At 45.9% G+C, this 72,089-nt stretch overlaps 1 protein-coding gene across 1 annotated transcript; it reads left to right on the forward strand.

The window, feature by feature from the left end:
- Window positions 1–1,336: 1,336 nt before the first annotated feature.
- Window positions 1,337–42,009, forward strand: LOC115114960 (forkhead box protein O6-like). Its single transcript, XM_029643417.2, is given in 3 exon segments — window positions 1,337–2,611; window positions 38,911–40,137; window positions 40,140–42,009. Coding segments are annotated over 3 exon segments (2,196 nt in total). The 5' UTR covers window positions 1,337–2,116; the 3' UTR covers window positions 40,614–42,009.
- Window positions 42,010–72,089: the final 30,080 nt, after the last annotated feature.

The following is a 72,089-nucleotide window of genomic DNA, read 5'->3' on the forward strand; positions in this document are numbered from 1 at the left end:
CGTTTGGGTATATGTTTTCCATTCCTGTGTGGTAAAAAAATACATTATGGGTTAGGCAGCCCCCTATGTCTATTTTTACTTTTCTGGTTCTATGTAGTTTATAGGGCTAGTGTCTGTTTTTCAAGAACCACTGACCCATATGTTTTGAGTTAGACAACGAGAATGAACACCAGGGTGTCTGATTTCTCTATTACCCTGACTGTTACATTTTGCAAGTCTGGATTACTCATGATGTAAATACCCCAAGTCTGGATTACTCTTTGGTTTTGTTCACCCTCGACTATTACTGTCAATGGCAAATGTGTGACGCAGACGCACCACCAATACAATTATAAATGCTCAGTCAAAATAAAGGATACTACGTTGATTACACCATTCATCTGAATTAACCCCTTATGCCATACATTGGGCCAATGGACAACGTGGTCTGAAACACGATAGCCAATCGGCATCTAAGCAACTGAGCAATGCGCCCGCCCAGCTGTCAATTTGATACATGAGGAGGCGGCAGCATACAGTGAGGCGTGGTCGGAATCCCCTCGGTCAATGTAGCAATCTGGTAGTTATGCACACATGGGTCAAACGCGCTGCCACTGGAAGTCTGACATCCTCAACAATCATGCCTGCCGTGTAGAAAGAAACAGGCTGCTGTAACGCATCGAAGCTTGGCAAATGCGATTTTAGAAAATGATGTGCTAAATTGTGTTATACCCACATTTTTTTCCAGTGATGGGGGGTATAAAGCAGAGATAATTGAACAGCATGTAGCTATTGCATTTTTTCCTCACTCCTCGGATTATAATCTGGGGTTACCTAATCTCTGGTAATCTGAACTAAATATATCTAATTGTGGTAGAAAACTACACTCCCGCTGTTCTGGTGCACCATCAGAGACGCTTTGCGCGTCAGTTGGTCTTGTTGGACACCGTGCCGCCAAAAGGAAATTATCAATTGATTCTCCAAGATTTAAGGACATTAAGAGAGTACATCTGCACCAAATTCTCTTAAGAGTGAAATTAAGGCTAATTGGAATCTGGAGACCAAAATTCGCATTAAAACGCGCAGCAGCTGCTTTTTCCAGAGATTAAGAACATTTAGCATATATTGTTGAAACATTTATGCCATGGATATTTGTCTACGGTTTCATGATGGGGTTGATATTATATGTGAGAGTTCGGGCCGGGGTGTTGTAAGCGTGTTCTGGGAGTAATGGGCGCGCCATCCAATGGCAGCATCTATTCCACACAACAGCGTCAGCACGTCATCAGTTCACATCTACGAAACGAGTTTTATTAAATGAGGACATGTGAGGGGATCTGAGTGTAAGAAAAACAGATTGGAGATCAGATAGCCTACATGTTAGAAATACTAGAGGCGAGCAAGACGTGTGATAAATCATTTGATCAAGTGGACAAGAACAGACTGATACTGGACTGTGCACTGTCTGGAAGCGTGTCGCTTTTTAAAAGACACATGCGACTCGATTTTTAAAAAAAAAGTAACATTGCAATTGAATTCGGAGTCTTTTGTGTGTGACTGTGAATGGGTTTGCATTGGCCAGCCTATTCCGTGAAGACTGGTATATTTAATGTACGATGATCACACATCGTCGCTTGTCTGTGCTGTCTGGACAATCCTGTTGATTTAAACATTATTCCCGTCTATGTTTTGGCGGATTCTTTCGAAGGCTCTCTGCATCTCCATTCTCGTTCTATGAGGTATCATCTGTTGCTGCAGCCGGATTAACTGACATTGTCATGCATTTGGATTGACTCTAGCTGCTGGAGATGTAGGCAATCAGCAATTCATAATTTCCCCAATTTAACATGTTTTATTTCAGGTAAAATGGGAGAACGATTATTGTTACTATTACTGCTACTCTTATCGTTACATGCGGGTTGTGATAGCCTACTGCAGACGAGCCATTCAAAATCGTCCATCTCCACAGCAGCCGGCTTCTCTGAGATTTGATCGTTACTTTATTGAATCAGACTGTAATATCCCCGCCACGAGACGGATTTCGGCTTGAAGTAGGTCTAGTATTGGAGACAATACGGGAATTGTGGAGGTATTGTATTTCTTTCTAACTCGGTTATTCCTTCACAACTGAAGATAAATGTTGATGATGGGGGACGACGAATTGGCTCATCAGGTTGATTCGGATTTCGAGCCGCAAAACCGGCCTCGCTCGTGCACTTGGCCACTGCCTTGTCCGGAGGATTTCCCCAAAGTACTGGAGGTCAATGGGGGTCTTCCACTGACCACCATCAAGGTGGAACCAGATGACAATCTAGCCGTTTCAGCGTGCAGAGCGGGGAGAATGGGTGGCACGCCGACGGAGCTGAAGCATCCAGCAGTCGCCCCTGCTCCCATCGGCGCGACGCACCCATGCTTGGCCGGCGCGGCACTTGATGTGACTGGACAATTGCGCAAAGCCAAATCGTCGCGGCGGAACGCATGGGGTAACCAGTCGTACGCGGACCTTATCACACGAGCCATTGAAAGCACCCCTGAAAAAAGACTCACGCTATCACAGGTCTACGATTGGATGGTCCGCTATGTTCCCTATTTCAAGGATAAGGGCGACAGTAATAGTTCAGCTGGATGGAAGGTAAGCGCATGTCTACAAATGTTATAATAGGACATACTTTATGTCGATATTAAACACACCAGAAGTCTCAATCAAGACAACATTTGGGTAGGCTATTACTGGGCCATAGGCTACATTTTTTGCACAGATACTGTGTATTACATTACCACATGTCACACTTTAGGGTTGTTACGCATGAATGGTGCCATGTAATTATCCCTCTCGTCAATGTCACCGATCAATACATTACTGTAGCCTACCATTGGCAGCTCAATGGAATGGAGCTGTGTAGAGGTTGGAAAAGCACTGTGCATATACCTTCATAATTCCATCTTCAGTTTGGCTACATGTATACAGTAAATGAGTAACCGCCCCCTTTTCAAAGCCTATGATCATGAAAGTGCACACATGGCAAGCATTTTTATATTGGTTCCTTTGGTTTCTCTCCTCTCAATCTCTCTCACACTATCTCTATGTGTGTGAGACTGAGAAATAGGCCCTAGACAGAGGCATAGAGCCAATAAAAATCTATTTTCACGACTAATATTCGTTGTACACCTACTCTATACTCTCTTTTTAAAGTTGTCACTTGAGAGACACTTGTAGTTGTAGCCGGTCAGCTGGCCATCGTGTAAATACCCACTGGGCACACACTTGTTGAATCAATGTTGTTTCCACGTCATTTCAATTCAATTACATAGAACCAACATGGAATAGACGTTGAATTGACGTCTGTGCCCAGGGGTTAGGCTATTCAAAAGGTGCTTTTCTACAGACACGCACACACGCACACACACAGGCTACCGCCTGTCTCGCTAGCAGCCTAGAGCTGCCTCTCCTGGATGTCTGCCCATTTCACTGTATCAGCCTCATTAATTATGCCGTCTCACTCATATCGCTGTTCTTCATTCATACAAGCTAATGTTAAGAACATACAAATGAAATCCTAAAGTAACAAGGACAGTTAGAGGCACAAGTTGGCTGTAGCTTGTGAGGTGTGGAAACACTTTGTTGCTTTTATGAGTTTTGTCTTGCTGCTTTTTGTTCTATGTTGCTCTGTCTGTATGCTACGTCTTGCTTGTCCTATGTTGCTCTGTCTGTATGCTATGTCTTGCCTGTCCTATGTTGCTCTGCGTGTGCTCACTGCTCAATGATTGTCTATATTGTAATTGTTTTTAATAACCTGCCCAGGGACTGCGGTTAAAAATGAGCCGGCTGGCTAAAACTGGCACTTTTACTGAAACGTTAATTTAATGTGCACTGTCGCTGTAAAAATAAAATAAACTCAAACAAGTGTGGCTCTTGATATTGTTCCTCTCAGAGAGGAGATCTTGAGGGCCAGTCATGATGAGGTCACAGGTGGGAGCGTTATAAACCCATACCATAACACTTGTCCCTGTAGAAGAACCTTTTATGGTTCCAGGTAGAACCTTTTCACCCAACGGAGAACACTTTTGGAAGCCTTTCTTTCGTAGAGGCACGGTTCCACAGGAACCATTTTGTCTGAAAAAAGGTTTCATGTAGAGAACCCTTGTCCCTGTAGATCAGAAGAACCCTTTTCGAACCTATATGACAACCACAGCACTTTGAACCGTGTGTCGTGCGTGCAGTGGGATCGACTGTAGTATCCCCTCAGGTTTGCTGTCAATCTGCTGTCAGTCGTTCCTGTTGGTTCCCCTCTCAAGAGGCTGTTTTGAAAGCTACTGTCGTGGCCTCTTTTTCTGTCTGTGTGATCGCACCAAATCAAATCCTATTTGTCGCGTACACATGTTTTGCGGATGCAGTGAAATGCTTGTGTTTCCAACTCCGACAGTGAACTTATACCGAACAGAACAATACAAACAGATCCTAAAAATGAAGCAATATCAGGATGAGCAATGTCAGAGTCCGGAATATACACGGAGTACACAAAACATTAAGAACATCCGCTATTTCCATAACATAGACAGACCAGGTGAATCCAGGTGAAAGCTATGATCCCTTATTGGTATCACCCGTTAAATCCACATCAATCAGTGTAGATGAAGGTGAGGAGACAGGTTAAAGAAGGATTTTTAAGCCTTGTGACAATTGAGACATGGATTGTGTATGTGTGCCATTCAGAGGGTGAATGTGCAAGACAAAAGATTTAAGTGCCTTACATTTACATTACATTTAAGTCATTTAGCAGACGCTCTTATCCAGAGCGACTTACAAATTGGTGCTTTCACCTTATGACATCCAGTGGAACAGCCACTTTACAATAGTGCATCTAGGTCTTTTAAGGGGGGGAGGGGAGAAGGATTACTTTATCCTATCCTAGGTATTCCTTAAAGAGGTGGGGTTTCAGGTGTCTCCGGAAGGTGGTGATTGACTCCGCTGTCCTGGCGTCGTGAGGGAGTTTGTTCCACCATTGGGGGGCCAGAGCAGCGAACAGTTTTGACTGGGCTGAGCGGGAACTGTACTTCCTCAGTGGTAGGGAGGCGAGCAGGCCAGAGGTGGATGAACGCAGTGCCCTTGTTTGGGTGTAGGGCCTGATCAGAGCCTGGAGGTACTGAGGTGCCGTTCCCCTCACAGCTCCGTAGGCAAGCACCATGGTCTTGTAGCGGATGCGAGCTTCAACTGGAAGCCAGTGGAGAGAGCGGAGGAGCGGGGTGACGTGAGAGAACTTGGGAAGGTTGAACACCAGACGGGCTGCGGCGTTCTGGATGAGTTGTAGGGGTTTAATGGCACAGGCAGGGAGCCCAGCCAACAGCGAGTTGCAGTAATCCAGACGGGAGATGACAAGTGCCTGGATTAGGACCTGCGCCGCTTCCTGTGTGAGGCAGGGTCGTACTCTGCGGATGTTGTAGAGCATGAACCTACAGGAACGGGCCACCGCCTTGATGTTAGTTGAGAACGACAGGGTGTTGTCCAGGATCACGCCAAGGTTCTTAGCGCTCTGGGACGAGGACACAATGGAGTTGTCAACTGTGATGGCGAGATCATGGAACGGGCAGTCCTTCCCCGGGAGGAAGAGCAGCTCCGTCTTGCCGAGGTTCAGCTTGAGGTGATGATCCGTCATCCACACTGATATGTCTGCCAGACATGCAGAGATGCGATTCGCCACCTGGTCGTCAGAAGGGGGAAAGGAGAAGATTAATTGTGTGTCGTCTGCATAGCAATGATAGGAGAGACCATGTGAGGTTATGACAGAGCCAAGTGACTTGGTGTATAGCGAGAATAGGAGAGGGCCTAGAACAGAGCCCTGGGGGACACCAGTGGTGAGAGCACGTGGTGAGGAGACGGATTCTCGCCACGCCACCTGGTAGGAGCGACCTGTCAGGTAGGACGCAATCCAAGCGTGGGCCGCGCCGGAGATGCCCAACTCGGAGAGGGTGGAGAGGAGGATCTGATGGTTCACAGTATCGAAGGCAGCCGATAGGTCTAGAAGGATGAGAGCAGAGGAGAGAGAGTTAGCTTTAGCAGTGCGGAGCGCCTCCGTGATACAGAGAAGAGCAGTCTCAGTTGAATGACTAGTCTTGAAACCTGACTGATTTGGATCAAGAAGGTCATTCTGAGAGAGATAGCGGGAGAGCTGGCCAAGGACGGCACGTTCAAGAGTTTTGGAGAGAAAAGAAAGAAGGGATACTGGTCTGTAGTTGTTGACATCGGAGGGATCGAGTGTAGGTTTTTTCAGAAGGGGTGCAACTCTCGCTCTCTTGAAGACGGGAGGGACGTAGCCAGCGGTCAGGGATGAGTTGATGAGCGAGGTGAGGTAAGGGAGAAGGTCACCGGAGATGGTCTGGAGAAGAGAGGAGGGGATAGGGTCAAGCGGGCAGGTTGTTGGGCGGCCGGCCGTCACAAGACGCGAGATGTCATCTGGAGAGAGAGGGGAGAAAGAGGTCAGAGCACAGGGTAGGGCAGTGTGAGCAGAACCAGCGGTGTCGTTTGACTTAGCAAACGAGGATCGGATGTCGTCGACCTTCTTTTCAAAATGGTTGACGAAGTCATCTGCAGAGAGGGAGGAGGGGGAGGGGGAGGAGGATTCAAGAGGGAGGAGAAGGTGGCAAAGAGCTTCCTAGGGTTAGAGGCAGATGCTTGGAATTTAGAGTGGTAGAAAGTGGCTTTAGCAGCAGAGACAGAGGAGGAAAATGTAGAGAGGAGGGAGTGAAAGGATGCCAGGTCCGCAGGGAGGCGAGTTTTCCTCCATTTCCGCTCGGCTGCCCGGAGCCCTGTTCTGTGAGCTCGCAATGAGTCGTCGAGCCACGGAGCGGGAGGGGAGGACCGAGCCGGCCTGGAGGATAGGGGACATAGAGAGTCAAAGGATGCAGAAAGGGAGGAGAGGAGGGTTGAGGAGGCAGAATCAGGAGATAGGTTGGAGAAGGTTTGAGCAGAGGGAAGAGATGATAGGATGGAAGAGGAGAGAGTAGCGGGGGAGAGAGAGCGAAGGTTGGGACGGCGCGATACCATCCGAGTAGGGGCAGTGTGGGAAGTGTTGGATGAGAGCGAGAGGGAAAAGGATACAAGGTAGTGGTCGGAGACTTGGAGGGAGTTGCAATGAGGTTAGTGGAGGAACAGCATCTAGTAAAGATGAGGTCGAGCGTATTGCCTGCCTTGTGAGTAGGGGGGAAGGTGAGAGGGTGAGGTCAAAAGAGGAGAGGAGTGGAAAGAAGGAGGCAGAGAGGAATGAGTCAAAGGTAGACGTGGGGAGGTTAAAGTCGCCCAGAACTGTGAGAGGTGAGCCGTCCTCAGGAAAGGAGCTTATCAAGGCATCAAGCTCATTGATGAACTCTCCGAGGGAACCTGGAGGGCGATAAATGATAAGGATGTTAAGCTTGAAAGGGCTGGTAACTGTGACAGCATGGAATTCAAAGGAGGCGATAGACAGATGGGTAAGGGGAGAAAGAGAGAATGACCACTTGGGAGAGATGAGGATCCCGGTGCCACCACCCCGCTGACCAGAAGCTCTCGGGGTGTGCGAGAGCACGTGGGCGGACGAAGAGAGAGCAGTAGGAGTAGCGGTGTTGTCTGTGGTGATCCATGTTTCCGTCAGAGCCAAGAAGTCGAGGGACTGGAGGGAGGCATAGGCTGAGATGAACTCTGCCTTGTTGGCCGCAGATCGGCAGTTCCAGAGGCTACCGGAGACCTGGAACTCCACGTGGGTCGTGCGCGCTGGGACCACCAGATTAGGTGGCTGCGGCCATGCGGTGTGGAGCGTTTGTATGGTCTGTGCAGAGAGGAGAGAACAGGGATAGACAGACACATAGTTGACAGGCTAGAGAAGAGGCTACGCTAATGCAGAGGAGATTGGAATGACAAGTGGACTACACGTCTCGAATGTTCAGAAAGTTAAGCTTACGTAGCAAGAATCTAATTGACTAAAATGATTAAAATGATAGAGTACTGCTGGGGTAGGCTAGCTGCGTTGTTGACACTACCCTAATCAAGTCGTACCGTTGAGTGTGAAGTTTCTACAATGCTGCTTTTCGGGAGCTAGCTGGCTAGCTAGCAGTGTTGGTTACGTTACGTTGCGTTAGGAGAACGACAATAGCTGGCTAGCTAACCTAGAAAATCGCTCTAGACTACACAATTATCTTTGAAACAAAGACGGCTATGTAGCTAGCTACGATCAAACAAATCACACCGTTGGGACTGTAATGAAATGAAATGAAAAAGTGATACTACCTGTGGAGCGACGCGGAATGCGACCGGAATGCGTAAGTTCTATTCAGTAGACGTTGGCTGGCTATTGGCTAGCTAGGAGTGTCTCCTACGTTAAGGACGACAAAATAGCTGGCTAGCTAACCTCGGTGAATTAAGATAATCACTCTAAGACTACACACTCTAAACTACACAATTATCTTGGATACGAAGACAGCAAAGACAACTATGTAGCTATCTAATACTACACTAATCAAGTCGTTCAGTTGAGTGTGATAGTTACTACAGTGCTACGGTAGCCGGTGAACGTATGCTAGCTGGCTAGCTGCTAGGCAGATAGGAGGGCGACGAAATACGATAATAACGCAATTATCACTCTAAGACTCCACACTCTAAGCTACACAATTATCTTGGATACGAAGACAGCAAAGACAACTATGTAGCTAGCTATGTAGCTAGCTAACACTACACTAATCAAGTCGTTCAGTTGAGTGTGATAGTTACTACAGTGCTACGGTAGACGGTGAACGTGTTGGACAGATAGGAGATTTACGAAATACGATAATTACGCAATTATCTTTGATACAACGACGACTATGTAGCTAGCTAAGAAGAAATTGCTAAGATTAGACAAATCAGACCGTTGTACTATAATGAAATGTAATGAAAAAGTTATACAACCTGCAGACCGAAGCGCGGATGCGACCAGATCGCGACCAGATCGCTCCAACCCGGAAGTGTACGGGGTATGGTAGTAGTTATGGTAGCACTGGTTTGAGTGTGTCAAGAACTGCAGTGCTACTGGGTTTTTCACACTGAACAGTTTCCTGTGTGTATCAAGAATGGTCCACCACCCAAATGACATCCAGCCAACTTCACACAACTGTGGGAAGCATTGAGGTCATCATGGTCCAGCAACCCTGTGGAACACTTTCAACACCTTGTAGAGTCCATGCCTGACAAATTGAGTGTTCTGAAGGCAAAGAAGGGTGCAATCAATATTAGGAAGATGTTCCTAATGGTTTGTCCTCTCAGTGTACATGTATATGATGGTGTGTATAGTATACAGTATATAAACTCAGCAAAAAAGAAATGTCCCTCTTTCATGACCCTGTCTTTCAAAGATCATTTGTAAAAATCCAAATAACTTCACAGATCTTCATTGTAAAGGGTTTAAACACTGTTTACCATGCTTGTTCAATGAACCATAAACAATTAATGAACATGCACCTGTGGAACGGTTGTTAAGACACTAACAGCTTACAGACGGTAGGCATTTAAGGTCACAGTTATGAAAACTTAGGACACTAAAGAGGCCTTTCTACTGACTCTGAAAAACACCAAAAGAAAGATGCCCATGGTCCCTCATCTGAGTGAACGTGCATTAGGCATGCTGCAAGGAGGCATGAGGACTGCATATGTGGCCAGGGTAATAAATTGCAATGTCTGTACTGTGAGACGCCTAAGACAGCGCTACAGGGAGACAGGACGGACAGCTGATCGTCCTCGTAGTGGCAGACCATGTGTAACAACACCTGCACAGGATTGGTACATCCGAACATTACACCTGTGGGCCTGGTACAGGATGGCAAGGAACACACAATCCCTCCATCAGGAACGCACAATCAAATCAAATTTATTTATATAGCCCTTCATACATCAGCTGATATCTCAAAGTGCTGTACAGAAACCCAGCCTAAAACTCCAAACAGCAAGCAAAGCACGGTGGCTAGGAAAAACTCCCTAGAAAGGCCAAAACCTAGGAAGAAACCTAGAGAGGAACCAGGCTATGTGGGGTGGCCAGTCCTCTTCTGGCTGTGCCGGGTAGAGATTATAACAGAACATGGCCAAGATGTTCAAATGTTCATAAATGACCAGCATGGTCGAATAATAGTAAGGCAGAACAGTTGAAACTGGAGCAGCAGCATGGCCAGGTGGACTGGGGATAGCAAGGAGTCATCATGTCAGGTAGTCCTGGGACATGGTCCTAGGGCCCAGGCCAGTTGAAACTGGAGCAGCAGCATGGCCAGGTGGACTGGGGACAGCAAGGAGTCATCATGTCAGGTAGTCCTGGGGCATGGTCCTAGGGCTCAGGTCCTCTGAGAGAGAGAAAGAAAGAGAGAAGGAGAGAATTAGAGAACGCACACTTAGATTCACACAGGACACCGAAAAGGACAGGAGAAGTACTCCAGATATAACAAACTGACCCTAGCCCCCCGACACAAACTACTGCAGCATAAATACTGGAGGCTGAGACAGGAGGGGTCAGGAGACACTGTGGCCCCATCCGAGGACACCCCCGGACAGGGCCAAACAGGAAGGATATAACCCTCCATCAGTGCTCAGACTGTCCGCAATAGGTGGAGAGAGGCTGGACTGAGGGCTTGTAGGCCTGTTGTAAGGCAGGTCCTCACCAGACATCACCAGCAACAACGTCGCCTATGGGCACAAAACCACCGTCGCTGGACCAGACAGGACTGGCAAAAAGTGCTCTTCACTGACAAGTTGCGGTTTTGTCTCATCAGGGGTGATGGTCAGATTTGCGTTTATCGTTGAAGGAATGAGCATTGCACCGAGGCCTGTACTCTGGAGCGGGATCGATTTGAAGGTGGAGTGTCCGACATGGCCTGGGGCGGTGTGTCACAGCATCATCGGACTGAGCTTGTTGTCATTGCAGGCAATCTCAACGCTGTGCGTTACTGGGAAGACATCCTCCTCCCTCATGTGGTACTCTTCCTGCAAGCTTATCCTGACATGACAATGCATGTCAGCATGACAATGCCACCAGCCATACTGCTCATACTGTGCGTGATTTCCTGCAAGACAGGAATGTCAGTGTTCTGCCATGGCCAGCGAAGAGCCCGGATCTCAATGCCATTGAGTACGTCTGGGACCTGTTGGATCGGAGGGTGAGGGCTAGGGCCAAATCCCCTAGAAATGTCTGGAAACTTGCAGGTGCCTTGGTGGAAGAGTGGGGTAACGTCTCAGAGCAAGAACTGGCAAATCTGGTGCAGTCCATGAGGAGGAGATGCACTGCAGTACTTAATGCAGCTGGTGGCCACACCAGATACTGACTGTTACTTTTAATTTTGACCCCCCCTCCCCTTGTTCAGGGACACATTATTCCATTTCTGTTAGTCACATATCTGTTGAACTTGTTCAGTTTATGTATCAGTTGTTGAATCTTGTTATGTTCATACAAATATATACACATGTTAAGTTTGCTGAAAATAAACGCAGTTGACAATAGAGGTCGACCGATTTAGATTTTTCAATGCCGATACTGATTATTGGAGGACTAAAAAAAGCTGATACTGATTAATCGGTTGGTTTTTATATACATATTTGTAATAACGACAATTACAACAATTCTAAATGAACACTTTTATTTTAACTTAATATAATACAAATAAAATAAATTTAGCCTCAAATAAATAATGAAACATGTTCAATTTGGTTTAAATAATGCAAAAAACGGTGTTGGGGAAGAAAGTAGAAGTGCAATATGTGCCATGTAAAAAAGCTAATGTTTAAGTTCCTTGCTCAGAACATGAGAACATATGAAAGCTGGTGGTTCATTTTAACATGAGTCTTCAATATTCCTAGTTAAGAAGTTTTAGGTTGTACTTATTATAGGAATTTATAGGACTATTTCTCTCTATACCATTTGTATTTCATATACCTTTGACTATTGGATGTTCTTTTAGGCACTATAGTATTGCCAGCCTAATATCGGGAGATGATAGACTTGAAGTCATAAACAGTGCTGTGCTTCAAGCATTGCGAAGAACTGCTGGAAAATCCAGGAAAGTGCTGTTTGAATGAATGCTTACAAGCCTGATGCTGCCTACCACCGCTCAGTCAGACTGTTCTATCAAATATCAAATCATAGACTTAATTATAATATAATAAACACACAGAAATACGAGCCCTTAATAGGTCCTTAATATGGTCAAATCCGGAAACTATCATTTCGAAAACAAAACGTTTATTCTTTCAGTGAAATATGGAGTCGTTCCGTATTTCATAGAACGGGTGGCAACCCTAAGTCTAAATATTTCTGTTACATTGCACAACCTTCAATGTTATGTCATAATTGTGTAAAATTCTGGCAAATTAATTACGGTCGTTGTTAGGAAGAAATGGTCTTCACACAGTTCGCAATGATCCAGGCGGCCCAAACTACTGCATATACCCTGACTCTGCTTACACTGAACGCAAGAGAAGTGACACAATTTCCCTAGTGAATATCAAATCAAATCAAATTTTATTTGTCACATACACATGGTTAGCAGATGTTAATGCGAGTGTAGCGAAATGCTTGCCTGCTAACATGAATTTCTTTTAACTAAATATTCAGGTTTAAAAAATATACTTGTGTTGTGATTTTAAGAAAGGCATTGATGTTTATGGTTAGGTACATTGGTGCTACGATTGTGCCTTTTTCGCGAATGGGCTTTTGTTAAATCATCACCCTTTTGGCGAAGTAGGCTGTGATTCGATGATAAATTAACAGGCACCACATTGATTATATGCAACACGGGACAAGCTAGTTAAACTAGTAATATCATCAACCATGTGTAGTTAACTTGTGATTATGTGAAGATTGATAGTTTTTTATAAGATAAGTTTAATGCTAGCTAGCAACTTACCTTGGCTCCTTGCTGCAGTCGCGTAGCAGTCTCCTTGTGGATTGTAATGCAACCGGCCATAATCGGCATCCAAAAATGCCAATTACCGATTGTTATGAAAACTTGAAATCAGCCCTAATTAATTGGCCATGCTGATTAATCGGTCGACCTCTCGTTCACAGTGAGAGGACGTTTCTTTTTTTTGTTGCTGAGTTTACATATGAACACATCCACTGTACATGTAGGCTATATTGTGATGGTTTTACCCTCACAATTTAACGGTGAGATCCTCCAAAACACGAGAAAATCGTCAGGGCTAGTTTGGTTGCTCACTACCTACTGTGAATAGACATGGTTAGTTTAGGGTATCACACGGGGCATGTTCACCAGAGCACAACGTTGTGGAGCGTTCAGGTGTTACGTAGAACAAACATGCCTCTCTGACATGTAGAATCAGTAATAATGTGGGCTTTATTCATGACATTGCAATGTTCAACAAAGCTAACCTTGGAACACGGTCCAAAAAGCAGCTTTGGAAGGACCACAGTTGGTAATCAACACCAGAACACGTAGACAGAGGATTCAGAACTACACTAATACCACCCCATAAAAGAGTGAAAATCACACGTCAGTTCATCACCTACCAGGCATTCCATGCTTGGCAAGTGTCAGTTTAGTCTTTCACAACCAGGCTCACAATAATGAAACAAACACTTTATTGGTGTTCATGTGAGAAATGCTTGGAGGCCTGGGGTTTTTAAGTGTTTCTTTTCCATTTAAACGCGACTTTGTCTTCATGATCTGTGTCTCCCTGTGTGGAGTTCGGTCGTCTTCACATAAACACCTGTTGTAGTCTATGTTTCTAAAAATAGCCCTGTGTGTCCCAAATGGCGCCCAATCCCATAAGGGCCCTGGTCAAAAGTAGTGCACTATACAGGGAGTAGGGTGCACTTAGGTAGTCACGAGTTGAGGAGTATGTCGAGTTCAGTCCTCTAGTCTGCTTAGCCTTAATCACCAAGCGCCTGACTGGCACTTAACTCTTAAGTCCATCCCATTTAAGTGAGCGCTGCTAAGGTGTGTCTGCAGGTGGCTTAGCCCTTGTTATCCCCGCCCTGTACCTCGACGGTAGTGGCACCACCAACAGAACGCTAACCATGCTAACAGACTCTAACCGCTAAGCGACAGCCCAGCTCTATATTTAGCACTAGTGTCACCCAGTCAGCGAGCCCGACAGTTACGAAACAGGCAAATTAGGGGGTTTGACTCCATGGAAGATTGAGGAAGTCTGAGGACCAGGGTTATTATGAACCCAGGGTTATTATGAACCCAGGGTTATTATGAACCCAGGTTTATTATGAACGGCGCGAGGCGAGAGGCGCGGTCCATCCCAGGTAATGAAGGTGTTTAGGAAAGTTGTTTTAAAGCAAGGCGTAATTGCAGTAATAGCCCTGGCCTGGTTTCATTGAGAGACGTGGTAGGTAATGTAAATATACACTTAGAGGAAGCACTCGCATACCCAGGCCTGAGGAGACAGTGTTTAATGCGACACAACCCCCATCGTCCGTACAGCAGCCATTTGTAGGTAATAAAAAACGTATGGTATAGTCGATGATCAATTTTAAATGATGGACAGTGCGGGTGTTTAACATCCAGTTGTTGACCAACTGCTTTGATGCAAATACTGTCGCAGACTCGCAGCACAGTCCAAATTATGAGTCAGTTGTTTGTAGATGCTATCTCCCTCCCCTCCCCATACACATTTCCATACTTACACAATCATATCAGGCTCCCTAATTATTCGCAATGTGTGTGTGAGAGTTGGATAAGATTGCCCGCGCCGTACGCTACATTCCCTTTTCAATCAATAGGCGAACGCGTTTGATGTGGGAACAGTTGTTGTTTTTTTGCGGGAGAAAAAAAAAGATAAAAGACGAAAATATTGGTAAGCCTCTGATGAAATGAACTGAAATGGTATGGTTTGCGGGGGAGGGGTCGGCTGAAAGGAGAGGCACAGGCAGACGGCTATTGAAAGAGGTTTGTATATAGTAATTCTAATCTGGTCCAAAAGCAGGTAGTCTTTTCAGCCTCCAGTTCTCTCTCTCTCTTGGTCTGGAATGAACACTGGATTGATTACCTCTTGGTTCTAGACAGTACTGACAACAACCAACAGCTGACTATAAATACCGGCTCTTCTGACTTCTAGGAAGGCTGGAATCTGAGGCCCTGGCCTGAACCTAATCATCTCCTTAGAGGAGGCTACTGTAGTGCGTAGGCTTTGTGGCCCACACGCACATGCACGTGCGCAAACGCACACAGGCGTAGAAAAACTAACACACACACACCTATGAGGGCAAGCACACACAGAACATACACACACATGATGCTGACAACACATAACAAAGGGTCAACAGTGAGTGGTGGTGGTGTGTCTTTGTGGGGGATACTGCAGGGGGGGGGGGTTGTCTTAGGTCCCTCTGATTGGTGTGACTGCGTGTCACTGCAGAGAATGGTGCACAGCCTTGGCGCTGACTTCCTAATGTCTATAACGGTGTGCTTGTGTGTGTAATGCCTGCAGGGGCTAATAACTTCATTTGGTTCAAGGGAATCTCCTGTGTTAGGGGCTAATGAAGATGTTGACTGTGTGTGTGTGTGTGTTGCCTGCATGTGGAATTAGTTTTTTTCCCTTTGTTTCGAGGAGAATATTTCTTAATGACCTCTGTGTGTGTGAGAGGGGGGGGGGGGGCTGGTCTCTGAATGTGTGTGGTTCTCTGTGCTACTTAGGGTATATGTGTGTGTGTCGCACAGTGTGTGTGTGAGCTGCAGGCAGTCAGATGCCAGGGGATTGGCGTCAGGTTGGAGCGGGTGCATCAGTCAGACGCTCTAATCTGAAGTGACGAGACTGTTATTTATAACGTGTCTTTAGGTAACCGGCGGTCCAGGCCAAGAGGGCATAGGGTCAGCAGCTAGCTAGCTGCTTGACAGAAATCAGCCAAAATAGAAAGCGGGGGGGGTAACATTTTGTAATGACAGGGTTATGTTCATTAGGCATCAAATGAAAGGAAATGGACTGAAACAGGGAGGGACTCATTTTTGTTTTCGGTTGCAAAAATAACATTTTCCGTTGCCTGCCCTAATGAACACGACCCAGGTTCTACGCGGACAATCACACAATCTTATTACAGTGTTAAAATACAGTCATTACTCATAAAGGGGATAAAGTCAATTTGATCATATCTGTTAAGTTGTTGATTTCTACAAACATGACACTGACACGTGTGCCAACCTCTGTGGAGAGATGTGCAGACAGTCCTAGTACTGTTGGGACACACGGGCCTTAGCAGAAAGTAGGAGATAAACACTCCAGTTGGGGAAATAAGACGGATACGGCTATCTCTGTGTGTGAGATAGAACATGTGTATGACAGAAAGGAGACTGATAACTCTTGAGTGTGTGTGTGTGTGTGTGTGTGTGTGTGTGTGTGCACATGCCTGTGTGGGTGGTGAGTGTGTGTGTGTGAATGTGTCTGTGTGTGCGCACGTGCGTGTGTGGGTGGTGAGTGTGTGTGTGTGTGTGTGCGTGCGTGCGTGTTGAGGGTGGGTAGTCTGAGGGTGCAAGACTGGAAACCATCCTAGACTTCAGCTGATTCATATTTTATCCTCTCTTTTGGCTCAGCGGAATGGTGTAATTTGAGAGAGACACACGCAATGAGAGCACAGGTGATACAAACGGGATAGATTTATGATGTCTGATTATGAACACCTTATACAGTGTCTCTCTCTTGTCACACGCTCTCTGTTATGTACATGCATGCACACTCCAGCCAGGTCACTCCAGATCCAAGGTGATATTTGACATTCGTCCAGGTCCCCAGGATGTCGGAAGATGCCTTCAAAACCATCCACTAGGGGCAATGGTGAGAACTATTATCATCAAGTAGGCTTGCGGCTTGCTAGCGAGCGCCGAGGGTCGCGTGTTCAATCACAGTACTAGGCACTCATTTGTAACAATATCCCAAACCTTAACCCTTACCTTAACCATCGGAATTAATGACAGTAATAACAAAAAAACTATTCTTACCCATTTTTTCTCCCCATTTCCGTGTTATCCAATTGGTAGTTACAGTCCCATCGCTGCAACTCCCCTAACCCGAACGACGCTGGGTCAGTTGTGCGCCGCATCATTGGTCTCCCGATTACGGCCGGCTGCGACACAGTCCGGGTATCGAACCAGGATCTGTAGTGACGCACAGCTAAACCTAACCTTTAACCTTAATCCCAAACCCTAACCTTAATGGTACGATGATATCTCCCTCTCTTCCCACCAACCTTCAGGCTGTCAGCACAGCAGTTCTAAGGGAAGTGATGGAATGTACACGCAAATGACCAAAGCATTCAAATTCACAAAATGCCAAACAGGCATTAATGTGAAAACAATAGTGTTTTCTCTTTGAAATGACACAATTATAGTCCCACTGTCTCTATCTCACAGATATCATACCACACTGTCTGTCTTCATTGACCAATTTCAACATGTTCTCTCGTTCCTTCTCTACGCCTTCCCTCAGATTTATCCTAGCACGGGCCAATTCAGGTTAAATGTCTTACTCGTTAGAAGTCTCTTGCCTCTGCCAGTTACCCAGAGTGCCATAAGCAGCATGTGTTTCCTTACAGCGATCACATCTCTCCCAGACCAGATCTCACCAATAATGACACTGTATGGATTTCCCCTCTCCAGCTGTATCTGTATCATTCAAAATATGTTGGAAATGGCACTCTATTCCCTATTCAGTGCTCTACTTTTGACCAGGTCCCATAGAGGTCTGATCAAAAGTAGTACACTATGTAGGGCATAGGATGCCATTTGGGACGTAGGTCTAGTTACATAGGGTTACTCACTTGGAGGGCTTCCATGTTGAGACTTACCACACTAAACAACCTTTTCTCGAGTTTTCTCAGGCAAGAGGTTTGTAAAGGCAGTGTTGTGAGTGAGGCTAGGTCTTTAGGACGTGGACTCTGCTCATTTTAAAAATAAAGTGGATCATCATTCCTGCAGCGTCGCGTCATCACCCTCTGACTGGGCTGGCTCCTACCATACCGCACACACTATCCCTTTGCCTTGGAGCACCACCCATGGAGGAACACTGTGTTCTTGGTGGTGAGGCCCGTGGGGTGGGGGTATGATGAGAGGGAAAAGTCATGTAAATGTGGTCGTTCTTTTGTTTTGAAACGAGCTGGACTTGGAGCGGATTGGCTCTTTGGGGAGGTGTGGCATTGTTTGGTAAGAGTCAAATGCTTTTGGTGACGCCTTTTACAGCTTGGGACTTGGTGTGCCGGGGCACTTTACGAGTTTGGAACGTCCACAGTCAAGGGAAGGAAGGGAGGACGGGGGGTCTGTTCTCAGCATTGAGCCAACATTGGATCCTCGGAGAAAGCACATCTCTTTCTACATTTCTCTCTCTCCCCTGCCAGGGTTGGATCGACAGGGGGGGGGTGCCAAAGGCAGAAGGAGGGGGAGCGGATGGGGAAGTAAAGAGGGAAGAGTGGGAGGCCTGCTTCTGTTGCTCTCTCTATAGAGCAACAACTATCCAGCTGACTGACTGGGTGCACAATGAGTTAAGAGGCAGCCGTCCACAACTAGGCCTATATTCCAACGTAGCAACAATTAAAAAGAGACACTGAGAATTCGGTGGAGTTGTATTGTGCCCAATAAAAGCTGGATCTGGATGTGGTTGGTCCCCATGGTAAAGGGCTTTATTTTCATCCCAAACCAAATATTTATCCTTCCTTCTTGGCTTGTGTTCGCTCACCAAAAGGCTTTTGTTTTGAAGGATTTGGTGTGTGTGTGTGTGTGCGTGTGCGTGTGTGCGTGTACGTGAATGTGAAGGCGGTAAAACAACTCATCGTGCTGATATACGGAGTCCTGTCTAATTTCCTTCTTTTTTTTGCCCGTTTATTTATGGTTATCGTTGCATTGTATGCGGTTCAGAAAATGTATGCACATTGGTAGCCGTGTCGTTTGTCTGTAGGCGATGAGTCTCAGTGGGAGTGGCTCCGATATGAGCAACGATGTCCTTCAAGTCGATTTCAAGCTCCACATCAGGCTCCCTTCTGCGTGACGTGCGCAGAATACAACGGGTGTAGACTTTACCGTGAAATGCTTACGTACAACCCCTTTTGCTGGGGCCTGGGTTGGTCTGGGAGCTATTCATTTGGATAGGTACGGAGTGAAGCCCGTCTGTTCCCATTCGTTCAGCTGGAACTGCACAAATGGAATGGCATCAAACACATAGAAACCATGTGTTTTGATATATTTCCACTTATTCCGCTCCAGCCATTACCACGAGCCCGTCCTCCCCAATTAAGGTGCCACCAACCTCCTGTGGTATTATGTATATGTGTGCACATACTGTATACCTTTGTGTGTGTGTGCGCGTGTGTGCGTGCGCGCGCGTGTGTGTGTGTGTGTGAGAGAGAGAGAGAGGGCTCGCATGCGTCTGCGTGGCTGATGAGCTCAGTGGGAGTTTGGTTCCCGGGGGAACGGCTTCTCATTAATAATTCAGACGAGGCTCATTATCAAGGCAGTACAGATTTCTCCCTGATTTCACCTTAATTGCAGGCAGCCTGCTCCACTCAGGCAAGGCAGCAATCCCAGTCCTAGCACAGCCCTCATATTCACTCTGCCTTCAGTAAACCTGGGTTTAAACACTATTTGAAATATTTCAAATACTTTGAGCGTTTGAGCTAGTCTGTCTTGAGTGCCAGAGGGGCGATGTTTGGGGTTTGGAAGTTCTGATACTATTCTATCGGTTCCATTGTGTCAGGCAAGCTCAGTCAAGCCCAGCTAAAGTATTTGAAATGATTTGAACCCAGGTTTGACTCTCTGCCTCCAGGATTCACCCCAACTCTCTCCCGTTCTCCTCCTTCCTTCATACGGCCACAGCAATGTCGCCTTCTGTATTGCACTGTACACCTCCCCGTACTGTGCACGGGATGTCACAAACATACTATTTGTACTTACTTACAGATCAGATGAGCAGTTGCTACAGTCGGCCTAGTATCTCGCTACAGCAATGTTTGTGGAATGTCATGTAATTGTTATGGTTGCTGTAGTGATAAAGGCCTACGGTGTGTTGCTGTTTAGAACGCTGGCGTTGTTTTATGTAAGTTCATTGTACAGTGTGCTGAAATTGGGTTTTTCTGTAATGCAACACCATCATGTACATAATGCACTCACTGATGGTTTTCCGTTCCGTCTTTTGTCCTTCTTAATGACCGTGTGGTGCGGAATCCCCATCGAGAACGCAGAATAATGGTTGCGAACCTGTCATGTCATATTTGCATATAAATAATCAACCATTTGCTGACATGAGCATGGTGTTACTTTATACCTTTTTTTTAAACGTTTATATTTTATATATATATATATATATATATAAAATAAAAAAAATTCAAGAAAGTAAGAAAAGCATGTTGTTCCATAAACAACGTATGATTCTCTCTTCATACGGAGATACTGTACACTGGAAGCCATATCTCTCTCAGCGCCGCAAACAACTATCATCACACAAAATCTAGGCGCTCATATATCGTATATCATAACACAATATGCAGCGATTGATGAGGGCGAGAAAACGAGAGGGCGGGACGGTGGGGAATGTGGAAGAGCGAGGAGGGGAGAGAGGGAGAGAATAGAGGCTGGGTGGGTGACACTCTATCTTTGGCCAGTTTGAGGTGGCGTGTCCCCGTATATCTGGGCCATCTGTTAGTGTGTGTGTGTCTGTGAGAGAGTGTATGTCTGGGCCTTCTATCAGTGTATCTAAGGTTCCCGCAGCCACATGGCTTGACGGGTAACCACCCTAAAGGGGATGAAAAGGGCTGGATCACAAAGGGAAATGTAGTTGCCGTTGACAGAACCTTGACATATCGTTGTCTGGTTGATATGAGAGTGAGGAGGAGACCTGGGCTGAGAACAGTTATAGTATCTGCTTGTTATGCTAATGGTTACTGGCTATTTATGTACACCTGTATGTAGCCCACTTCTGCCCATGCAGTTGATGGATTTGGCTGTTGGTGGTCAGCTGCGTCACTCCAGGTACAAGTTGCTTCCAGCAACAGGTCTAGGATCAGCTTACCCTTCCCTAATCCCTACTTTATGCACCTGGGGGGAAGGGCACAAATCTGATCCTGGATCAGTATCTAAGCCCAACTTCAGCCTACGGTACTACATTAGGGGGCTCTGGGGGTAGGGGTACAGTTGCCAAAATCCCCAATTGTTGTCAAAGTTCACTGTTCACTGGAATCGGCAGGGAATGAGCTCTGAAGGAATTCTCCAACCTGGAATTCTTCACAAAAAAACAGTGCATTTTAGGGAATTTTCCAACCCTAGTAGGGACTGTAGCAGCAGGGATGGTGAGGGAGGTTAGCGGTGGCCAGCAGGCCGGCTGGACATCAGGGGCTGAAATTTGACTGTCCTAACTGGATTTGTGTGTCAGTGGGGATGAATGTAAGGTCAGGATGCGGGGTCTCGTGTTTAGTATTCTGACCGTGTGAGGAGGGCTGAACTCAGAGCCAGCAGATAGCCCGGAATGAACCCAGCACGTATGTCTCCCTCAGTTTCAGTCTCTCTACATGTGTCTCTCTCTGCTTCTGTCTCTCTCTCTTACTCTTTTTCTCTCTCCCTCTCTCTTTTGCTCTCTCTTTGTATCGTGGGCCTTTTTTTCTCTCTCTGTTTCCATCTCCCTGTGTTTCTCTCTCTAGCTTTTTTCTCCCGCTCTCTTCTTTTGACTCCATTTCCCTCGTATATTGGGCTTTCCTTCTCTCACACACCCACTTCCTGTCACTCAATCCATTGACTTCTCTCTTCTCTTGCTCTATTTCACACTTTCAGTCACTTTCATTCCTCCTCGCCAAAGTACCCCTTTTACCACTCATTTCCCCATCCCTCGCTCATTTATTCCCTCTCCCTTTCATCCTCTTTTGATGTCCTGTTTCATCTCCCCTTCTTTCTCTCCTTCAGTCATTCTTTTAATACTACAACTAACATGATAAACGCCTCGCTTTTCTTCTCCGTAAATGCCAGTCTTAGAGTTGTCTCTGACTGACGTTTTCCATTGTGAGTTCGCGGCCTATAGTTGCTATAGTCGCCTGTGACCACATCCAGTCTGATGTATCCGGGAAATAACCATAAAGGGTTCTTTGGCGGTCCCTGTAAGAGAACCTTTATGGTTCTACTAAAGAAGAACCTTTGGTAAAAAGGATTCTTCGTGGACCCCAAAAAGGATTCTCCTACAGGGACAGCTGTATAACCTTTTACGGTTCTATCTTTTTAGTAAGAGTGTACCAGAGAGCTTCAAGGATTGTTCCAGACTGAGGTCTTGGCAGGACTTGACAGCTACACCTACCATAAAGTTCTTTGACAATGGGGTGCATCTCAATAGTTTGTCTCCTTCTCTCGTCCCCTTCATTCGGTGGACACATTGAAGCAGGTTTAAACTGTTTGATCTCTCCTATCCTTTGTTTTTTCCGTCAGTACATACAAAAGGAGAGAAGGCTAGGAGACGATGCTACTTCGGACTAATATACCCGGTATGTCAGACAATGCTACTTGAGTCTATTGAGACACGCCCCATGTGTAGAGGTAAGACGCTCAGTCATGTTGCTAACCTAACCTCTCCTTAGCTGTGTCCCGAGGCAGTGAGAGTATGGTAAAGGTCACTGCTTGTTCCATGTTGTCCTCCTTTCCCTTGTTCTCTCCATCGCCTTGCAGAGGACAGGGAAGAGGGGATAGATAGGTCAGGGTTGGCATATGGATCCATGATCTTTTGTCATTTGGGAGAGGATTCAGGAGAGAGAGAGAGAGAGAGAGAGAGAACAGACGTGTGTGTGTGTGTGTGTGTGTGTGTGACGGAGAGACAGTGTGTGTGTGCGCAGACGGAGAGACAGAGAAGGAGAGGGAGATGAGGATGAGTGGATTAGAGCTTCCAAGCAGGACTGGAAGCCAGACTTGGCTGCACTTCAGCTACTCTGCGCACTTCAGCTCAAGTGTGCGTCCATTAGTGCACTCCCACTGCACTCAGAAATGCATACAGTCAGACACACACACAGTTTTGTATTGCTATCCTTGTGGGGACCAAAGAATTGCTTCCCATCTAAAATCCTATTTTCCCTAAGCCTAAATCTAACCTTAACCTAACCATAACCCTATGTCTAACCTTAACCCCTAACCGTAAACCTAACCGTAACCCCTAAACCTAATTCGAACCCTAACCGGCATAATGTCCCCACTTGTCTGAATTTTCCTTGTTTTACTATCCTTATGAGGACTTCTGGTACCCACAAGGATAGTTAAGCAAACACTCATACACACATACACACACACACACAAGCACACATCCACAAAATCACATATTCACTGTAAAATTCACACAGTATATAGCCTACTTTCGTGCAAATGAAAAAAACACAGGCACACAAAGACCCGTCTTCCCTACACATATACCTCATTTCACTCAAGTTCTACTCTGGTCTAGACTCACTGGTCTAGACTCAGTCACTGTATGTCACAGTTACTGTAAAACACACACACACACACACACGCACAACCTCTCTTATCCCACCAGATTGCTCAGTGCTTCCTGACAAAATAAATAATTAAATGAGAGCAATAACAGCTTCCGAAAAAAGATCCCTCAATTAGAACAGAATGGGTGAATGGGGAGAGGCGGGGGCTGTGTGTGTGTCGGGTGGGGGAGTGGTATTTCGGGAACTCAGACACACACTATTACATAAGGGAGACTGTGACCCAAGAAGGTTGTATGCAGTTGTGCGACGTTAATTTGTCCCCCCCTTAGCAATCAGCTTAGCAAAAGTATTTTCTAAAATCCTTACAAGTGATCCATGCAGACGGACCAACTGGGGAGGCAAATAAATCAGTGGTGTAGAAGAGAGGTTGTGTGTGTGTGTGTGTGTGTGTGTGTGTGTGTGTGTGTGTGTGTGTGTGTGTGTGTGTGTGTGTCTGAATGTTATGAATGTACGTTTGTCATAAGGGAGAGGTTGTTGGGTTGAGTTACTCGTGTGTGTGTGTGTCGATCGGGAGAGCAGGCTAGGATGGTGGCTGGTGGGATGAACTCGTCGGTGGGAAGGTGGGACCTAGAAGGCCTGAGTGACACGCTGACAAGAGAATGGGGGAAAGGGGGGTGATCAGATGCCGGCACTCTCGGGCAAGAGAGGGGAAGTGGGGGGGGGGATTGACAGCTGAAACATGGTTGAGAGCTTGCAGTGTTGGCAGATGTATGTTTGGAGGGGAGTGTGTGCAGTCTCAATGTGATTGCCTGTCTTTTGTACATGAGGCGTCTAGGCTGCTTCATCTAGCCACCTTTTCACACTCCGTCGCTAGCCACTCTTATCATTCCATCTTTGTCTCAGTCATCCCTCAAATACACTGTTCAGTCTTGTAGCCTACTTGCCGAAACTCTCTGTCCTCTATCCACCCAGCCCCATTTGCACCTGTGCAGTCACGTGGTTCCCCAAGCAGCGAGTGGGCGTACATGCGTCTCATTTTCTGTCTGCATGTCATCTGAGGCTTGAGTCTGTTTCAGAACGCTATTGGCATCAGGCCAGATTGCATCACTTAGCCTCACTATGCTCCCGTGTTAGCGGGGCTAATGCTGGGCTACGCTAGGCAGCTCTGTGCCGGTCTCGCAAATGTTTCATAGGGACAAATGCAGCATCTCATCATCTGTTTGGGTGTTAAAATGCTAACATTAACAGATATTATTCAACCTGCTAAGCAAGCAAGCCACCATTGCATGGGGGACAATTGGTGCCGTGCTTGTATGAATCCCGGGTGGTGTTCAATATGACATGCTACGGAAAATGTTTCCAAACATTTTGCAACAGAAAACGTAAATGAGTGTTTCTTGTTGTAGAACTCCATGTAGTCCTTACCTGTTTCAGTCTATTTTCTTCCTTTTGGTACCTAATGAACACGACCCAACTATGTAGAAGGATACAGGCAAATGTTTACCATTATCCTAGTAAATGTCATCCATGTTGTTTTCAACATTTAGCGTCGGCATCTCTGCACTGGGCATAGCCCCAGAGCGAAGGAAGGAGAACATTGGGAAAACAGTTGAGGAATGAAAGAGTGCGTAGTAGAGACGTGTGTGTGTGTGTGTGTGTGCGTGCGTGTGTGTCCGTGTGTCGGTCTGTGTCTATGCATGTGTCTGAAGGCATAGAGCAGTAGCTACGTAGCGCCGTGGACCAGAGTGCAGGCAAGTGACACTGATGGAGAGAGGGATAGAGAGGAAATGAACGCGAAGGCTACAGGGTTGGAGAACATGGGGAGATTGGAACGAGGGAAGAAAAAAAATGACGTGCAAAAGCAATCAGGAGAAAGTGGGAGCGATAGATTTGGAGCAAGGGAGAGATTCAAAGAGATAATGAAGATGAAGTGAATGAACGGTGTGAACGAGGAGGAAAGAGATGTGGAGAGAGTGAATAAGAGACTGGGGAAGGGGGGGGGCGGAGGGGGGAGAGAGAGAGTGACAGAGGAGATAAGGGGGGGGCTGAGTCTCTGCTTTTACGGTGGGGTGATTACGTGACTGAGAGGAGAGTGCAGCGCCATGTATAATGCTCTCAAGACGGACATTAAGACGCGCTGCCCGACTCAGTCTCTCTCTGCTTTCTTTCTCTCCTGCGTTCCGTTCCTTCTCTCTCTCTCCGTCTCTGCTAATGATCCACGCGTCTTGCCACACAGCCGGGCTGAGTGATACCCACTGACAGTACCACTCAGGCGGAAACTCTGCAGGCCCCTTCTCGGAGAAGCGGCGACACACACACACACACACACACATACATACAAGCACATTCAACAGTACTAATAGACATAATGGTGCTTTCATCCCTCTGTAGAGGAGGCAATACAATATATATCCTGTATGCCTTATAGCGACCTGTGTATGACTGTAGTCTGACTCTATAATCCCCATTGGCCTATGCGGTCACCCCGCCACACTCCCCTACACAGCCCCGTATGCCCTCGGGCAGTACGACCCCATACATCCTACTACATCCCCTTACAACCCTCCACAGCCCCATACATATGTCTCAGTGCAGCATAAGCCCATACAGCCCTGTCCACCTCCTGTGAACCAGGTCTCATTTTCCTGCCCTAATCCGGCCTGCCTCGTGCAATCCCATACATCTTTACCCAGACCCATAGATAGACCGTACGTCCCTACCCAGACCCATAAATAGACCGTACGTCCCCGTGCAGCATGACCCCATTCATCCGTACAGTCTCATACAGCCCCATACAATCTGACATAGACCTATACGCCCCTTATGAACCAGGTCTCATTTCCCCGCTCGAACTGTAATCCGGTAGGCCCGCCCAGCCATAACTGCTGCCGAGAGGGAGAGGTTAGGTCAAGAATTAGGTCATAGGCCCAATAGGAGCCCACTCCTCCAATTAGCGAGTGGATTAAGCAGGGGAGTGTGTGCATCTGCGTCAGCACGCTGGCAGCTCCAGACGCTCCTAATCCAGACACGGCCTCTATGGTAACAGAGGGTCCTGGGAAGGCGAAGTAACCCACATTTCTCATTCTTCGGCTCACTAATCCCCTCTCGACTTCACAAACAAAAAAGGTGACACATTCAGGTGCTGCCGATTGTGTCTCGTACACTTTGAGTTGAGGAGAATGCTAAGGGTGAGTTAAGGTTCCAATAGTAGTTGAAGTGGTCATACTTTCAAAACGTTCCTGCACGGTTCAGTCAATAAGTAGCCTTGAAAATCCACTAAATTGAAATGTTTTCTCTTTTGCTTTACCTTTTCCATTTATTTTGTCTCTTCTCAATGAATCGGGGATTGCGCATAAACTTGTGCATAAACTTCTCAGCGACCCGTGTCTTCAATGTGGGGGTATATCCCAAATCTATTACCCATTTGGTTTTACGAATCCAATCAACAAGGCCGAAATAGTGCATTGATTTTCTACTGAGAGACTCTCTTGAAGTAACACTGCATCACTTTCAGATACTCTCGGGCTACTACTGTCTGGCCTGTGTGGTTTTCTTTACAGCCCTACAGCTGATACATTCTATTTTTTTATTTGTTTTAATTTTAATTTTATTTTTACCCCTTTTTCTCCCCAATTTCGTGGTATCCAATTGTTGTAGTAGCTACTATCTTGTCTCATCGCTACAACTCCCGTACGGGCTCGGGAGAGACGAAGGTTGAAAGTCATGCGTCCTCCGATACACAACCCAACCAAGCCGCACTGCTTCTTAACACAGTGCGCATCCAACCCGGAAGCCAGCCGCACCAATGCGCCGGAGGAAACACCGTGCACCTGGCGACCTTGGTTAGCGCGCACTGCGCCCTGCCCGCCACAGGAGTCGCTAGAGCGCGATGAGACAAGGATATCCCTACTGGCCTCACCTCACCACACAGACCTCCCGGTCGCGGCCGGCTGCGACAGAGCCTGAGCGCGAACCCAGAGTCTCTGGTGGCACAGCTGCGATGCAGTGCCCTAGACCACTGCGCCACCCGGGAGGCCCAGACTATTGCAGTTTTAATGTTGGTAGGTTATTTATACGTTTGCCTGCATGTACAGTATGTTCATTTTGACATGAACGCTGTGTGCATTCATTAAAGCATAAGTGTGTAGTTTGGTGTAGTGCCCTTAAATAGCCCTAGAACTGAAACTTCAGTGTACAGTATAGCTCTGAGGGGTTGTGTGGGTAAGAGGGTAAGAGGGTTATCAGTCAGCACGCACCAACAGGGAGAGCGCAAGGTAGATGGATGAGAGAGCGGTGGAGAGACATAGATGGAGAGACAGAGAAAGGAAGGAAACAGGGAGAGACAGAGAAAGGAAGGAAACAGGGAGAGACAGAAAGAGGAAGGAAACAGGGAGAGACAGAGAGAGGAAGGAAACAGGGAGAGACAGAGAGAGGAAGGAAACAGGGAGAGACAGAGAGAGGAAGGAAACAGGGAGAGACAGAGAGAGGAAGGAAACAGGGAGAGAAAGAGAGAGGAAGGAAACAGGGAGAGACAGAGAGAGGAAGGAAACAGGAAGAGACAGAGAGAGGAAGGAAACAGGGAGAGACAGAGAGAGGAAGGAAACAGGGAGAGACAGAGAGAGGAAGGAAACAGGGAGAGACAGAGAGGAAGGAAACAGGGAGAGACAGAGAGAGGAAGGAAACAGGGAGAGACAGAGAGAGGAAGGAAACATGAAGAGACAGAGAGAGGAAGGAAACAGGGAGAGACAGAGAGAGGAAGGAAAAAGGGAGAGACAGAGAGAGGAAGGAGCCAGGGAGAGACAGAGAGAGGAAGGAAACAGAGGGAGAGACAGATAATGAGAAATAGAGAGGGAGAAAGAAAGATTGAGGGAACAAGAAGAGGAATAGTGGGGATAGTCGTAATGAAGTTTTCAGGAGCCTCTTAAAAGGTCACTGCATGTCTCTACATCCCCCCCACCCCCCATCCCCCACCAATACTGCACTACCCCCCATCGCTATCTATCCCGCCATCAGCCCCCCCCATCTGTGTCCATTAGCCATTCATGAACCCACTCATAGCCACTCATTAGGGAGGGAAGGGGTTTGAAGCGATTGCATTCAGAGGAGAGGAGTCTGTGACCGGAGCATACTGATTAATATTTCAGCGTCTCCCGTCGAGGAGCTGAGAGCAAGTTTTTCCCCGCTTATGTTGTAGAGTAGTGCGTTTCTCTCTCTCTCTCTCTCTCTGTGGTTGGCTGCTCTCCCATTCTCTGTCCCACGCGACTAAGAGATTGAGAGAACGAACCCCCCTCCCCTCTTGTTTTCCTCTCATACACTCACAGACAAATGTACAGACACACACCACCAGACCCTAACTCAAACTGACTTAATTGGGCTCTTTTTGTTTCGGGAAATGGAGGCGGAAGGCAGAGGAGGAGGGGTGAAATCCCTCCCATTCCACTTTTCCTCCTAACTCAGAGGGGTATCTCTCCTTCTCTCATTAGTCTAGACAGTGAGACAAGTTACCCCAGCGGACAGGGTGTTCTGTGCCCTTCACCACCGCCACCCCCCATTGAGAATCAAACTAGGCAATAAAGCTCCTCATTCATACAGTAGGTTGGCACTTCCAATATTGAGGGTCAAGCAACCATAGAACTAGAATCCATTTCATTTCCATGGAAGCAACATGGTTCATACATTTTCCACTACGAAAGGCACTCTTACTGTATGTGTATGCACTTCAGTGTTAAAGGCAAGGTACCTTGACCTATGAACTCAGCATTATCACTTCGCTATATCACTCTCTGTACTCCGTTTAAGCAATCTCGGAGGCCTCTCTTGAGGGATGAGTAAATCCTGAATGAGCACTCTCTTACTCTACAGTATGGGCTTTTGTTTTTTTGAAGGAATGCTGCTATAGTATGTTTCCTTGAGTATGTTGTGTGGTAGGTTCCCGTTGAGCCGTTGTACTGTATGGTTGGATATGTAGCTTAGCTGTATGTGAAGTTGAAATCATTCATTGTTTGTTCATTCTCATGGACTGAATTTCCAGGAAGTGGATGGAATGGGCTCACTGGACATTTCCTTTCGTGGGATAGCCGGAGGCAAAGTTCATTCATGTTCATGAGTTGCGTTGGGTGATTGGTTGAGCCTTCTTGGGTGTGTGATGTCACACAGATGCGCTGCAGAGCTGTCTGTTTAGCTTGGTCACAAGCCTAAGCAGTAAGCACTGAATGACTTGGGGAAACCCAACTTCATTAATTGTGAAATAAATTGAAGACTCACCCATCCATTTTAGTTTCACTGTCTTGTCATTCACAAAAACGAGTCCACTAATTGTTATTTTTACCTTTGCACAAACTGTCTGCTGCTTGATATGAGCAAGTTGACCCAAATCTATCAAAGAATAGGAAATCCACGATTAGTTGGTGAGCTAGCTAGCTAGCTACATTTAAGTAATTTCGCTATCCTCCTAAATGCAGTGGTCAGTGGATAAACTAACTATGAGATGAACATATTTAGGTGAAAACGAACTAGTAGCCAGTTGTTGTTGTCCATGGTGGAAGCATATCTAACCAGCTGTCTCCTGAAGTCTATGTGACCTGTCTATGTGCCCGGTGAACTCCCGAGTCTGGACGCAGTCTAGCTAATGTTAGCTAGTTTCATAAGAAAACGGCTGAGGTGACTAGCTAACGAGCCCTCCTCGGCGGCAATGTTTTTGGGGTGTGGGAATATTAGATATAACGGTCAGTGAAGTTGGTGGTTACTACTGGTTTTAGATTCGAGGGGAGAGACATTGGCCGTCATTATTTTGTGTTTCGGTATGGGCTCGGAGTGATGTCACACAGAAGGCTCAACCAATCACCCGGTGGCTATCACTGGATGGCCATATTGGCTCAAAGAGACGGCGGTAACAATTCGTTTACATAATTTAATATCTCAAGATGGCTCCATGGTTAACAGACGCCGCCATAGTTAAGATCCCCCAACGTTCTCCATTCACACCAAAATTCAAGACCCTCTTTGATCCTCCTTTGTTCTCTTTTCCCTCATTCCTTCTGTAGCCGCCTTTTCTTGACCTAAGATTACACATATACACTTACCTTTTTCAATGTCATGTGTAGGCGTACATCATAGGTGGGTGTAGCTTTCTGCATCTCTGAATAAGTGTGTATAGCATGTGGTGTATATTGTTGAGGAGCAGTGGTTGGTGTGCTGCACAGGGCGTTTAATGAAGTTCCCCAACACCTCTCCCCTATTAGACGGGTGCCCTCTACCTCTCCCTACTTCACCCCCCCCCCACCCCCACACCTCTCTCCTTAGCTGCCTTTCCCTCGGGGGATAGTTGGCAGGGAGCAGGCCGGCTGCTATGGCAACAAGGAGCCTCCCTCTCCCACAGGTCTCCTTAGCAACTAGTAGCTTGGCATTGCGGTAATGAGCGTGCCCACTGTGCCAGGCTCTTTGTGAGTGTGTGTGTGTGTGTGAGTGAGTGAGAGAGAGAGAGAGAGAGAGAGAGAGAGAGAGTGTGTGCGAGGCCTATGTGTCTATTTTGTTTGCCAGTACATGTGAGAAGATGAACGTGTGAGGGAGAAGCTGTGTGTTATTGCGTGACTGATGCATGTGATATACTTGTAGACATGCCTGAGTTTCGGTCTTCACATCATCTGCACCTCACAAGTCATGATGGATACCCTACTGTGTGTGCGTGTGTGCGTGCCTGCCTGCTTAAGATGCATCCGTGCATGTCTGCGTGCGTGTCTTTCTGAATCTTTGGACGCTTCCATCTGATTGCGATGATCATTAGTCTCTGCGCTATGAAATTGCAAGCAATTAAAAGGGGACTATTCTATGAATTCTGCGTGCCATAAGGCCACCGCTGCCGAATGAGTTCCCTGCTCTGCTGATATGAAATGAAACCCCGAGAAATGAGGTTTATTAAAGTCTGATCAGAGGTGTGTGCTGACCTTTAGAATGCGGGAAATGAGATTGTTATTATTATGAAGGAGATTATGTTGATTATGTTGTAGAGTGAGAGGAGGAGAGAATCGCATCGGCATTGATTCCATTGTTGCATCATCTGTTTCTTTGTGGCAGAGGGTGGTTTCAATATAATCAAATCCACACTCCGCCTGTGGGCCGTTAAAAGACCTGACTCAAGCACACACACACACACACACACACACACACACACACACACACACACACACACACACATACAAACAAACAAAAAGCTGTAAAAGCCTCTCTCCAGAAACGTGCATGACAGCATGATGGCAGGCCCTGTGGAAAATGTGCGTCTGATAGATCCCCAGACTTTAGTCGAAGTGTGAGCTGTGAGCAGGCCCCACAGGTGGCCCAACCACTACACCTGTTTTGTGAACCCTCACAGGGGAAAGCGAAGCCGAACTCCCATAGCCCCTGTGTAAAAGCCATACCCTCTTGCACGTGCCCACCTTGTGCCCTCCCTGGCTCAGGTCTTACCCACGTTTGGGCGTCAGACGTGATTACGAGCCCAGGCGGAGGCTTTTGTTGCGTGGGTGTCGTAGATGTCGTGTCCCCCTCACGCCGACCAACTAGAAAGCCGCCAAGACCGCCCTGGCATGCCGTGGTGGATTTTCCGATCCCCTATCCTGGTCTCAGATGGTCTGCTAATCTGTTAGCGGCTATTTTTAGCCGCCAAAGCTCGTGCAGCCCTTGATCCACAGTTCCACACCCGACCGCTAACCATCCCCCTTGGTGCTTATAGAAGTATACAGGCAGTGATTTGCCAGGGACTGGCTGCAATTAGAACACAGCCAAGCAGGAATCCCCCATCAATTCCATTACACCATCTCCCCACAGACTTCCTGACTGTGGGCACCATGGCACATGGCAGCTCAAACTCTCAATTGACTTTCCCTCTTTCCCCTTTGGAATGGCACTGAGGGGTGTGTGGGATGATATAGCAATTCTGAAATTGATTTGCATTGTCGTAAGAGGGGGAACATGCCTTAGTAAGGTATGGCAAAGGTTCTCCAGGCTATGTCTTAGGTACAGATAGCAGCCAATGGTCTGCAATGTAGCTCAGCCTGGTTCCTAGCCAAGGTTTCTGACAGGGCTTGCCGTGACTACACAACTAGACCTACTTGATAGTTCCGTGACTATGGACATACATTGGACCATGGCAGTGAGGATGGCATTATACATGACAACTTTTTTTTGTCATTCATCCGATGATCTTCTCCAGAGCGACTTATAGGAGCAATTAGGGTTAAGTGCCTTGCTCAAGGGCACATCACCAGATTTTTCACCTAGGCCTTTCGGTTACTGGCCCAACGTTCTTAACCCTAAGGCTACCAGCCGCCCCTGTGGCATGTGGCGGCTAAGTTAGTTTCTCAACTCCTAGTAAGAGGTCTTCGTTTTTTGAATCGTTCCAATTTGGGCGCAGTCCAGAAATCAGGCTCGTCCATCTGCCCATCTGTCTCCTTAAAGTAGGCTCTCCTCCTCTAAAGGGATTTGAATTATCGCCTGACTTTGGGCTTCCTTCGCAGGCAACAAGATCTGTGTTCCTGTCTGTACCTGTGCCACTTGGGATAGCGTGCTGTATCTGCTTTGTTCCGTATAGAGCCATATTTTATCTACCATTAGGCCCTTCAGTCCCCTTGAAGCCCTCCCATCCCTCCACTCCACCCCACCCCTGCAGACAGAGAAGGCTGAATGCACCAACCCCCCGATTCCCATTAATCTATGCGCCTCTAAATTCTTTATTTCCCTTCAAAGGGGGACAAGCCAAGCTGTGACATCAATCACGGGAAGCGAATATTTAGCCAGTGCTAATTTCCATCAATAGCCTGGAGACAGGCTTAGCTGACAAAACTCATTCCTTTGCCTGAACAAAACTGCTTGTGTTTGAGCCTCCACCCCCCCCCCCCCCCTTCTGCAGAGGCACAAACAGCCATCACAATAAACACAGCCAGAGCCTCTCCTGGTCCCCCTTGATTTGTGCTTATCTAATGAATGGTGTGCTATGAAGAGATACCCATAGACAGCAGAGAAGCATAATGGCTGCTTTCTGTATGAAATGGGATTGATAAACACCGAATGAGTACATGGCGAATGGCGGTAAACAGCTTCCAGACAGACGCTCGTCTTTGCAGAACGAACATGCCAGTCATCCAACCCTTTTAAGTTATTTGAACCGGGTGAGTGGTTTCTTTTGGCGTTCCCATGCGAGCCCTCTTGTCTTTGGGCTCGTCACTCGGTTCTATTTGAATGAGTACACCCTCTCTCCACAAGACGGGCCCTGTACAGTTTGACCTGTTTCTTCTATCCCCTCTTGTGAGTATGTGGGGGGGTAGAGGGGCCCCATTTTGAGGGCAGTCCATTGTGTGGCTCGGAGGGTTCTCACACACTGGGCTCCATACTATACCTCCACATTCCCACCCCCTTACCCCCCTCTATCCCAGCTGCCCGCCTTGCCAGTCAAGCCAACCCAGACGGTCTATTGCCCCACCACCCCGCTCACCACAGTCTTAATGGCAGATTGCTACCCTGGGAGTGGTGGCACAGGGGACACACATTGGCATTGCGCCAGGCTGGGCAACTGGGCGCGGTCACCCTACTCACACAAACTCACACGGGGGTACCCTCGAGCAAGAGCATTGGGAAGGGAGCCATAATCACCTTCACAAGGATAGTCCAATAGAATATCTTCCTACAGACAGGCAGACCTTGATGTGTCTAAAGCCAAGCCTTAGCATTGAAGGCTATTAAGTTGAATCGATTCTCCAAGTTGAACTGCCTACTCCAGATTCCAAAAATCAAACTCAGTGGGTGTGTGGAGGGAGGACTGAGCAGGAATCAATGTGAATGGCCAGAACGCTGAGGGGCAAATTTAAAGGGTTTGAAAGAGAATTATTTACCATGACCAGGGCCCGTTTTGTTTTTGTTCATTCTCGGAACATGAACAAAAGCTCGGTCGATCCAAAACAGGAAGTCTTGTAGTCTCTATTGGATTGACTTTTAACAAGTACCCCAGTCTTGGAAAAAGGAAAAATCCCTTTCTGCTGCTCTGAGGCCACCTGTGTCGGAAAGAGAGTGAACGTGTCCGATTTGAGCGGGTTAATGGGTCTTAAACTTAATCTGCGGGCAAAGAGGCTGTGGTAGAGTGGCTTGGTACAGAGCGAATGAAGAAGACGTAAGTCAGGTATCAGGATCGTGGGCTCTAATGAGAGTTGATCTCAAGCCGATTGTCTCTCTGGGGCCATCGGAGTGCCACACCATAGAAATAGAATTACTAGAAAGGGCAATTCCCATTCAAGTCAATGTTACTTATGTGAAGGGTGAACCGGCTGCCATATTGAATGTAGCCATGAGTGTTCTGTGAACTTGATGTGGTCTGAGGGGCTTTACCATTCTAGTAATTATATTTATATGTGCTACACAGTCTTCTACGGGCTACAATTGTTCTATAAATCGGACAGATGCCCTTTTCACAAATAACAGTGCAAGGCTATTGAAAACCCGTTGTTGTTGTTTAAGAACCCACTGTGATATATACATTTCCATAGAAGTTTGACTTGACAACTTTTGATATACAGCAAGTCTGTTTACTTAAGTCGGATGGGATCAGGCAATACATTTGTGTCTTAGCTTTCTATTTTTCACTTTATCATTTTGTCCGTCCACAATATGTATTGTATCAATGGGCCTGATTTCAATAGGAGATCGCTGCCGGACCAAGGGTTGGAATGTGTGTTCCGTGTCATTGTGTGTTTTTGTGTTCTTCCCTTCATTTGTCTGGTCCCCGAAAGCCAGGGGGCTGAAGAAACATTTTATGAATATTTAATAGAGAATAATGTTTTCAATTTTATTCTGTTGTAAGCCTGTGGGGAGAAGTATGGAAAAAAACACCCTCAAGGACAAACTCAGAGTGAGGCATTCCGCTTAGCTCTGTCAGATAGGAAATTGAAAGGGTGGTTGTATTTACATGGCCTTGTAGAGCATGGCCTTTCTTCTCATTGTCTTTACATGGACAGGTTGCTTAACAAAGGAATCTCCGTAGTCTGCCCCCTCATCCTCCTCCTCCCATTGGATCATACTGTATCCGGACTGCCCGCGGTGCACACGATGACCTGGCAGTGGACGGTGTGAGACGCCCAGCTGGGAGTGCCCCTGAATCAACTCCAGGATTAGCTCGGGATTGTCTGGGATTACTCAGGATGGAGCGGGATTAGCACCGGCTGCCTGCGACTGCCTGTTTTAGGGGCGTGAGTGAGAGGGGCATGGGCCGGCCATATTTCCCCTGACTCAGGCCGAGATTGGGCGAGAGGCCAGGGCTAGGCTACACCAACACAGGGAGGGACAGCTGTAATCTGGCAGGGCTATTCTCAGTCCCTAAACCCACACCCAAACAGGATGACTACTACTGAGAAACCCCGGGTTTGAAAACAAAACAGAAAGGCCGGCAGACAGGAAGCAAACCGCTAGCAGACTACGCCATCATGGCCAACTTATCCACGCAATGGCCGTGTCCCAAATGGCACCGCAGTCCCTATATAGTGCTCCACTTTTGAACAGAGCCCTATGGCCCCTGGTCAAAAGTAGTGCATTATATAGAGCATAGGGAGCCATGAGGGACACAGCCAATCCCTTAAATCTCTCTTAAGCAGGTGCATTCAGGATTCATCAGATAAAGAGGGCATGGGGATGATGTTCAAATCCCTCTCCCAAGTCTATAGCGGGGGACCTTTTTTGATCCTACATGCTACGTTTGGAACAGATCAGAGATCAGACGCGGTAGCGGCTTCAACCGGGTCCGGTCCCATTGAAGGAGGTGCATTTTCATTCGGCCTTCAATCAATCTGTCATCTAACCTGATGGACAGCATTTGTCATGATCTGATAAGGTACTGTTCTGGTGTGGAAGAGACAGGTATACCTTGTTTACACTAGCAAGCCGGACCGAACTTTGCTGAGCCAAGCTGTTTGAGCTGGCTGGGTATCCACCATAGTTGCTTGAACTGTGCCGAAAAGATCCATGTGAAAAGAAAATATGTGAGCCAGTTCCGGTCGGCCCTGTAGTGTGAAAAGGGTAGTAGTCGGCGCAGGCACGTAGTCGCCCGCCCCTAACTGCCGACCGGGCATCCCCGACGGACTGGCATGGCCCAGATGCAAGAAACACTGCTTTGAGTTAGAGAGAGCTGCAGCATCAAACAACCATCTCCCCAATCCCCCCCCCCCCCCCCCCCGCTACCCTTACTCTGCCTCCCTGCTCTACCCACCACAATATCATATACTCCCTCTCCTGCACGTTTACCAACAGTTGCCATGGTTACCCAATGCTTGAGGTGTCACAGCGAGACAACCGAAGGGAGGCATTCACAGATCACCTGCATTCAGTCAGTCGCCGCTTTTCAGTTGGTGCTCCACAATTTGATTTGTGTGTACTCAGACTGTGCCATTCGCCCGTGAATACAAATGATGTGCGACACAATGGACCTTGTACCTCAATCTGAAACAATGGAATATAGTACTATAGTGCCAATGTAAGGCTTAGCCACACTAGGTGCTTTGGTTTCATTTTGCCATTCAAGTTTCAGAATAACGCCTACAGCAAAAGCAGAACAGAACAACTATTGTCAATCAATATTTATCAGTGTTCACTTGGCCTTCACTTGGCCTTGAAGAAAAAGTCTAATACACCTACAAATTGTTTTTGGAATGAGAAAGTGAATGAACAGAGTCATCTATTGAGAGTTTGTCACTGAATTTGAGTGTTCCAAAAAAGAAATGTGGGGAAAGAAATGGACAGAAAATGTGAAATCTTTCTCTCAGCGGTAAATAATGACTGCAGTATATTAACAAACACAGGAGACGTGGAGAGAGGGAGGAAAGAGGATGAAAAGAAAGGAGAGAAGCAACAAGTTTGCAGACCGCTTAGAGAAGAGGAGGCTATAAAGATAGAGAGCGGTGATAAAAGAGAGAGAGAGAGAGAAAGGGGGAGAAGGTGAAGAGAAAGAGACTGTTATCGAGAGACGGAATGAGAATAAGGCGATAGAGAGAGTCTGTGTGGGTAGGAGGTGGTTGGTGGGCTCCATCCGTTATCCCTGGTAGCTCCTAGCTCAATCTCCCGATCCATCTCCACATGACTGGTGCTGGGCCAGAGTGGCAGCCACATCAAACACAATCCCCAGCCAGGCACATCGAACCAGGGATTAGTTTACATCTACCAGGCAGAGGAGAAGAAGTGGTGAGGAAAGAGACAGAGGGAAGGAGGGAAGGAGGGAGGAATACCCTCCACTTCACATGAGATAAAGTGGACGTAGTGTCTTCAGTTCAGATAATCTTTGGCACTCTCACCTGATAGATTGTACAAAGAGTCTGGCTCACTCCAGTTTAGACTACAGAGTGAAGAATAGATTTTCATGAGTCCTACTGTTTGGTAAAGGCACAAGTAGTAGTTTGTAGACGCCATGATGATGAATAGGCAGGAGAGTTACAGAGAGACTGGGTCACTTTGTAGACTACTGAGGGGTATACCACGAAGCATGATCAATGAGTTAGCCAGCTAACCTAATCATTCTGAAAAAAATGTAAAACATTTTTTGAAAGATAACCTTGAAATGGACATGGTCTAAGTTGACTCGACAACCAGAAACACATATTTTAGTTTCGATGTCTTAATGACGCAGAAATGGGTAGTTATTATCGGGTTGCTTTTCAAAGTTAGCTGGCTAACTAATTTACCCGGCTTTGTAGTATACCCCTGTGGACTACCTACCAGGCAATTGATTTATGGGCCCATTTTTTCCCAAAGTGATCTATCTGGATTTCACCTATCGGATAGGATTAAATTGATAAAAACAGAATGGACTATTAATTGACTCTACGCATTTAATCATATACGGCAGTTGAAATACGGACAGATAACTTCAAGACAAACTGGGCCCTGGTGTCTACGGTTTAGAGGGCCGACAAGGTACTAGCAAGTCTTTTGTGGCCCCAGGATGGTGAGTGTAGAGCGGCTCTATAAACATAAACACAAACTGTCTGGTACATATTGATCTGCGAAGCTCTTCTTGGAAGGGGAATCCACACACTCCCCAGTGGCTTCAATGTATGCGAGATAAACCTTTAAACAGTCATCAGTATGGAGCAGCAGGCTTGGGATCAGATTGGCAGGTTGCACGTCGTCAAAGTCGCTGGCACTCTAGTTTCCTCTCCGACAGACAGTTGTTTCATATGAAAAGGGGTCATATGCATACTTGATTCAGCTGATGTCTACAGATGAGGAGTTCTGGGACACGCACAAAGGCGGCCAGTACTCGTAGGCCTGAAAGTCACACGCTGTCCTCACCCAGAGCTAAAGAGTGACGTTAGGTGGCATCGGTGGGATCCAGTGTGTTAAACGGTGAAAATGCTTACCGTATATAATATGATAAACAATGTAACGTGCACTCTAAATTAATCTCTCTCTCTCTCTCTCTCTCTCTCTCTCGCCCCCTCTCTCTCTCTCTCTCTCGCCCCCTCTCTCGCTCTCTCTTACCCCCCCCCCCTCTCTATATATATATCTCTATCTATGTCTGCAGAACTCCATCCGACACAACCTGTCCCTCCACACGCGCTTCATCCGGGTGCAGAACGAAGGCACGGGTAAGTCCTCCTGGTGGATGCTCAACCCTGAGGGGGGCAAGATGGGCAAGGCCCCTCGCCGGCGAACCGTCTCCATGGACAACAGCACCAAGTACCTGAAGAGCAAGGGCCGGGTCAGCCGCAAGAGGGTGGGCAGGCCAGGGATTGGTTCTGGGGCTCAAGTGGGGCTCCAGGCTTCCCCTGAGCAGGGTAGCCCACCGGGGAAGGTTCTCCCAGGCAACATAGGGGGAGCTGGGGGTGTGGAAGGAGAGTTTGACGCCTGGACGGAGCTCCACTCCCGGGCTAGTTCGTCTACTTCGACCCTGAGCGGGCGCCTCTCGCCCATCCTGGCCGAGGTCAAGCTGGAGGAGTCAGAGGAAGGCGGGCTCTCCTGCTCGGCCTCGCCCCACCTCTACCCCTCCCCCTCATCCAGCGCCCGTTCCCCGGCCATGGGGGCCGCGGGAGGCCACTGTCCACCCGTGGAGCAATTGCCCCAGCTGGCTAATCTCACGGGGGCGATCAGCCTGGAGGAGAGGCTCCTGGAGGAAGGCTACCACCACCATCATCCTCACCCAGCGGCAGGCCACAAACTTCCCCAGGTCTATCATTACAACCCTGGGGTTAAAGGTCAGGGGTCGTACTGCGGCGCGGTCTACAGCCAGGCTGGGATGGGCATGCTGCACCACCACTCACCCATGCAGACCATCCAGGAGAATAAGCCTGCTAGCTTCGGCGGCACCATGCGGGCCTACTCAGGGACCAACGCCCTGCAGAGCCTGCTGACAGGAGGCCCCGGAGTTCCACAGCAGTACTGTGCCAAGGACATAATACTGGGCCAGGAGAGAGATGCCCACCCCATGATGGGGCCCTCCACGAACGGAGTGAGCTCCACCCGTCACAGCCATCACTCCGGACACAACGGACATGCAGCACACAGTCACAATGGCAGTCACACAAACCACAACTCGGCTCACAGCCACAACGGCCACAACGGTACTCAGAGTCGTAACCTCAACCCTGTGACCAACCACAACCACAACTCTCCTCATCTTGGCCACAACCTCAGTCAGAACCACACAACGCACACACCGACTCAAGCCCCAGCCCCAGCCCTGGCCCCACGCATCAGCAGTGGCCACCTCCAGCCCTACAGTCACAAAGCCCCTATCTTTACAGCCCCCCGTCCTACGCCCACCTCCCCGCTTCCACCACCCTGCCACCCAACCCGGCCGGCATGCTGGGGATGCCTCAGGACTCCTGCCACCTGGCCACCGCCCCCCACCCCTCGCACCCCTGCCACAACACTTACCCCAGCCCCCAACACCAAGGAATGGGCAGTGGACTGTACCACCACCAACGGGGCATGGTGGGAGGTGGCACAGGAGGCAGCTACCATGGTAGCTCATACCACCAGCCTCACCCCCACGAGAGACTACCAGCTGATCTGGACCTGGATATCTTCCACGGGAGCTTGGACTGCGACGTGGAGTCCATCCTCCTCCACGATATCATGGACTCCGGAGAGGAAATGGACTTCAACTTTGACAGCTCCTTGGCCCAGGGGGTCGGGATGGGGATGGGGGTGGGGGTGGGGGTGGGCATGAGTGGACTGGCAGGCCCTCAGCAAGCCCACAACAACCAGAGCTGGGTGCCCGGCTGAGACGTTTCCCGGAGTGCTTCCGGGCAGGCCTCAGAAAAGACTCCACTACCCAGAGTGCTGCAGGCCAGCCCTCACCGCCCCTCAGATAGACAGACTCCAACCCCTCCCCACTAACATGTTGGGGAGCACTGTGCTTGACTGTGTCATTCCTGGACTGAAAACAGAGGAGATGGGACAAACACTGTCACTCACTTCCCATACCTTTCTATGTTGTGTTATAAAAAGCCCCCGTCCCTCCCTGCCTCCCTCTGGATATTGTAGCTCATGTTACATTGGTTTTTCTCACATCAGCTGTATACTGTGATGACAATCTCAACTGTGTTGTTGCCCAACCTGGTTCCTTTCTCATCTACTATCATGAGACCTGAACTCACCAAGCACTTTAAAACAAGTGGGTCAGACTCCACAGCTCACTCACAAACAGACCTGGGTTCAAATACTATTCAAAATCCTTTCCATCACTTTATCTGGGCTTGACTGAGTTTGCCTGGTGCAATGGAACCAATAGAATTGTCGCAAAAGTGCAAACCCCGCCTATCTTGCGCTCCAGGCAGACTACAGCAAAAGCTGAACGGATTTTAAATATCTCAAATGGTATTTGGACCCAGGACTGCTCACGTAGAAGGCAAATTCATGCAGAGTTTGGCTGTTTGCAAGGCGGGTACGGTATTTGACATATCATTTTGCTGAACAAATAAAGAAAGTGCAAGAATCAGAATCTGTAGATACATTTGTGGCATAGATGTATAATGGGGGTTGCTATGCTGCTACGTTTACTGCCAGTGGGAAGCAGGGAAAATGTCAGCAAAGATTTCTGATTGATTGCTTATTTGGTCTCTTTGTCATTGGCTCGTATTAGTCAAATTATACATTTTGGGAAAGACTCTTACAACAACATGTGCCTCCTCACTGACCTAATTGAAAACTATAATCTGGTGCTTTACTTGACTGTGCAAGTCAAAATGTATGTTATATTAGTCAGTTGCATTCTGTCATTATGTCAATTGATTTAATCTTTGGAATATTCAGAAGAGAACATTTGAAATGGTGTATCACCTTGCCTCAACCAGGGTTTATTTTTTCTTTGTGGCGCCAGCTTTTTTTCTTTAGCTTTTTTCATTTTCTTTTTTTGCCCCTCTCTCTCTCTCTCTCTCTCCTTTCTTTAATCTCTCTCTCTCTCTCCTTTCTTTAACCCCTCTCTCTCTCCTTTCTTTAACCTCTCTCTCTCTCTCTCTCTCTCTCTCCTTTCTTTAACCTCTCTCTCTCTCCTTTCTTTAACCTCTCTCTCTCTCCTTTCTTTAACCTCGCTCTCTCTCTCTCCTTTAACCTCTCTCTCTCTCTCTCCTTTCTTTAACCTCTCTCTCTCTCTCCTTTATTTAACCTCTCTCTCTCCTTTCTTTAACTTTAACCTCTCTCTCTCTCTCTTTCTTTAACCTCTCTCTCTCTCTCCTTTCTTTAACCTCTCTCTCTCTCTCTCTCTCTCTCTCTCTCTCTCTCTCTGTCCTTTCTTTAACCTCTCTCTCTCCTTTCTTTAACCTCTCTCTCTCCTTTCTTTAACCTCTCTCTCTCTCTCCTTTCTTTAACCTCTCTCTCTCTCTCTCTCTCTCTCTCTCCTTTCTTTAACCTCTCTCTCTCTCTCTCCTTTCTTTAACCTCTCCTCTCCTTTCTTTAACCTCTCTCTCTCTCTCCTTTCTTTAACCTCTCTCTCTCTCTCTCCTTTCTTTAACCTCTCTCTCTCTCTCTCTCTCCTTTCTTTAACCTCTCTCTCTCTCTCCTTTCTTGAACCTCTCTCTCTCTCTCTCTCTCTCTCTCTCCTTTCTTTAACCTCTCTCTCCTCTCATTAACATCTCTCTCCTTTCTTTAACCTCTCTCTCTCTCCTTTCTTGAACCTCTCTCTCTCTCTCTCCTTTCTTTAACCTCTCTCTCTCCTTTCTTTAACCTATCTCTCTCTCTCCTTTCTTGAACCTCTCTCTCTCTATCTCTCTCTCTCTCTCCTTTCTTTAACCTCTCTCTCCTCTCATTAATCTCTCTCTCTCTCTCTCTCTCTCATTTCTCTCTCTCATTTCTTTAACCTCTCTCTCTCCTTTCTTTAACCTATCTCTCTCTCTCCTTTCTTTAACCTCTCTCTCCTCTCATTAACTCTCTCTCTCTCTCTCTCTCTCTCTCCTTTCTTTAACCTATCTCTCTCTCTCCTTTCTTGAACCTCTCTCTCTATCTCTCTCTCCTTTCTTTAACCTCTCTCTCCTCTCATTAACCTCTCTCTCCCACTCCTTTCTTTAACCTCTCTCTTCCTATCTCTCTCTCTCTCTCTCTCTCTCTCTCTCTCCTCTGCCAAAGGAGACAGAGTGATCATCCCTCAGACCGACCCATTAAACTGGGTCTTGATTGAAATTCAGCATCTTGCTTTTAATCTCCAAAGTGATGCTGCGGCCATGCATCATTATCGGGAATCTAAACGCAACAGCCTCCCATCCCTCTCTCTCTCTCTCATCCCTTTCTCTCTCACCCCCGCAGTTGTCGCTAACGTAATGTGCTGACTGATAGCCGTGATTAACGCCTAGTCATCCTGGCCCGAGGGAGACAACGCCGTCCGTTTTTGTCGGTTTGTCTGTTCGGAAAGGGCGCTGGTGGGAAAAAGAACACGACACAAAATAAGTAAACACAGGTTGATAGTAGGTCAAAAGACGAGAATCACATGATCATGTCCCTTTCCCCGTCCTTTTTGGGCGTGTGTGTCTTAAACGGGTAGTGTGTTTGTGTCGTAAGTCATCCGCTTCGTCATCTGTATTTTGTGTTCCCTTGCACACGTTAATGAGGTCGTCTGACTGTGTTTTGGGCCCGGTGGGACTGTACATATAGGCAGAGAGGGGTAGAAAATACGGCGAAAACAATCAGCCAATCAGATTGGCATTAATCTCTGTCAGACAGGGTTGTTGTTCCTTCCTACCTTCCTTCCCCTCGTCTCCACATTCAGCGTGTTTCTCTTTTTTGTCGTCGTTCTCTCTTGTTGTCGTTGTAACGTTGACGTTCTGAAGGGACATACAGGGTGGATACGGCATGGTAATGTGTGAAGGCAGATATCGGGATCGTGACCCCCGCCCCCTCCACACCCTATACTCTAGGCTACACACGTCCCTATGAATTGGACCACAGTGTCTGTGTATATGTGGGGAGTCTACTTACTGTAGCTCTAGCCACCACACTCTAGTTCCACACAAAGCCTCGGGACAGGAGAGAGCCAAGGGTCATGTTCATTAGGGCACACGCAGAACACCGTTGCGAACTGTCTTAAAGCGCTTTGCAACGGAAACCCAAAAATTAGTGTTTCTTATTGGACAAAGTCCAGGTTGTCCCGCTCCGATTCAGTCAGTTTTTGTTCGTTTGATGCCTAAAGAACATGAACCAGCTCTCCCGTCTCCCTCAGTAGACACGCTCTGCTGTGGACTGTACTGAGTACTTCTAACAGGAATGTCCTAACATGTACACCGTACAAGGGACATATCATTACAGCCAGAGGGCAAGTATGGCACGGACTATCAGGCCCTATCCTCGAGATCAACATCCTTATTCTAGGATGTCGTCTCTTGTTAAATCTCAGTCTCTGAAGTATGTGTGGAAGGTCTTGGCGAAATGTTATAGCCTGCGCTAAAAAGGTTTAGTGACGCCCCGATATTGGAAAATAGAGCTATATATAATATAACATTTTATTATACACATATTTATTTATGAAAGAGGTGGGTCTTTGTCACCCCTGAGTGTGGTAGTTTGTGAGCCAACTCCCATTTCCCTCCCATTTGTTTGGTCTTTGTTTCCGCGTCACACGTTCTTTATAGTTGTAAGGATTTTATTTTGTACAAAAATCTATATATTGAGGATATTGTATAATAGTTTTTAAACTCAAAAAGGAATTATTAATTTTGTCGTCTTTCTTTTTTTAAGAGAATGTATCTTATCTGGTGACTGTTAAATAAATGACATGAAAAGAAAGCATCTGTTTCTTGCTCTGTTTCTTGCTCTACGCTTGTGTGGTTCCGTGCGAGGATTTGCCACGATTGTGTGATGACATTTCCATTGTAATCCCCTGATTCGTGAGTTGTCTTGTGCTGGTGTGTCCTTCATTCCTTGTTCTTTCATATACCTGTGTGAGCGACTGCGTGTGTCGTGTTGCATATGCATTTGTTCTTTCATTCGATATTACCCAAGGATAATCTGTCCAACAAGGTTCTCTTTTTGTACATACAGCACACACAGACTCACTTTGCTTCAAAAGTGTGTGTTTGTGAACGAGTCGTTTTTTTTCTTCTTTCTTTAAAATAGTGTATGTTGATGGGTGTCCGTTTGTATGTGCGTAAGGGAAATGGTGGGTGTGTTTGTGCGTCCCTGTGTATGTGTGCCCTTGGGTGTGTATGCGTGTTCTTGTATGTTAGTGTGTCTCCTTCTGTATGTGTGAAAGCAAAAACTGTGTGTGAGAGAGATATGGGGGAGGGGGGGTGAGTGTCATCGCCGCTGTAGGTTGGTCACAGCTGTCCCAGTCCCTTCCGAGGCGTTTTCACAGGAGGAGAGCGAAATACTGCCAGGCCGCAGGGGAGTCTCCTCCTCCATACATACATATACACACACGCACTTGCGCACACACACAGACAGGCGCGCATACACACACACACACATGGACACAGATACACACACACACACACACACACAGAGGCACATACAGACACACACAGGAGCGCGGGCACACAGGAGCGCCCAAACACTCCTCTCACTGAAATGTTCGCTTTTAATTGACTCCACTCGGCAGAGACTCTCGGGAGGGAGGGAGAGAAAAAGAGGGAGGTGGTGGACCATATGGAGGGAAAAGCCAGAGAGGAGAGAACCAGAGAGAGACCCAATTCTCAATACATAACAGTTATCACTGTACTGAATAATTCAAACAAGCCATTACACATATACTCTACATGATGTCTGCGTAGTTCCGTTCCTCTGGATCGTACGCCAGCACGTGTGATTAAGCAGAAAAGGGGATGGAAGAAGGCATTGCTCTACAAGTCTGGCGGATATCCCCATCCCTCCATTCTGCCACTCCCACCTCTAGAGAGAGAGGGAGAGAAAGAGCTAGAGAGAGATGGTGAGAGAGAGAGAGAGACCGAAAGAAAGACAGAGGAGAGAAGAAAAAGCAGACGGCTCAGTCCAGGTGCTGCGCCTCAGGGATGGACCAGTCTTCTGTTGCCTCATTATCGGAGAGAGAGAGGCTATACATTCCGGTGCCATTATTCTCCCACTCAAACAGCTCAACACAGGTCTGCTTCACTGAGCCTGGTGATGGTATAGCATAGAAAAAACTCACGGGGTGGGCACTGCCAACCAAGACCTATAGGTTAATATAACACTAGAATATAATACTGAAGACGGATCCATTTGATTTAATGCTGATTACATGCATTTCTACTTAGAATCGAGCTTCATTTCATTCTCAATGAGGATGCTAATATAACTGTCATCAGTGCACATTATGCTGCTGTTCAGATGGAATCATGGTCCTGGTCTGTCATAAATTGCCCTATCGTCTTAGATCCGTGCTTATCCTTAGGTCACCCCGGTTTAAAATGTGAATATAGAGAGAGGAGAAAGATGAAAACCAGATATTCCCTGTAGCCTACTAATACTACTGCAGATCTCAAGTCAGACATCCAGAGGAGGTGGGGGCTGGGGGGGGGCTACAGAGGTGATGACACAATTAATGTCAAATGAATACCCCTGAGCCCCCTTCTCAAATCTGTATCCCCCCACCCCCCTGCTCTATCACACATGGCCTAATCCCACATGGGGAGCTAAGCGTTAAGCGTCGTAGCCTGATTTAGCTAGCGTAGCACTGGCGTACAGGGCCGACTGGCGTCAATAATTACGGGCTGATACTGAGAGAGTAATTAGCGAGGGTGGCTAATGGCGGCAGCTTTGGAACGTTAGGGTTGATCGCTAGGAGATAGCGATGCTTCGACTAGCCTCCCATGGGCAAGAGCAGACACACAGGTTCTGAATCAGAGATGGTTCTGATGCTTAAATACTGGGTTATGTGGTTGCTGTAGGGGAGGATTGGATTGGGGCTTGGGGACTGCTGAACTCAGAGAGAGAGGTCAAATGTAGGCTGTGGTTGGTAGTTCATGTATCATTGGTGAGAGAGAGAGAGAGAGAGAGACTAACAGAGAGATAATTGAATTGAATAAACTGAATTGAGAAAATGAGAGGAATAGAGAAAGACTGTGTGTGTGTGTGTGTGTGTGTGTGTGTGTGTGTGTGTGTGTGTGTGTGTGTGTGTGTGTGTGTGTGTGTGTGTGTGTGTGTGTGTGTCTGTGTGTGTGTGTCTGTCTGTCTGTGGGTGTGTTAGACAGAGGCTCAGAATCGAGGACAGCCGTAGTGTAGTTAATAGGCCTGCAGTGGAGAGCCCTCTGTGTGTGTATGTGTGTTTCGTTATCCAGTGTTCAGTCTACCCTGACCCTCAGTAAGCATCACCTGGAACCAATGGACCTCAGAGAGATAGACACGAAAGAGAGAGTGAGAGACAGAGTGAAAGTGAGAAAAAAACAGCGCCTCTCACTGAGTAACCTGGAGCAGCACTTCAATCTGGCTGCTAACAAGCGTTCTCTATCTCTTTTTCCTCTCTCTCTCGCTCTCTTTTTTTTCTCCTCTCTCTCTCTCTCTCTCTCTCTCTCTCTCTCTCTCCCTTTCTCCTCTCTCTCTATTTCTCCTCTTCTCTCTTTCTCTCTCTCTCTCTCTATCTCTCTCTCTTACTCTCTCTCTCTTTGTCCTTCTCTCTCAGCATCTCTTTCTCCTTCTCTCTCTCTCAGCATCTCTCTCTCTCTCTCAGCCTCTCCCGCTACCTTAATCACCACAGAGTTTGTGTACACAGCAGCGTCCAGATTCCCAGAGAAGTCGCCTTGCAAGAAAGTGACTGATTAAAACCCAGGAGAGAGGAAGAGAGAGAGAGAGTTCATCCCTCCCTCTGGAGAGAGAAGCTGCAGCTTATCAAGGACCAGCTGGGGACGAGCCGCTAACAACCGTCGACAAACGATACCAAGTCTGCTTCCACATGCAATGTGGAGTCATGGACCACTGTAGTAGTAAGAAAGTGACTGTTAAAAATAACAAAATAGAAGTGTGCCATTGTTGAACTCAAATGAAAGATAGCGTTGTGTGTGGAAATAGACTTGGGATGTGCCCAAATGGCTCCCTATGTAGTGTGCTACTTTTGACCAGGGCTTGGATGAGGTTCTCTGTATGAATGAGTGTTGATATGAAGCAGTGTTCATACTGAATCAGGGCAGAGCAGAAGGGTGAGCACGGGAACCGATGCATCTATAGCTGTCGCCATGACTTTGCCACTGGTGAGGTTTCTGTGGTGGTAGAGGTGGAGAGGGAGAAAGGGTGGTGGAATTTGAAGGGCAGATTTTTACGTCAGCCTTTTAGGGATACCTTAACAGGCAGTTACAGTGGTGTGTGTGTAGGGTGGGCAGCATGTGTGTGTGTGTGTGTTGGGGGTTTCGGTGGTAGGGAAGAGGACGGTGTTGTGTTGGTGAGGCCATCCATCACAATATTGAGAGGCAATGAGGCAGCATCGGACACACTCAAACTCACTGACGCACACACACACACACCCTGCTATATCTCGTCTCACGCAGGCTCTTGCAATTCCCCCTCGCAGGCGGCTGTGGCGTCGGTTCGTCTTCGCTGAGAGGAGAGAGAGTCTAGACTGAGGCGATAGACATCTCATTAGAATCTCCTACAGCTCCACCGGCTAGCAGTCTGTCTTCCCTCTTACTGCCAGGAGAGAGTGTGTGTGTGTTCTGTGTGTGTGTGTGTGCGTTTGTGTTTGTGTGTGTGTGTGTGCGTGCGTGCGTGCGTTCATGCAAGAAAGAGAGAGGGAGAGAGAGGAGAGATGGAGAGAGAGAAAATAAGACTGATAATAGCAATAATAGTCTTGATCCTCCCATAGGCGAACAGCTCTCTCTCTCTCTCTCTCTCTCTCTCTCTCTCTCTCTCTCTCTTTCTCTCTCTCACCACTGTTTCACTCTGAATGAATTCCGAACTCGTTAGTGCTTACAGCTCTTCTCCTCCCCACCTCCTTCTGAGACTGGCCTCAGATCTGTTTCTCGTGTCTCTCAATGCCAGGGTATTTAATATGTGCCTGTATCAACTGTTCTTAGATCTCTTGCCATATACCTTTTAGTCTGTTACAATCTCTGCACTCTTAGGGCTCTATTTTCGTCTGGCTCTAAGGAGGTGCAAGAGTCAAACGCATGTTAGTTTGCAATTTGGTCATGTAAAAACTGGCGCACTGGCATTTTCCATATTTAAAGCAATGCAACTAGAACAATGTGGACTGCAAACATGTTCAACATATTGATGTAAATATCAGGCAGGCTATTTAACGAACTAGGCTATAACGGACTAACATTCGAATTGGAGTTGATGACAATGCAATACATAAAAGACCATAAATAAAACGACATATTTAGCTATGGAGCGCAATCTGATTGGCCAGTGAGGGGCCAAGCCTCGACACCCACAACTTGTTTTTTCATCAAATAAATGGCGCCACCGCCAGCTACGGCACCAATAATTCCAGCTGTGAAAATAGCACCAATATTTCTGACACACCCCTGAACCTATAATGGTACCACTAGCGCTAAGATTTACCATTGCGTTAGTTTTGTTAAAATAGAGCCCTTATAAAACAAAATGTGCTACACAGAAGCAGAAAGAGCTCATCAGATGAAAAAGGTCCCATGTAGAACCCTAGATCTCCACAAAGAACCATTTGAGAACCCTTTTTCTAAGTGTGTGCATGTACCACCCTTGTCCTCAGATCAGAATCGCTTCTCCCTCTCCTTTCCCAGCCAAGGCCATTTACACTTTGCTTATATCATCACCCTCCCTCACACAGTATCCCTCCCTCACACTTACCCCTCTGACCCCTCTCTCTCTCTCCCCAAGCCCCAGCCGTGAGTTAGTAATCCTAGCCCCAGGCTAGCCCCCGAGCGCTCTGCTAAAGGAGTAGTGCTGTCTGTGTGAGGCCTTGACCCTGTAGGTTAGAGCCAGCCAGCCAGCCACCCACGCTCACTCTCTCTCTCTCTGACTTCGGACCCTCACTCTCTCTACCTCTCTCTCTCTCCCTCTCTCTCTCACCAAGAACCCCACAGAGCACTCTCGCTCTCTCCCTTTAGTGGTAATTGCTCAGTGAGAGAAAAGAGAAAATCCGGCAGCCACTCTCAAGGTCATCTCGCCGTATGTGTGTGTGTGTGTGTGTGGAGGAGACGAGTGTCTGAGGGGAGACGAGATAGACTCACTGCCAGATGTTATAGCGTGACCCGCTCTCTGGAGAACCAATCACGGGATCCCTCTGGACCTGACCTCTAACGCCACATTCTGTGCTGAATGGTTATTGGTTAGCCTGTCATAGCTCTCTCTCTATCCCATCCATTCTCAATGACAAGTAATCATACACCTTGACTTATTTGATATTTTGTTGTGTCACAGCCTGAATTCAACATGGATTAAATAAATAAAAACTTATTGTGACAAAGTGAAAACATGTTTTTAAAACATTTTGAAAATGTATTGAAAATGTAATCTCATTTACATAAGTGAACATTTACATAACTATTCACACTCCTGAGTCAATACTTTGTAGAAGCACCTCTAGTGGTTAGAACGTTGGGCCAGTAACCGAAAAGTTGCTGGATCGAATCCCCGAGCTGACAAGGTAAAAATCTTTTCAAATCTGTATCAGTTGAATTTATTCAGTTGTACAACTGACTAGGTATCCCCCTTTCCCTTTCCTTTGGCAGTGATTACAGCTGTGAGTCTTTCTGGGAAGACTAAAACCTTTCCGCACCTAGATTGTGCAACAGTTGCCCATTATTATTTTCGAGCTGTGTCAATTTGGTTGTTGATCATTGCTACCTCTTTAGGTATCCCAAAAACATTTTAAAATGATTTGATTTAATATTTAATTTGGTATTTATTACTATAGCCCATAGAAACACGTTAAATAACAAATTAACAAATGGCAAAAAAGTTCATCATAAGGGATAAGGATTTGAAATATCTGTCCTATATCTAGGATATGTACTGTAAAAACGACTCAGGAAATATATATATATATATATACATATACAAAAATAACATAAAGGGTTAAATATGTGTAAAAAAAATCTGATAAATATATATACATATATATATATATATATATATATATATATATATTTATTTTTTGCACATATTTAACCCTTTATTTTTGTTGGCACAAAACTATTTCCATACTTCCATTAATTTGTATGGGTTACATTTCGACGAGTCCCGCACCTGTGGGCATCATAGAGCAAAATGGAAAACACCATTGTGTTTGTGAGAGTCTCTCCCTTCTATAGAGTGGTCATCTGCTACAGACGTTTTCGCGAGAAGACCGATTTTCGGGATGTCTCCAATTCTGACAAACAGCGCTGTAGCTCTGCCACTTTTCACCACAGATTTGGAAGGGTGACGTAGGTTGATGCAGTGGATTGAGACTCAGCCCATTAAAAAATAGATATCTCTAGCTTAAACTGACGGATTTTGATGTCCTTAGATTGACGCAGCGGTGAGTCAATAGGCTCTAGGGGGTTAATATGTTAAAAATATATATAATAATAATGAATAACTTACACTACGGGTCAAAAGTTTTAGAACACCTACTCATTCAAAGGTTTTTCTTTATTTTTACTATTTTCTACATTGTAGAATAATAGTGAAGACATCAAAACTATGAAATAACACATGAAATCATGTAGTAAACAAAAAAGTGTCAAACAAATCTAAATATATTCTATATTTCAAATAGCCACCCTTTGCCTTGATGACAGCTTTGCACACTCTTGGCATTCTCTCAACCAGCTACACCTGGAATGCTTTTCCAACAGCCTTGAAGGACTTTCCACATATGCTGAGCACTTGTTGGCTGCTTTTCCTTCACTCTGCGGTCCGACTCATCCCAAACCATCTCAATTGCGTTAGGTCAGGGGATTGTGGAGGCCAGATCAGGGGATTGTGGAGGCCAGGTCATCTGATGCAGCACTCCATCACTCTCCTTCTTGGTAAAATAGCCTTTACACAGCATGGAGGAGTGTTGGGTCATTGTCCTGTTGAAAAACAAATGATAGTCCCACTTAGCCCAAACCAGATGGGATGGCGTATCGCTGCAGAGTGCTGTGGTAGCAATGCTGGTTAAGTGTGCCTTGAAATCTAAACAAATCGCAGACAGTGTCACCATCAAAGCACCCCCACACCATAACACCTCTTCCTCCATGCTTTACGGTGGGAAATACACATGCGGAGATCATCTGTTCACCCACACCGCGTCTCACAAAGACACTGCACTCCAGACCAAAGGACAAATTTCCACCTGTCTAATGTCTATTGCTTGTGTTTCTTGGCCCAAGCAAGTGTCTTCTTCTTATTGGTGACCTTTAGTAGTGATTTCTTTGCAGCAATTTGACCATGAAGGCCTGATTCACGCAGTCGCCTCTGAACAGTTGATGTTGAGATGTGTCGGTTACTTGAACTCTGTGAAGCATTTATTTGGGCTGCAATTTCTGAGGCTGGTAACTCTAATGAACTTATCCTCTGCAGCAGAGGTAACTCTGGGTCTTCTATTCCTGTGGTGGTCCTCATGAGAGCCAGTTTCATCATAGTGCTTGATGATTTTTGCGATTGCACTTGAAGAAACGTTCAAATTTCTTGAAATTTTCCGTATTGACTGACTTTTCTGTCTTAAAGTAATGAAACTATTGTTTCTCTTTGCTTATTTGAGCTGTTTTTTCCATAATATGGTCTTGGTCTTTTACCAAATAGGGCTATCTTCTGTATAACCCCCTAACTTGTCATAACACAACTGATTGGCTCAAACACATTAAGAAGGAAAGAAATTCCACAAATTATCTTTGAAGAAGGAACAAATCTCAAATGAATCCACTTTAAATTCAGGTTTAAATTCAGGTTGGGGACTACCGGTAATGATTGAGTGACTCTCTCTCTCTCTCTCTCTCTCTCTCTCTCTCTCGCTCACCACTGTTTCACTCTTAATTAATTTCTCACTCATTAGTGCTGCAGCCCACAGCCCGTCTCTTCTCCATACACCCTCCCTCCCTCCCTCCCTCCCTCGCTCCCTCGCTCCCTCCCTCCCTCCCTCCCTCCCTCCCTCCCTCCCTCTCTCTGTCATACAGTACAGAGGAGTCTCTCTTCTCCTTCCCAAACAAGCCTCCAGGGAAAGGCAGTCCCATACCTAAACAGCTGTGTTTCCCAGCTGGGAGGCTCTCTCCTTAGGTGCCCCACCACCATCTGTCCAGCTGGGACTGGAGACAGCTCACCTCCTGGAGATGTACAGTAGTGTACCAGCACCCTAACTACTGATACAGGGTCAGAGATATCTACACCCACAGACCACCTAATGGTTAAGATTAGAGGAAATCTGATTTTTAGATCTGTAGTAAAGGCATGGGTGGAAAGTATGGAGTAGTAGAAGACGGCCCCTAACAATGGCCCCTAACCACTGACTGACACAGGGTAAGATATTTCTTCATCTACCGACCACATTTTGATTAAGGTTAAAGGTAATCTTACCCTAGATAAGTGGTTAATGACAACATCTACCACGAGGAAGCCTGATCCCAGATCTGTTTATGCTGTCTTGCCATCTCCTGGTTCCTTCTGGTTCATTGTCATGCCAAACATGACAACTACACAGCACAAACTGATCTGGTAACAGGGTTAAGGTTGTGGGTGGTTGAGTTGGGTGGCTTTTGGAGGCAGGGCCCAGGGTGGTCTATCCATCCAGGCTGGGGTCCCTGGTTCTTGTGTTGTGGGACCAGGGGGGAAGCAGTGTGAGCCTGTGAGGACCAAGGGGGGTTGTGTGGGGAGAGCCCAGCCCAGGAGGAGACATCCAGCCCAAGCCAGCCAGCCTTCTCCTCAGCCCTCTGCGATCACTGACACTAATTGAGGGGCCATGAATTATAGATGAATTCTGTGGTGGCTCATGCAGCACTCTCTCTCTCTCTTCATCTCTCCATCGCTCTCTCTCTCTATACCTCTCCTTCTTACACTATTACTTCCCTCTCTTGGACCCTACCTTACTCTGCCTGCTTCATTGACTCTATCAGACAGCAGACACAGCGTTGGCATGCACATGTATGCTGCAGTGCACTATGGACCTCCAGTTGGGAGTTATGGGTATCCGAGAGGGTCAGACAGAGATGTTTGGGGGCAAAGGTGTAGCTGGTCAGAGAGAGAGAGAGAGAGAGAGAGAGAGAGAGAGAGAGGGGTGTGTGTGTGTGTTGTAGTGTGAGTGTGTAGAATGTGCATAGTGTGATTGTGTCAGTGTGCATAGTGGCAAAAATGAAAATACAATTGAAGGGTCAATGCAGATAGTCCGTGTGGCCAATATGTCAGCTATTTAGCAGTCTTATGGCTTGGAGATTGAAGCTGTTCTTGAGTCTGTTGGTGTCAGACTTGATGCTCCAGTACCGCTTGCCGTGTGGAAGCAGAGAGAACAGTCTATGGCTTGGGTGTTGGTTCCTTTCACACCACCTGATATAGAGATCCTGGGTGTCAGGGAGCTCGGCTCCGGTGATGCACCACACTCTGTAGTGTCTTGTGATCAGGGTTAGTGCAGTTGCCATACAAGCAGTGATGCAGCAAGTCAAGATGCTCTCAATAGTGCAGCTGTAGAACGTTTTGAGGATTTTGAGGGCCCGTGCCAAATCGGTTCTGTTGTGCCGCCTTCACGACTGTTTGCGTATTTGTGGACCGTTTTAAGTCTTTAGTGATTTGGACACGAGGAACATGAAGCTCTCGACCCGCTCCACTCCAGCCCTGTCTATGTGGATGGGGGCTCGCTCGCCCCCCATTTCCTGTAGTCCACAGTCAGCTCCCTTGTCTTACTGACGTTGAGGGAGAGGTTGTTGTCCTGGCACCACTGCCAGGTCACTGACCTCCTCCCTGTAGGCTGTCTCCTCATTGCCGGTGATTAGGCCTACTACTGTCGTGTCGTCAGAAAACATGATGAAGGTGTTGGAGTCATGCAGTCGTTGGTGAACAGGGAGTACAGGAGGGGACTACGCACAATCCCCTGTGGGGCTCCAGTGTTGAAGGTCAGCGTGGCGGAGGTAATGTCGCCTACCCTCACCACCTGGGTTCAGCCCGTCAGGAAGTCCAGGATCCAGTTGCGAAGGGAGGTGTTCAGTGACGAGCTTGGGGGGGGGACTATCATGTTGAACGCTGAGCTATAGTCAAGGAACAGCATTATCACGTAGCTATTCCTCTTAGGTGGTTGAGGGCAGTGTGGAGTGCAATTGAGGTTGCATCGTCTATGGATCTGTTGGGGTGGAATGCAAATTGGAGTGTCTGGGATGATGGAGTTGATGTGTGCGATAATCAGCCTTCAAAGCCCTTCATGGTTACAGATGCGAATGCTACAAGGCGGTAGTCAGCCTTAGAGTTATTGGGAACAGGAATGATGGTGGTCAGCTTGAGAAATGGGTGGATTACAGACTGAGAGGTTGAACATGACTGTGAATATGCCTGCCAGCTATTCTGTGCATGCTCTGAGAATGCGCCCTGGAGTACCGTCAGGCCCTGCGGCTTTACGAGTGATGACCTTATTATAAACCTTACTCACGTCGGCCTCGGAGAGCGAGATCAGCCAGTCCCCTGTGTCAACGAGGGCCCTCGTGCACGGCTCAGTGTTGTTTTTTCCCGAAGCGGGCATAAAAGGTAGTTAGCTCGTCGATGCTATCGGCGGTGTCCCAGAACATAATCCAGTCAGAGCTAGCAAAACAGCCTTGTAGCATAGCTAGAGGCATGTGTCTTCAGAGGCATACTACCATCACTATGTCTCTGGGGAATATTTCTCTCTCAATTCAATTCAATTCAATTCAAGGGGCTTTATTGGCATGGGAAACGGGTTAACATTGCCAAAGAAAGTGAGGAATATAATATACAAAATTGAAATAAACAATACAAATTAACAGTAAACATTACACATACAGAAGTTTCAAAACAATAAAGACATTACAAATGTCATATTATATACATATATAATATCTTTGTCCCCATCTCCATCACCCTTCACCCTCTATCTTTCCCTCCCTGTCTCATTCATGTCTTTCGAGATCCCAGGTGCTTACCATCAGTAATTTGGCTTGGCTGTCACTTGTTTCCTTGTTTTCTCCATTGGCTCGCACTCAAGTGGGAAATCACAAGTGTGTGTGAGGGTGTACTTGTGTGTGTGTACACAGTAGAATTGAATAGAATTGAAGAGTTTTGCACAGCTCATATTGACGCCCATAATGCTGGTGTTTTTATTTCTTGTACATTGAAAGGTCATCCATGGATTCTGAGTCCTTTTCAAGGTGATAAATGAATCATCTATAAAAGAGTGACCAAGAAAAAACAATAGCTAGAGCCTATAACTGTTAGTCCATTCTATTTTTCTACAGAGACCAGAGTCATATCATCTGTATCAACTGCCTCCGCGGATACATTGTCTCGCAAGTGTCACATGGACAGAATCAAAGCGTGTCCTTCTCCACAACTCTTTCTTCCCTTTCTTCAGATGACTAGTGAGGCGATACAGAGAAAGAGAGAAAGAGAAAGGGAGTGAGAGGATAAGAAAGGGTTATTTGTGCGCCCATGCGTTAGTGTATATATATGCATGTAGTGTGAATGTACAAGTCTAAGTGGCTGGTGTTACACTCTATGTCTCTCTCTCTCTCTCTCTCTCTCTCTCTCTCTCTCTCTCTCTTCCTAGTTGTAGAAAATAGTATTTTTGTACGCCTCTATGCATTGTGTAAAGCTACATCAGTGGAGGCTCCCCAGAGGAGGAAGGGGAGGACCATCCTACTCAGTGAATTTCATAAAAAGAACAGTTGTGAAACATTAAAAAAGCAATCCTTTTTTTTTAGATAAAACTACACTAAATATATTCCCATGTCACCAGCCTCAACAGCACTCTGTAGGGTAGCACCATGGTGTAGCTGGAGGACAGCTATATTCCGTCCTCCTTTTTGTTTGTTAACATTTCACTTACTTAGTTAATGCAGCCAATTTATTGATTTTACACATACATTTTAATAAAAGAGATCAAAGTTCATTCAAGTTGCCTTTTTGTTAATTCCCCTGACGTAGAATTGCATGAAATGCGTTTATAAAAGGCCACATTTTTTCCCAGACCCTAAGGCTACGAAAAATGTTCCCCATGTAAGTGCCTCTACTCTACTGCTCTATGCTACTACGCAAATGCAATGATATGCAATGCTTTATTTTGAAGGTGATTTTCTTCCCCCCTCATGCCTTCCGGTGCCTCAGAGCTCCCCAGGTCACGCTCCTCTCGCACTCACTTTTTGTTCCGGCACCTCCCGATTTATAAATGATGTTACATTGAGCTGAGTGAATGGGAAATGAATGACAGTCATCCAATATGCTTTAACTGAAATAAGGCCATGCTCATTAATGCCATGCGCATTAAAAAATATTGTCCTGCCTAATCTATAACGGCACCGAACGCCACTGACCTGCATGTACTGTGAATGTACAGTCTGAGTAGCCGTTATCTGTTATTGCTCCCCTACCCCCTCGCCTCCTCTCCTCTCCTCCCTCTCTCTGTCTTTTTCTTTCTCTGTCGCACACTCACTCCCCCCTCTCACCCACCCTCCTTCCTGGTTGTCGTGTCTGCCACTGTGTCGTGCTAACTCCTGACAGCATAGCCTAGTGAATAATTGATGGCAGGGATGTGAAAGTTTGATGCGTGGCTCATGGGCAGATTTAACCTGCAGGCTGAGCATGCCTTTGCCCATCAGCCAGCTCTCTCTCTCTCACACACACACACACAGAAACACACACACACACAGTCGCTCCCTTTCTCTTTTTCCCTGTCTTTCTTTAGTTCTTTCTTTCGCTCTTTCTCTCTCTCTCTCTCTCTCTCTCTCTCTCTCTCTCTCTCTCTCTCTCTCTCTCTCTCTCTCTCTCTCTCTCTCTCTTTTGCCAAACAGCCCTCTGTCTGCACAATGGATAACTCTCTGTACAGTAAAGTCAGCGACATACTGCAGCCACGAACAGCAACACATGTCAAGAGACAACCAGAATTACCTTGATGACCGTCAATTGGTCATAGCTCTTTAGATCTACAGGAACAGTCGTGCAAAACTCAAGGAGTGCAACAGACCATAAACAAGGAATGCCATTACCAAAATACACAAGGAATGCTTTGGGTCGTTCCACCAATTCCGTGTCTTTTGAGAAGTCTAACTTGATCCAACAAACTTCTGATTTCGCCTCATTTTAACATTGTCATGAAGAGCACATGTTCAACTTCCCATCTCAATAGAGAAAATTAATACAAATAAAAGACTATAGTGCCTATTAACTGCCAAATAAAGTAACAGGGTTGACCGTAATAGGGTTGACAATTTCATATTAAATCAGACATAAATCCCCTTGTGACAAGGGGGAAATTGATTTTTGTTGTGTGCAACAGGGAGTGGCAATTGAATGCAAGCAAAAAAATGATAATTGCTAGAACATTTCTAGCCTGTCTATCTATGGGTAACAGAGTTGACATGTTATGCTCAACCATCTTAGTTTTCCACCACAAAACACCAGGAAACGGGCCAAAATAGTAGAACCAGCTCACCTGTTTTTACACTATAATTTGACTGTAGGATGTTCGATGTTACTTTTGAAAAAAATATTCAAAAGAGAGCAGTTTCACCATTTTAAAACTGGAGTTCAGTTCACATAAAAGGGTTGACCTTAAAATGAGGGACAGACAGTAAATGAATCGCTTATCACGTGTGTGTGTGTGTGTGTGTGTGTGTGTGTGTGTGTGTGTGTGTGTGTGTGTGTGTGTGTGTGTGTGTGTGTGTGTGTGTGTGTGTGTGGGTGCGTGCGTGCGTGCGTGTGTGTGTGTGCGTGCGTGCAGGGGCGGACTGGCCATCTCGTATTTCGGGCAAATCCACCGCGTCTCGATTGTTGTATGCACAGGATCGTACTAGCTCTAAGATTTTAAAAGCCTGTTATATTAAATGAAGTGCCCTTTAAAGAGATACTTCGGGAACTTGGCAGAGGCTCTTTATGATGGGCACAGAGACATAAATTGGTACCAACAAATTCATCTGACTCTTGGGAAGACAATTAAAGGGCCTCATTGCCAATATCCATAAGAGTCCCTTTAGTATAGGCCTTCCACATTTAGGAAGATTTTAATTAACTGGCTAATAATGGGGGCCTCAAATAAAAAATTAAAAAATATAATTGGCCCTTATTGGGGCCTCTATGGAAAAAAATGGGCCTTTTTTGGTTCCTCTAGGAAAATAATGGGCAGGTGTGGTGGCCTGAAGGAAGAAAATGGGCTTGAGTCTTAGGAATGCCAGGGCCGATTTTTGGTCCCAGTCCGCCCATGTATGTGCAACAAACATCCATGCGGAAGGTCTAAAGCTCTCTCTCTTTCTGTGTCCCTGTCTCTCTCATGATTCCCCTGCTGCTGTGTGTGGATGTGTCATGAAGGAGACATCAGAACCCCATCTGTTGATTTATTCATGATATCACTTTTAATATCATTTACTGTGACACAGGAGTCTGCATCTCAAATAAGCCTGCAGGCGACTTTGTGTGTGTGTCTCTCTCTCTCTCTCTGCGTGTGCGTGTGTGTGCGGTATGGGGATGTCATGGTGTGTATTTGTTGGAAGATGTGGGGGTGTGCATGTGTGGGGGTGTGAAGGGTTGAGAATATATGGGTGAGGAAGGGGACTATGTGTGGGACTGGTATGATATGCCTGTAGGCCTAAGAGTAGGTAATGGGGAATGCAAGCTATAAGGTTGATATCAACATGTAAAGCAATATAAGGTGAAAGTATTGCGAAAGTATTCATCCCCCTTAGCATTTTTACTATTGCCTTACAACCTGGAATTAAAATAGATTGTTTGAGGGGTTTGTATCATTTGATTTACACAACATGCCTACCACTTTGAAGATTCAAAATATTATTTATTGTGAACAAGAAATAACACATAAAAACAGAAAACTTAAGCATGCATAACCCCCCCCCAGGTCAATACTTTGTAGAGCCACCCTTTGCAGCCATTACAGCTGTAAGAATCTTTGGGTATGTCTCTATAAGCTTGGCACATCTAACCACTGGCAAAGCTGCTCCAGCTCCTTCAAGTTGGATGGGTTCTGCTGGTGTATCAATCTTTAAGTCATACCACATGTTCTCAATTGGATTGAGGTCTGGGCTTTGACTAGGCCATTCCAAGACATTTAAATGTTTCCCCTTAAACCACTTGAGTGTAGCTTTAGCAGTATGCTTAGGGTCATTGTCCTGCTGGAAGGTGAACCTCCGTCCAGTCTCAAATTTCTGGAACAAAAACAGGTTTCCCTCAATAATTTCCCTGTATTTAGTGCCATCCATCATTCCTTCAATTCTGACCAGTTTCCCAGTCCCTGTCGATGAAAAACATACCCACAACATGATGCTGTCACCACCATGCTTCACTATGGGGATGGTATTCTCGGGGTCATGAGAGGTGTTGGGTTTGCGCCATACATAGTATTTTCCTTGATGGCCAAAAAGCTCAATTTTAGCCTGATCTATCCAAAGTACCTTCTTCCATATGTTTGGGGAGTCTCCCAAATGCTTTTTTACAAACACCAATCATGTTTGCTTATTTTTTTCTTTAAGCAATGGCCTTTTCTCTGGCCACTCTTCCGTAAAGCCCAGCTCTGTGGAGTGTAAAGCCCAGCTCTGTGGAGGTAATTGGTTGCACCAGATCTTATTTAGGGGCTTCATAGCAAAGGGATGAATACAAATGCACGCACCACCTCGGTATTTATTTATTTATTTTTCATTTAACCAATTTCGACTATTTTGCGTATGTCCATTGCATGAAATCCAAATAAAAATAAATTTAAATTACAGGTTGTAATGCAACAAAATAGGATAAATGCTAAGGGGGTATTCACAAGGCACTGTATAGTGGAGTCTGCCCGTCTGTCCGTCCGTCCGTCCGTCCGTCTATAAATAATGACGGCGCATCCCCATATTTGTACGTTTGCAATATATGTCAATGTGGTTGTCAGTCTACATCATAAAGTAAATGCCTTTTCACTTTTCAATTTGTCTCAAACCTCAACGCCATCCAGCATTTCCTTGAGATGTTACAGCGACATTATTCTCACTTAGACTATAAAAACGTAATTTGACATAGTTTTCTAAGGTCAATCTTCTTCACACACGTCAATCTCTTCTTCTTTTTTGTGTGCTTATTATCTATTAGAGTCTTTCATTTAACGGCGAGGAACGGGTGGGTGGATGGAGCAGGAGGGGAGTGCAGGAAGTGTGATTTCATTTGGTTATAATCTAATTTGCTTTGATTAAACATGTATGCAAATCCCTCTTAGCATGGGGATCAGCAAGACGAAGCGACACATTTCTCTCTCGCCGCCTCCTCTCCTCCTCACACTCCTCCAATCCAGCCCCCCTCCCCCTCGTTGCCCTAACCACTAAATTAAGAGTTGTGTGAATTGGAGCTGAGACCTATGTCATGCTGATACTGTAGATGCTGTATAAATACAATAGATATATGCAGGTGACATTTGACCTTAGCCCATCACACAGGGTGTGATGTCACTCCTGCTGGCCACATACTGTACAGCCCTCAGTTCTGATGTGGTTTGATTTGAAATGTGTAGTGTAGAGGGCATGTGTGTGTGCGCGAGTGTCCACCAACAGTGCGTCAGTGTTTGTGTGAGTGCCCATGCTGTCGGAAAGTGACTTTGCCAAGACTCACATGTCTCCTCGAGGTTGATACCCCCTTCAGCTGCCCACTGCTGAAGGTCACTCTGCCATATTCCTGGTCTCTCTCTCTGTCTGTCTCTCTCTCTGTCTCGGTCTCTCACTTTCTCTCAGGGCCGTGAACAGACCTTTCAGGGGGCATGTGCTCAAAATGAAAAAAAGGGGCACCCCTTTTATGAAGCACTCCTCCCCCTGCTTCCTAATACATATCTCGAAATTCATATAATACCAAATGCCTCTGTAAAGAGCAGAGTATAAGCTTATGTATTTCTGCAACAACACACTCACTCATCATCACAAATTAAAAGAAAACTAGTTACAGTGCCTCCTAAAGACCTGATTGACATCGGGAAAAGAGGGTGAGTTATCAGGTGATCGTTGATGATTGATTTAAATCTGCTAGTTAGTGATCTCAATTTAGTTTATTCTCTGCTGCACATATCAGCCATATCTCTCTCTCTCTCTCTCTCTCTCTCTCTCTCTCTCTCTCTCTCTCTCTCTCTCTCTCTCTCTCTCTCACACACACACACACACACACTCCCTCCCCTCTACCTCTCAATGTCCCCAGTGCATGAGTGTCTCAGTGACCACTGCCCCAGGCCGCTAACAACCTTCATCTGGAGAAACAATAGTGGACAAGCTCCCTGTGCTATGACACAGGCTGTGTGGAGGAGGCCAGCAGGGCTATGTGTGTGAGCGTCTGGCTGGCTGGCTGTGTCAATCTGTACAATTTTCTTCATGTCTGCGCGCCTCTGTTGATCTGTCTCCTCTCTCTCTTCTCTCCCTCGGTGAGTATGCAGTAATGAACTATGCCCAGCTCCTCTCTCTCCCTCTCTCTCTTCCACTCTCTCCTCTCCTCCCTCTTTCGCTCTCTCCTCCCTTTCTCCCAGCCCCAGCCAGCCTGTTCTTCAGTGTTATGTAACCACGGAGACAGATGCTGAATCATCAGCTGCCCCTTGGCAGTCTCTCTGCCCAGAGGGTGCCAGGAGGAGACTGCCCTTCTCCATCCCCCCTTCACAAACACACACACACGCATGCATGCATTCCGCGTGTGTGTCACACACACACACACACACACACACACACACACACACACACACACACACACACACACACACACACACACACCATGAACTAATTCACATTAGCCCAGACACACACACATGCTCCACGATGGAACTGTAGTGAGAGGGGAGGTGGAGGAAGCCTCTTTAATGTGTTTCCATGAGAAGAGAGAGAAAGGGAGGGAGAGCAGGAGAGACAGATCCCTCAGCTGTCTGGTGGGTTTTGATGTGGTGAAGAAAGGGTTTTTCATGTTCCTCAACTCTGAAGATGAATTGCTTTTGAAGTGAGTTAGCTAGTTTGTTAGCGTCAGTTGGATTAATTTTCTCTCGCCTTTTCCCTTCTCGTTTGATCTATTTGGAGGTTTGTGTTTGAATCATGCTGCTCATCCTTTTGTCTAAAATGGTATTCAAAAGGTTTTATGGTCAACTTGAAGGCCTGGCACCTATCATCTCTTAGAGGAGTAACAACTCATTCTGAAGTAATGGTAACAAGACCAAAATAATGGTGACAACTAATACTAACATAATGGTGACCACTCATATTGAAATAATGGTAACCATTAATACTGAAATCATGAGGTTAACAACTGTTAACGGAAATAATTCTAACAACTAACAGAGGTGTCATGCCCATAGGGTCCACAAGGGTTAGATTTTAACTGCTCGTGATGTTGCAGGCTATGTAGCCTATTGATTCCTTCTTGATGAATAAATAAAGCCAACATTTTGTTTTTGTTTTTAGGTAATACTAGCCACCTAGAAATGATATGAAGTTGGCTTTATCTAGCCACCTACTGTAGATAGCTAGCCACCTACTCCCAACCTCATAACTAGCTACCAATCCATTTCACGCAATCAGTCAAATTGGAGTAGCTTATCTAACTATCTTAGCTGGCATGCCTGACTTAGAAAGGACCAAGATTTCTTTAATTATTGGGTTATACTATACTATAAACCAGTGTGGCAGCTGTACAAAATGAATAAGGCATACAATCAATGTGCGTTATTAATTCAAATGACAATAGAACAGGTAAAGAGGTATGCTTAGATAACCTACTGTATGCAGAAAAAAAATACATATTTTTTGACAGAATTAGGCATAATGATTATGGCTGCAGATTGCAGAAAGCTCCTTCCTGTTTTAGGTGTTTGAAATAATGGTTACAATTAACGCTGAAATAATGGTTATCTCTAAGTAAGGGATAAACGCAGACGCTCTGTACATTACTTAGGAAATAATGGACGACGCAGCGTGATGAGTTGTAATGAGGCGAAGCCGTTTATCCCACTTATACCACAGTATTTCTACAGTTGAGGTCGGAAGTTCACATACACTTAGGTTGGAGTCATTAAAACTCGTTTTTCAACCACTACACTAATTTCTTGTTAACAAACTACAGTTTTGGCAAGTCGGTTAGGACATCTACTTTGTGAATGGCACAAAGTCATTTTCCCCACCATTGTTTACAGACAGATTATTTCACTTATAATGCAATGAATCACAATTCCAGTGGGTCAGAAGTTTACATACACTGAGTTGATTGTGCCTTTTATTAACAGCTTGGAAAATTCCAGAAAATTATGTCATTGCTTTAGAAGCTTCTGATAGGCTAATTAACATATTTTGAGTCAGTAGGAGATGTGCCTGTGGATGTATTTCAAGACCTACCTTCAAAATCAGTAGCTCTTTGCTTGACATCATGAAAAAATATAAAGAAATCACCCAAGACCTCAGAAAAAACATTCTGGTTCATCCTTGGGAGCAATTTCCAAACGCCGGAAGGTACCACGTTCATCTGTACAAACAATGTACTCATGGGACCACGCAGCCATCATCCTGCTCAGGAAGGAGACGTGTTCTGTCTCCTACAGATGAACGTACTTTGGTGCGAAAAGTGCAAATCAATCCCAGAACAACAGCAAAGGACCATGTGAAGATGCTGGAGGAAACAGGTACAAATGTATCTATATCCACAGTAAAATGAGTCCTATATCGACATAACTTGAAAGGCCACTCAGCAAGGAAGAAGCTACTGCTCCAAAACTGCCATTAAAAAAGCCAGACTACGGTTTGCAACTGCACATGGGGACAAAGATCTGACATTTTGGAGAAATGTCCTCTGGTGTGATGAAACAAAAATAGAACTGTTTTGCCATAATGACCATCGTTATGTTTGGAGGAAAAAGGGGGAGGCTTGCAAGCCGAAGAACACCATCCCAACCGTTAAGCACGGGGGTGGCAGCATCATGTTGTGGGGGTGCTTTGCTGCAGGAGTGACTGGTGCACTTCACAAAATAGATGGGATCATGAGGTGGGAAAATTATGTGGATATATTGAAGCAACATCTCAAGACATCAGTTAAAGCTTGGTCACAAATGGGTCTTCCAAATGGACAATGACCCCAAGCATACTTCCAAAATTGTGAAAAAATTACTTAAGGACAACAAAGTCAAGGTGTTGGAGTGGCTATCACAAGGACCTGACCTAAATCCCATAGAAAATTTGTGGGCAGAACTGAAAAAGCGTTTGCGATCAAGGAGGCCTACAAACCTGAGTCAGTTACACCAGCTCTGTTAGGAGGCATGGGCCATAATTCACCCAACTTATTGTGAGAAGGTTGTGGAAGGCTACCCAGAACATTTGGCCTAAGTTAAACAATTTAAAGGCAATGCTACTAAATACCAATTGAGTGTATGTAAACGTCTGACCCACTGGGAATGTGATGAAAGAAATAAAAGCTGAAATAAATCATTCTCTCTACTATTATTCTGACATTTCACATTCTCAAAATAAAGTGGTGTTCCTAACTGACCTAAGACAGGGAATTTTTACTAGGATTAAATGTCAGGAATTGTGAAAAACTGAGTTTAATGTATTTGGCTAAGGTGTATGTAAACTTCTGACTTCAAATGTATATATTTTAGATGGTGCCGACAAATATGGCAGCTCTGCTTCTAGCTCCTAAACATCTTTGCAGTATTTTGTTATGTTGTGTGTTAACCCAGAAATGTTTTGTTGTTATTACATACCGGCGGAAATAACGTTTGGATATCAGAGCGGTGGTAGCTCACCAGCATTACGACCAAGAATACGACTTTCCCGAATTGGATCCTTGGTTAGTACCCCCAGGGCAATTTAACTTATTCCAGAGGCTGCTCCAAAACACCGCTGGCGGAAAAGAGTTATTCGGAGTGGACTTCTCGTCCAACTCAGGAGGTGTGCACACCATCCACCGCTCCGAGTATATGACTTGTGAATGTTCAGTCTCTGGACAATAAAGTAGACGAGCTCAGAGCGAGGATCTCCTTCCAGAGAGATAATCAGGGATTGTAACATAATCTGTTTCATGGAAACATGGCTCTCTCTGGATACTGTCCCATCCATACAACTCGCTCTGGAAAAACATTGGACCACTGCTACTCAACTTTTTGAAATGCCTACAAGGCCCTCCCCCGTCCTCCCTTTGACAAATCTGATCATGACTCCATTTTGCTCCTCCCTTTCTATAGGCAGAAACTCAAACAGGAAGTACCCATGCTAAGGTCTATTCAACTCTGGTCTGACCAATCAGAATCCATGCTTCAAGATTGTTTTGATCACGCGGACTGGGATATGTTTCGGGTAGCCTCTGAGAATAACATTGATGAATACACGGATATGAGATGTTGTATCCACAGTGACTATTAAAACCTACCCAAACAGTGTAGTTATTCCCTCCTTAAGGCAATAAAACAGGCAAAACATCACTATAGAGACAAAGTGGAGTCGCAATTCAATGTCTCAGACACGAGACGTATGTAGCAGGGTCTACAGACAATCATGGACTACAAAGGGAAAACCAGCTATGTCGCGGACACTGACGTCTTGCTTCCGGACAAGCTAAACACTTTCTACGCCTGCTTTGAGGATAACACAGTACCACTGGCGCGGACCGCTACCAAGGACTGTGGGCTCTCCTTCTCTGTGGCCAACGTGAGCAAGGCTGCCGGCCCAGAAGGCCGCGCCTCAGAGCATGCGCAGACCGGCTGGCTGGTGTGTTTACGGACATATTCAATCTCTCCATATCCCAGTCTGCTGCCCCCACATGCTTCAATATGTCCACCATTGTTCCTGACCCAAGAAAGGATGAAGTGCTTTTTTATTTTAATACATTTAAAAATATATATATATCACACCTTTATTTCACCTTTATTTAACCAGGTAGGCCAGTTGAGAACAAGTTCTAATTTACAACTGCGACCTGGCCAAGAAAACGCAAAGCAGTGCGACAAAAATAACAACAAAGAGTTACACATGGAATAAACAAACGTACAGTCAATAACACAATAGAAAAATCTGTACACAGTGTGTGCAAATGAAGTAAGGAGGTAAGGCAATAAATAGGCCATAGAGGCGAAGTAATTACAATTTAGCAATTAACACTGGAGTGATAGATGTGGAGATGAGGATGAGCAAGTAGAAATACTGGTGTGCAAAAAGCAGAAAAGCAAAAACAAATATGGGGATGAGGTAGGGAGTTGGACGGGCTATTTACATATGGGCTGTGTACAGCTGCAGCGATCGGTAAGCTGCTCTGACAGCTGATGCTTAAAGTTAGTGAGGGAGATATAAGTCTCCAACTTCAGTGATTTTTCGCAATTCGTTCCAGTAAATTGGCAGCAGAAAACTGGAAGGCAAGGCGGCCAAAGGAGGTGTTGACTTTGGGGATGACCAGTGAAATATACCTGCTGGAGTGCGTGCTACGGGTGGGTGTTGCTATGGTGACCAGTGAGCTGAGATAAGGAGGAGCATACAGGTACAGTGGTGGGTAGTATATCGGACTTTGGTGACAAAGCGGATGGCACTGTGATAGACTGCATCAAGTTTGCTGAGTAGAGTATTGCAGGCTATTTTGTAAATGACATCGCTGAAGTCAAGGATCGGTGGGATATTCAGTTTTATGCGGGTATGTTTGGCAGCATGAGTGAAGGAGGCTTTGTTGCAAAATAGGAAGCCGATTATAGATTTTATTTTGGATTGGAGATGCTTAATGTGAGTCTGGAAGGAGAGTTTACAGTCTAGCCATTTATAGTTGTGCACATATTCTAAGTCAGAACCGTCCAGAGTAGTGACGCTAGTCGGGCGGGTGGGTGTGGGCAGCGATCGGTTGAAGAGCATGCATTTAGTTTTACTAGCATTTAAAAGCATTTGGAGGCCACTGAAGGAGTGTTGTATAGCATTGAAGCTCGTTTGGAGGTTTGTTAACACAGTGTCCAAAGGGCCAGAAGTATACAGAATGGTGTCGTCTCACCTGCAGCAAGAGCGACATCATTGATATATACAGAGAAGAGAGTTGGCCCGAGAATTGAATACTGCGGCACCCCCAAAGAGACTGCCAGAGGTCCAGACAACAAGCCCTCCGATTTGACACACTGAACTCTATCTGAGAAGTAGTTGGTGAACCAGTCGAGGCAGTCATTAGAGAAACCAAGGCGGTTGAGTCTGCCGATAAGAATGCGGTGATTGACAGAGTCGAAAGCCTTAGCCAGGTCGATGAAGACGGCTGCACAGTACTGTCTTTTATCGATGGTGGTTATGATATCGTTTCGGACCTTGAGTGTGGCTGAGGTGCTCCCGTGACCAGCTTGGAAACTGGATTAGAGAAGGTACGGTGGGATTCGAAATGGTCGGTGATCTGTTTGTTCAATTGGCTTTCGAAGACTTTAGAAAGAGAGGGCAGGATGGATATAGGTCTGTAACAGTTTGGGTCTAGAGATTGAAAAACAGCTTCTATCTCAAAGCCATCAGACTGTTAAATAGCCATCACTAGCCAGCCTCCACCCGGTTACGCAGCCCTGCACCTTAGAGGCTGCTGCCCTATGTACATAGACTTGGAATCAGTAGCCACTTTAATAATGTTTACATACTGCTTTACTCATCTCATATGTATATACTTTATTCTATTCCACTGTACTTTAGACCCTGAAGAAGGGTGATGCCGAGTGGCTTTTTACACCAATAATTTACTGGGAGGTTATACATATGGATTGGTGGTATTTTACCAAGTACATTACTGGGTTATACATATGGATTGGTGGTATTTTACCAAGTACATTACTGGGTTATACATATGGATTGGTGGTATTTTACCAAGTACATTACTGGGTTATACATATGGAGTGTGTTAATCTCTTTGTTTTTATAGCTTCCTGTTTATTCTCAGTTACTCAGCACCTCTACACTAAATAATGTTCTCTCGGTGTGCGCCAGCTCATGCTTTTAATTAGTCAATGCCACTCTGACATTGCTCTATCTAATATTTATATATTTCTTAATTCCATTCTTTTACTATTAGATTTGTGTGTATTGTTGTGAATTGTTAGATACTACTGCACTGTTGGAGCTAGGAACACAAGCATTTCGCGACACCCGCAATAACATCTGCTAAATATGTGTATGTGACCAATATAATTTGATTTGATTTGATTTACCAAAGAAATCCATATGAAAGCACACATTTACCGGTAGAAACATATATATTATTTTATTTATATAACATTTTTATGAGAAAATTCATACTTTCTCATCTTTTGGTTGCTAGAGACACGACCCAGTCGTTCGCTCAATTAGTTAGATATTTATGGACACAATACAGTAATTCGTTCTTTATGTTCCATTGCCATGCTCAGTGGCAATGTTCTTATGCCTTGTTTGCTGCTAGCTAGCCAACTAGCTACTAGCCAACTAGTTGCTGAAAGCAACTTGTCAAACTACAAATGTGGGTGGATTTGACAGCATAGCGCCACTTGAGTCATGACTGCACTGCAACAGTAGGAACCAGAGAAATTCATGTCCATCGCTCACCACGTTTAGGTCATCGGCTGCTCCCAAAAAATATGTCTCTGCAAAAAGAAATCAATGTTTGTTGATTTTAGCAGATTAGCTATCTAGCTACATTTGTCTTCATTGGGCCTGTGTTTTAAATGCATCCAGTTTAGGTTTGTGTGGTTGTTGGTTTAGCTTTCAGTAACTTTGTAGCAAATAAAATCTAATTATATTTGTCACATGCGCCGAATACAACAGGTGTAAACCAGTGAAATGCTTACTTACAAGCCCTTAACCAACAATGCAGTTTTAGGAAAAAGTGTTAAGAAGGTATTTACTAAAATAAAAAAATATATTTAAAAAATATTTTTTTAAATAAAAAATTACAAATAATTAAGGAGAAAAAATTAAATAACAGTAGCGAGGCTATATACAGGGGGTACAGGTACAGAGTCAATGTGCGGGGGCACCGGTTAGTCAAGGTAATTGAGGTAATATATACATGTAGGTAGAAGTAAAGTGACTATGCATATGTGCTGATTGCAAGGTGTCCCGTTATCTTTTCCAACTGTCCCGATGTCTTTTTCCAACTGTTCTATTATCTGGTTTTAATGTCCATTCTAGCACGCCCTTCTAGCCAATCAGAAATTAGTATTCAACAATGAATATGCCTGCCTACTCTTGAAACTCGTGTGAAAGAGCAGAACAATAATTATCCTCCTCCCTCTCTGTCTTTCTCACTCACCTGTTTCAATCTCATCTCTCTCTGTCCCACAGCATGGGTGACTCATTTAGTCTCTAGAGTCTATAACAATGGCAACCATCCATCTTATAATGGCAACCATCCATATTATACTCATCTGTTCTGTGTCTGTGTGTCACATTTACACAATGATTATTTGTTGAATGCTAGGGAATTTCACATCTCCACACTCCTCCATCCACCATTTCCCTCTCTGCCCTTCTCTTCTTTCTCTCACTCTCCAGTTCCATCCATCTCTTTTCCTCCCTCTCATCTCTCTCATCAGACGGATGTAAGAATAGAACAGGGGAAGCCCTCTCACCTCTCCCTGCACATTGCCAAAATTAGCATATTCATGAGTGACAACATAATTATACATGAGATCCGGAGGGGAAACAGAGAGGCAGAGAATGAGGCATATACAACACACACACACACACACGCACAGAAGAGTACAGACGGAACCAATGTGACACACACATGCATATAATTGGTACGGGAGAATGAAAGGTATTGACAGAACGCAGGAGAGAGGCCCAGTACTGGTATAGACAAAATGAAGGAGAGAGAGAAAACAGAAAAAGGAGAGAGAATGTGAAATTGAAAAATGCATTGCTTTTACATAAAATTATTCAACTTGCATCATTTTATAGTACTGTATTTAGTCAAAAAGCATGGGGAGTCGACTAAATCATAGTAAAAGCCAATAAAATGATCACCATAAAGCAAGGATATTAAAATCGGTTTGACATACAACATGACATCTGATCTGACACATCAGAGTGACTCATGGGATGGACAGGGCTCTGAATGAACAGTTATCATTAGTAATTGTGATTTTACAACCAAATATTGTGATTTTACTTGCAATATAGATCGAAACACTTGGGTGAACTGTTGTAACCACAGAAATAGAATAATGACTCTAATGATATAGTTGGTGTTGTTTGGCATGATAAAAAAAAAAGCCAGGTAAATGCCAGGTAACAAATAGAAAAAGCCAGGTAGGAGTTATGACAGGGCTGGAACCAACGTTTTGGAATAGGCTATCTGACTGGAATAGGCTATCTGACTGGAATAGGCTATCTGACTGGAATAGGCTATCTGACTCTGAACACGTAGTTGCACAAACAACATGCTGATCTACAGAATACCTTGTAGCAACCTGTATTGTAGCTACCGTTAACTTGGGTTTTGCAGAGAGAGCAAGATACAGAAACTGATAGTATAGCAGAGGAAACCTCTGGATTCATATTTAGAAGCAATTGGAAAGCAGAATTGTTCTTGTTTTTGGAAGAATCTGTGTTGAGTGCATGAATTGGCAGCATGCTGAGAGAATGAACAGCATGGAGGAACTGTCTGCTGCCTGCTTGAGTGACAGGGGGCAGGTCTTGTTGTGTGTGGCCCGGGAACTGTAAGCAAGCAGCCGCGGATGGAGAAAGAGGACTCTATGGCACTTGGAGGCTGAGGTAAAGCGAGCCTAATCATTACACAAATTATTATCTGGGTGCTCCCAAAATCCAGTTCACACAGCGAAATATTAGGGAGCATATGCGACCAAAATGGTCGACACTTAGAGCCCTGGGGATGGGAGAGGGGCATGCTGGGTGATGTGTGATGGCGGTGGCGGGTGGCTGAGTAAGTCGTCCAGTGTAGACTGGTGTCACTTGAAATCAGAGGACAGGCTCATTGTAATAGTTGGAATTGAATTAATGGTTGGTACCTTTCCATTAATTCCCATTGAGCTCATCTTCCGATTTCTCCCTCCACCAGCCTTCACTGGAAACATCAGTATTATCCAATCAAAGACAACTGAAGCAGCTATACCTATCGGACTATTAGAGAATTTGCGGTAAACCCCCTTAGCCAGCCCGGTAAACCTTTAGGACTACTGAAGACCTCAGCATCCACCTCTCTAATTAATTTCCCTCCTCATCCCCCTCTACTTCATCCCTCTCTCCATCCCCTATTCAACCCACCTCCTCATAT

Source organism: Oncorhynchus nerka, linkage group LG3 (assembly GCF_034236695.1).
Source record: "Oncorhynchus nerka isolate Pitt River linkage group LG3, Oner_Uvic_2.0, whole genome shotgun sequence".
Taxonomy (NCBI): Eukaryota; Metazoa; Chordata; class Actinopteri; order Salmoniformes; family Salmonidae; genus Oncorhynchus; species Oncorhynchus nerka.